The 72,089-nt window shown below is 32.8% G+C and overlaps 3 protein-coding genes and 1 long non-coding RNA gene across 6 annotated transcripts; 1 reads left to right on the top strand and 3 right to left on the bottom strand.

Annotated features, from left to right (window-relative positions):
• Positions 1 to 52,840: 52,840 nt before the first annotated feature.
• On the bottom strand, positions 52,841 to 54,022 carry LOC133814119 (uncharacterized). Its single transcript, XM_062247118.1, has 4 exons — positions 53,641 to 54,022; positions 53,320 to 53,567; positions 53,025 to 53,252; positions 52,841 to 52,870 (listed from the first exon to the last, which is right to left on the bottom strand). The coding sequence occupies exons 1-4, from the start codon at positions 54,020 to 54,022 to the stop codon at positions 52,841 to 52,843; spliced, it is 888 nt and encodes a 295-aa protein (XP_062103102.1).
• Positions 54,023 to 54,270: 248 nt separating this feature from the next.
• LOC133814117 (uncharacterized) lies at positions 54,271 to 57,035 on the bottom strand. Its single transcript, XM_062247115.1, has 4 exons — positions 56,283 to 57,035; positions 55,326 to 56,164; positions 55,150 to 55,243; positions 54,271 to 55,065 (listed from the first exon to the last, which is right to left on the bottom strand). The coding sequence occupies exons 1-4, from the start codon at positions 57,033 to 57,035 to the stop codon at positions 54,271 to 54,273; spliced, it is 2,481 nt and encodes an 826-aa protein (XP_062103099.1).
• Positions 57,036 to 59,398: 2,363 nt separating this feature from the next.
• Positions 59,399 to 61,793, bottom strand: LOC133814109 (uncharacterized; the record flags this gene model as incomplete). Its single annotated transcript, XM_062247109.1, has 6 exons — positions 59,399 to 59,470; positions 60,454 to 60,527; positions 60,792 to 60,868; positions 61,115 to 61,171; positions 61,381 to 61,417; positions 61,714 to 61,793. Coding segments are annotated over 6 exons (381 nt in total), but the record flags the coding sequence as incomplete, so codon positions are not given.
• A 3,538-nt stretch (positions 61,794 to 65,331) lies between these two features.
• LOC133791802 (uncharacterized) lies at positions 65,332 to 68,790 on the top strand. Of its 3 annotated transcripts, none has more exons than XR_009874200.1 (4): positions 65,332 to 65,668; positions 66,024 to 66,101; positions 67,090 to 67,974; positions 68,060 to 68,790. It is a non-coding gene; the product is annotated as an uncharacterized LOC133791802 (long non-coding RNA). The 3 variants fall into 3 exon arrangements; XR_009874198.1 differs by having other exon boundaries at positions 65,333 to 65,668; positions 66,054 to 66,101; XR_009874199.1 differs by lacking the exon at positions 66,024 to 66,101 and having other exon boundaries at positions 65,333 to 65,668.
• The last annotated feature ends 3,299 nt before the right edge of the window (positions 68,791 to 72,089 follow it).

The following is a 72,089-nucleotide window of genomic DNA, read 5'->3' as shown; positions in this document are numbered from 1 at the left end:
ATATGAAGATGTTCATTTAATATTTAACATATATTCAATAATTAATTGTTCAAAATATTAATTAGTGTAAACGCTAATTAATGTATAATAATATAATTGTTATAATTTTCAAAATTTTCATTACAAATTTCAAAATTAGGGTTTAGAGAACCACAATTGTGCAATATTAATGTTTTTTTATTTAATGCTAGGATATAGATAGTTGGTTAGAGTCTTTGAATATGAAGATGTGCATTTAATATTTAACATATATTCAATAATTAATTGTTCAAAATAGTAATTAGTGTAAACCCTAATTAATGTGTAATAATATAATTGTTATAATTTTCAAAATTTTCATTACAAATTTCGAAATTAGGGTTTAGAGAACCACAATTGTGCAATATTAATTTTTTTTATTTTAATGCTAGGTTATAGATAGTTGGTTAGAGTATTTAAATATGAATATGTGCATTTAATATAATTAGTGGGGTGGTTGAAAATTTGAAAGTATTATATTATATTTAAACATGATAAAAATTAATAGGATTTAGATAATAACAATTAAAAATTAATAAAAAAATAGAGAATATCATAAATTAATATGGGAAGTTGAACAATTTACATCCATAATAATTATCTTTGATGTACAAAATTATAAATTTCAAAATATTATTGGAATTTTTTTTTTTTTTGCATTAAAATAGGATATTTCGAAAATATGTATAGGTTCTATGAACCTTTGCCTTTTAATGTGAACATGTCATTTAATAATTATAGATAAAGTTGTGTTGATAGAATAAATGTGGATTAATTCATTTATAAATATATAACTATTATATTTATTTTTATTATTTTATTGGGAAGATGAATATGTATCTTTCAAATGAATAAGTCTTTCTAATTAAACATGCAATGTTTTGTTATATAAATATTGAAATTCAAATGTTCCCACATTTTCGAAATTATATGTAAAAATTGTAAATAAAATTCGGATTATTAGTATATAATAGGATTTAATACATGCTGAAATTTGTGTAACAAATATAAAAATGATTTTTTTAAACTATCTCAAATCGACACATTGGACAAAATTTACTAGTTTGTAGCCACTGAACAATACATTTTTCATGATATGTGTGTGTGCAAGGTAACTGTGTAGCTTCCAAACCAACATGAATATTCTCAAAGCAAATAGAACATACAATTTGATCATCTTTAATCAAAACTTTCTCCAATCTTTCAATGGATTGCTCGCTTGCCGCCACGAAATTAATAGTCATATTATCCATATAATCCTCACTATCAACGTCACCATCAATGCCAGAATCGTGTTGTGGAGGAAGATCATAAACAAAAACATGAACATCCACTTTTACACTGAAATTAAAATCCTCTTCGTTCCACATCTTTCGAGCGTAATCAATAATTTTATCTGAAAGAAAAAATATAGAAGGATGGAGATAAGCCTCACCTAGCATCTCGTCAATGATAACTTTAGCATGATTATTTTCATTGGCCATCAACGTTTGTCTTGAAAGAAATACAATAGTATCACAACAAACAGAGTCTTCCATGCCGTTATCGACCATCCAATTTGTAAAATTTGGTTCGCTACTAGTTAGTGGATGTCGTGAAAATTTTGCGAAGAGGTGAATAACAAAGAAAGAATCAGAACCTTCACCTAGTCTGATGGTGTTATCAATATCACTTGTTACTATTTGGTAGTATGGATCACCTATAATTTCGAGAGGAGCCATAATCCGGGACTAAAATGGTTACTTTTCTGTTATAACTATAAGCAAAAGATGAGATATGAAGAGAATATAAAAGGAGGAAATCTATAAAATATATAGAATCAACTTGTGTGTTCACATAAAATAGAGAGAATAAAAGACATCAATGAAGATGTTGTGTTTTAAAAAAAATATTATAGGTACAATTAATAACATTGGTTGAAATATGTTACATGATAAAAACATAGGGAAGATAAATAGTGGTCACTTGGTGAGATGGATAAGCTACCAATCTTAATTTCCATTAACATGGTTTTTTTTTAGATTAAAGAAAGGTAACCGAATTTTTTTTAATTTATTTATTTTATTAATAAATTTAAATTAACATTATATTTTGATTGTTTCATTAAATTCTCAAAATTTATTTAGTTTTTTAGAAAAATTAATTAAATTTTTTAATATCTTCCAATCATAAAATTAGAAAGTATTATCTTATCAAATTTGTACTTAATTTTAATTTTTTTAAATTCATTTAATTAAAAAATTATGGTAATTGTATTAAATTGCATAAATTATTATTGTTATTTTTTCTATTTTCTAAAATAAAAAGGCCAACCGTATGTGTACATGCACAAAAAATTTAGTTTTCGTTGAGGGTAATTATTCTATGGTTAGTTTAATTTTTTAGGGAATCCTGGATTGAAATTTTGATATTCATATAATATCATAGAGTCTAGGATAGTCGTACAATACATTTTCAGTTCATACAACTGATAATTTAGAAGGGGATCCCATCCCGAAAAATTATTACTAGAAAACATCGCACTAAGCAGACCTAATTATCACATAATGAATTGTTCCAACGTACACTAGTAAACCAATATTATCGCTAGGGTCTCATATAGTTGTCATTATGAGTAAGATAGAGTAGTGAATTTAGAAGGGGATCCGATCCCGAAAAATACTACTAGATAACATTGCACTAACATATAGTAGTAAATTTAGGAGGGGATCCGATCCTGAAAAATTATTACTAAATAACATTGCACAAAGCAGACCTAATTATAACATAATGAACCGTTCCAACGTACACTAGTAAAAAAATACTACCGCTAGGGTCTCATATAGTGATCATTCTGAGTAAGATAGAGTAGTGAATTCAGAAGGGAATTCGACCCCGAAAAATACTACTAGATAACATTGCACTAAGATATAGTAGTGAATTTAGAAGGGGATCCGATCCTGAAACAATATTACTAGATAACATTGCACTAAGCAGACCTAATTATGACATAATGAACCGTTCCAACATACACTAGTAAACAAATACTACCGCTAGGGTCTCATATAGTTGTCATTCTGAATAAGATAGAGTAGTGAATTTAGAAGGGGATCCGATCCCGAAAAATACTACAAGATAACATTGTAGTAAGGTATATTAGTGAATTTAGAAGGGGATCCGATCTTCAAAAATTATTACTTGATAACATTTAACTAAGCAGACCTAATTATGACATAATGAACAGTTCCAACGTACACTAGTAAACCAATACTACCGCTAGGGTCTCATCAATATGTCATTCTGAGCAAGATAGAGTAGTGAATTTAGAAGGGGATCCGATCCAGAAAAATAATACAAGATAACATTGCACTAAGATATAGTAGAGAATTTAGAAGGGGATTCGATCTTGAAAAATTATTACAAGATAACTTTGCACTAAGCTGACCTAATTTTTACATAATGAACCGTTCCAACGTGTACTACTAAAGAAATACTACCGCTAGGGTCTCATATAATTGTCATTCTGAGTAAGATAGAGTAGTGAATTTAGAAGGGGATCCGATCCCGAAAAATACTACTACATACCATTGCACTAAGATATAGTAGCGAATTTCGAAGGGGATCCGATCCTGAAAACTTATTACTTGATAACATTGCACTCAGCAGACCTAATTATGACATTATGAATCGTTCCAACGTACACTAGTAAACAAATACTACCACTACGGTCTCATATAGTTGTCATTCTGAATAAGATAGAGTAGTGAATTTAGAAAGGGATCAGATCCCGAAAAATTCTACTAGATAACATTGCACTAAGATATAGTAGTGAATTTAGAAGGGAACCCGATCCTGAAAAATTATTACTAGAAAACATTGCACTAAGCAAACCTAATTAAGACATAATGAATCGTTCCAACGTACACAAGTAAACCAATACTACCTCTAGGGTCTCATATAGTTGTCATGCTGAGTAAGATAGAGTAGTTAATTTAGAAGGGGATCCGATCCCGAAAAATACTATTAGATAACGTTGCACTAAGATATAGTAGTGAATTTTGAAGCGGATCTGATCCTGAAAAATTATTACTAGATTACATTGCACTAAGAAAACCTAATTAGGACATAATGAATCGTTCCAACGTACACTATTTAACCAAAACTACCGCAAAGGTCTCATATAGTAGTCATTCTAAGTAAGATAAAGTAGTGAATTTAGAAGGGGATCCGATCCCGAAAAATACTACAAGATAACATTGCACTAAGATATAGTAGTGAATTTAGAAGGAGATCCGATCCTGAAAAATTATTACTAGATAACATTGCACTAAGCAGACCTAATTATTACGTAATGAACCTGTTATACCCAAAAATTGGAGAATGCATCCTAGGAGGCTAAGGAGAATGCATTCTAGGAGAGCTAAGGGGAGTGGTCCTAGAAGACCCCAAGGAGGATGTGGTCCTAAGAGACCCCAAGGATGTGTAGGAGGAAGCCTCCCAAGGTTTCCTAAGTGTTGGATCGAACGTGTCCAAGGTAAGTAGCTAAGGAGGAGGAGTCTCATGCAAGAGGAAGGAGACTTAGATTTTGATAAGGAGAGCCTATACAATGTTCGATCGGACATGTTTGGGAGATGCTAAAGGAGAATGCCTTGACCTTGTCCAAGGTGAGATGTTATGAAGGAGGTTGCCTCAATGTTGTCCAAGGTGAGGCACCAAGGAGATTGCCTCAATGTTGTCCAAGGTGAGGTGCCAAAGAGGTTTCCCCAATGTTGTCCAAGGTGAGGTGCCAAGGAGGTTGCCTCGGACCACCTTGGTCCGAGGAGAAGCCAAGGAGATTGGTTCAAGGAGGAACATGGCATGCTAGAGGAGAGTGCCATGTTAGAGGAGAGAAGTGCATGTCCTACCACCATGCACGTTCAACCCACAAAAACATGTCCTACCACCATGCATATCCTACCACCATGCATGTTCAACCAGCACTTGCATGGGTAGTGAGTAGGAGGTGGACCAACTAGCTAGAGGAGACTAAGTCAGACACAACTCCAACAACATACGCGGGAATCTCTCATTCTTCCCACAAATGGGGGGGTTTGTTATATTTCGAATTTTGAATGTTTAAATGTAATAAATATAATAAAATATCCCTATCATGAAGGGATATCAGTTAAGGATCTCAGGCCTATAAATAGAGAGCTTATGGGATGAGAGAGGGGTCTTTGGAGCTGTTTCTTTCTAGAGAGAGAAAATTGGGACTGTCTATTCTAGAGAGAGAAAGTGCTGAAATAAGAGAGAATACTTGTATTTTTGCAATCTGTACTGAAGAAACTCAGTTGGCTCAGTCCATCTGATCTTGAGTACGGATCTATAAATCACAACTCTAAGTGGATTAGGCTATTACCGACAATCGGGGCTGAACCACTATAAAAATCTCTTGTGTTATTTACTTTTCTTGTTTATACCGTCTGTTGTCGTTTTTATTTCTCTTGAAGGCTGGTCGTTATTGACGTTCTCACGTCGTTGGCTAAAAACGCAGTCAACAGAACCGTTCCAACGTATACTAGTAAACAAATACTTCCCCTAGGGTCTCATATAGTTATCATTCTGAGTAAGATATATTAATGAATTTAGAAGGGTAACCGATCCCGAAAAATGCTACTAGATAACATTGCACTAAGATATAGTACTAAATTTAGAAGGGGATCCGATCTGGAAAAATTATTACAAGATAACATGGTTCTAAGCAGACCTAATTACGAAATAATGAACAGTTCCAAAGTACACTACTAAACAAATACTACAGCTAGGGTCTCATAAATTTGTCATTTGAGAAAGATAGAGTTGTGAATTTAGAAGGGAATCCGATCCCGAAAAAGACTACTAGAAAACATTGCACTAAGATATAGTAGTGAATTTAGAAGGGGATCCGATCCTAAATTATTATTACTAGATAACAATTCCCTAAGCAGACCTGATGATGACATAATGAACCGTTCTAACGTAAACTAGTAAACCAATACTACCGCTAGGGTCTCATATAGTTGTCATTCTGAGTAAGATAGAGTAGTGAATTTAGAAGGGGATCCGATCCTGAAAAATTATTACTAGATAACATTGCCCTAAGCAGACCTAATTATGAGATAATGAACCGGTCTAATGTATACTAGTAAACCAATACTACCGCTAGGGTCTCATATAGTTGTCATTCTGAGTAAGATAGAGTAGTGAATTTAGAAGGGGATCCGATCCCGTAAAAATACTACTAGACAAAATTGCACTAAGATATACTAGTGAATTTAGAATGGCATCCAATCCCGAAAAATTACGATTAGATAACATGGCACTAATCATACCTAATTAAGACATAATGAATCGTTCCAACGTATACTAGTAAACCAATACTACCGCTAGGGTCTCATATAGTTGTCATACTGAGTAAGATAGACTAGTGAATTTAGAAAGGGATCCGATCCCAGAAATATATTACTAGATAACTTTGCACTAGATATAGTAGTGAATTTAGAATGGCATCCGATCCCGGAAAAATATTACAAGATAACATTGCACTAAGATATAGTAGTGAATTTAGAATGGCATCCGATCCCGAAAAATTATGATTAGATAACTTTGCACTAAGCAGACCTAATTATGACATAATGAACAGTTACAACGTACACTAGCAAACCAATACTACGTCTAGGGTCTCATACAGGTTTCATTATGAGTATGATAGAGTAGTGAATTTAGAAGGGGATCCGATCCCGGAAAAATACTACTTGATAACATTGCACTAAGATATAGTAGTGAATTTAGAAGGGGATCCTTTCCCGAAAACTTATTACCAAATAACATTGCACTAAGCAGACCTAATTATTACATAATGAACCGTTCCAACATATACTAGTAAACGAATACTACCGCTACAGTCTCATATAATTGTCATTCTGAGTAAGATAGAATAGTGAATTTAGAAGGGGATCCGATCCCGAAAAATGCTACTAGATAACATTGCACTAAGATATAGCACTAAATTTAGAAGTGGATTCGATCCTGAAAAATTATTACAAGAAAACATGGTACTAAGCAGACCAAATTACGAAATAATGAACCGTTCCAACGTACACTACTAAACAAATACTACCGCTAGGGTCTCATAAATTTGTAATTTTGAGTAAGATAGAGTTGTGAATTTAGAAGGGAATCTGATCCCGAAAAGTACTACTAGATAACATTGCACTAAGATATAATAGTGAATTTAGAAGTACATCCGATCCTGAAAATTAGTACTAGATAACATTGCACTAAGCAGACCTAATTATGACATATTGAACTGTTCTAACGTACACTAGTAAAACAATACTACCGCTAGGGTCTCATATAGTTGTCATTCTGAGTAAGATGGAGAAGTGAATTTAGAAGGAGATCAGATCCCGAAAATATACTACTAGATAACATTGCACTAAGATATAGTAGTGAATTTAGAATGGCATCCAATCCCGAAAAATTTCGATTAGATAACATTGCACTAAGCAGACCTAATTATGACAAAATGAATCGTTCCAACGTAAACTAGTAAACCAATACAACCGCTGGGTCTCATATAGTTGTCAAGTTGAGAAAGATTGAGTAGTGAATTTAGAAGGGGATCCGATCCCGGAAAAATATTACTAGATAACATCGTACTAAGATATAGTAGTTAATTTAGATGGGGATCCGATCTCGGAGAAATATTACCAGATAAAATTGAACTAAGATATATTGTGAATTTAGAATGGCATCCGATCCCAAAAAATTATGACTAGATAACATTGCACTAAGCAGACAAAATTATGACATAATGAACAGTTACAACCAATACTACCACTAGGGTCTCATATAGTTGTCATTATGAGTATGACATGGTAGTGTATTTAGAAGGGGATCCGATCCCGGAAAAATACTACATGATAACATTGCACTAAGATATAGTAGTGAATTTAGAAGGGGATCCAATCCCGAAAACTTATTACCAAATTACATTGCACTAAGTCGACCTAATTATGACATAATGAACTGTTCCAACGTACACTAGTAAACCAATACTATTGCTTGGGTCTCATATAGTTGTCATTCTGAGTAAGATAGAGTAGTAAATATAAAAGGGGATCATATCCCAAAAAATAATACAAGATAACATTGCACTAAGATATAGTAGTGAATTTAGAAGGGGACCCGATCTACAAAAATTATTGCTAGATAACATTTAACTAATCAAACCTAATTATGACATATTGAACCGTACCAACGTACACTAGTATAACAATACTATCGCTAGGGTCTCATATAGTTGTTGTTATCCTGATTTCCGGATAGCGTTTAGATGGATAGCCTCGGGGAAGCAGAATTATCAAAATCTTTCACGAAGGGTGACCAGGGCTCGCGGATGAACAGAAAGGCTTTGCTTCTCCCGTTTAGTATCTAGCACACTCTTTCAAGCAACCGCGACCTGGAAGTTCGTCAATTCTCCCGGACTCCCGAAGGGATATCCTTCGGGGAAGGTCCTTCCAGGAGAAGCACTTCAGGGTACCTTCGCGGATACAGTTCCGTGCCTCGTACGGAAGAAGACCAAGCGGTCGAGTCACGGAGGAGGCATAGTTGAAATGATACTCACCTGACACAGGATCCCGCCTGACAGGTCGAGGCCGCACACATCCCAGCACGCCTAAAAGTGCCTTTTCGCCTACTGTTCCGCTGACAGCCTGGAAAAGACAGCTGCCTTTTGACATTCCCCATATTTTCATGTAATTATACCAACATAGAGCCTTGTAGCCATGCTACTACGGTAATTGTATTCCCTATTTACGGCTGGTGTAATTAAGACTCATGGGGGCAGAGTAAAACCCTAATCCAAAACCCTAGCTAAAAAGACCTCCTCATTTTACGATAGGAGGGGGGCCAAGAAATTACAGAGCAAGAACTCTGCCAAAAATCTCTCTAGCTTCATCTTCTTCAAGAGAACCCGAGAGAAACATTGTGAGTTTGTGAGGGTCTTATACACCAGCCATTTTACTGTAATTCTCTACAAGTATAATAACATCGACTCGTGGACTAGGGCTCGTTAACGCCTGAACCACGTAAAAAACCTATTTGTCTATTTATATTTCTGCACTTCTACAGTTCTTATCTTTTTATTAGTTTGTTTGTATTCGTTTCCAAAAAACTCGGTAAACAGTTGTCATTCTGAGTAAGATAGAGTAGTGAATTTAGAAGGGGATCCAATCTCGAAAAATGCTGCTAGATAACATTGCACTAAGATATAGTAGAGAATTTTGATCAGGATCCGATCCTCAAAAATTATTACAAGATAACATGGCACTAAGCAGACCTAATTACGACATAATGAACCTTCAAACGTACACTACTAAACAAATACTACCGCTAGGGTCTCATATATTTCTCATTCTGCGTAAGATAGAGTAGTGAATTTAGAAGGGGATCCGATCCCGAAAAATACTACTAGATAACGTCGCACTAAGATATACTAGTGAATTTAGAAGGGGATCCGATCCTGAAAAGTTATTACTAGATAACATTTCACTAAGCAGACCTTGTTATGACATAACGAACTGTTCCAACGTACACTAGTAAACCAATACTACTGCTATGGTCTCTTATAGTTGCCATTCTGAGTAAGACAGAGTAGTGAATTTAGAAGAGGATCCTATCTAGAAAAATGCTGCTAGAAAATATTGCACTAAGATATAGTAGAGAATTTAGAAGGGGATCTGATCCTGAAAAATTATTACAAGATAACATTGCACTTAGCAGACCTAATTACGACATAAAGAACCTTCCAACGTACACTACTAAACAAATACTACCGCTAGTGTCTCATATATTTCTCTTTCTGAGTAAGATAGAGTAGTGAATTTAGAAGGGGATCCGATCCCGAAAAATACTACAAGATAACATTGCAGCAAGATATAATAGTGAATTTAAAAGAGGATCTGATCCTTAAAAATTATTACTTGATAACATTGCACTAAGCAGACATAATTATGACATAATGAACCGTTCCAACGTACACTAGTAAACCAATACTACCACTAGGGTCTCATATAGTTATCATTTAGAGTAAGATGGAGTATTGAATTTAGAAGGGGATCCAATCCTGAAAAATTAATACTAGATAACATTGCACTAAGCAGACCTAATTATGACATAATGAATCATACCAACGTAAACTAGTAGACCAATACTACCGCCAGGATCTCATATAGTTGTCATGCAGTGTAAGATAGAGTAGTGAATTTAGAAGGTAGCCAATCCCGGAAAAATATTACTAGATAACATAGAACTATGATATAGTAGTGAATATAGAAGGGCTTCCGATCCCAAAAAATTATTACAAGATAACATTGCACTAAGTAGACCTAATTATGACATAATGAATCGTTCCAACGTACACAAGTAAACCAATACTACCGCTAGGGTCTCATTCAGTTGTCATGCTGAGTAAGATAGACTTGTGAATTTAAAAGGGGATCCGATCCCGAAAAATATAACTAGATAACATTGCACTAAGATATATTAGAGAATTTAGAAGGGGATCCAATCCCGAAAAATTATTACTAGATAACATTGCACTATACAGACCTAATTATTACATAATGAACCGTTCCAACGTACACTAGTAAAACAATACCATTGCTAGGGTCTCATATGTCATTCTGAGTAAGACAGAGTAGTGAATTTAGAAAGGGATCCGATCCCGAAAAATGCTACTAGATAACATTGCACTATGATATAGTAGTGAATTTAGAAGAGGATCCGATCCTGAAAAATTATTACTAGATAACATTGCACTAATCAGACCTAATTATGACATAATGAACCGTTCCAACCTACACTACTAAGCAAATACTACCGCTAGGGTCGCATATAGTTGTCATTCTAAGTAAGATAGTGTAGTGAATTTAGAAGGGGATCCGATCCCGAAAAATACTACTAGATAACATTGCACTAAGATATAGTAGGGAATTTAGATGGGGATCCGATCCGGAAAAATTATTACTAGATAACATTGCACTAAGCAAACCTAATTATGACTGAATGAATCTTTCCAACGTACACTAGTAAACCAATACTACCTCTAGGGTCTCATATAGTTGTCATGCTGAGTAAGACAGAATAGTTAATTTAGAAGGGGATTCGATTCCAAAAAATACTAGTAGATAAGATTGCACTAAGATATTGTAGTGAATTTAGAAGGGGATCCGATCCTGAAAAATTATTACTATATAACATTTCACTAAGCAGACCTAATTATAACAAAATGAATCGTTCCAACGTACCGTAGTAAACCTATACTACCGCTAACGTCTCATATAGATGTCATTCTGAGTAAGATAGAGTAGTGAATTTAGAAGGGGATTCGATCCCGAAAAATACTACAAGACAACATTGCACTAAGATATAGTAGTGAATTTAGAAGGAGATCCGATCCTGAAAAATTATTACTAGATAACATTGCACTAAGTAAACCTAATTATTACGTAATGAACCGTTCCAACGTATACTAGTAAACCAATACTACCGCTAGGGTCTGTTATAGTTGTCATTCTGAGAAAGATAGAGTAGTGAATTAAGAAGGGGATCCGATCCCGAAAAATGCTACTCAATAACATTGCACTAAGAAATAGTACTAAATTTAGAAGGGGATCCGATCCTGAAAAATTATTATAAGATAACATGGCAATAAGAAGAACTAATTACGAAATAATGAATTGTTCCAACGTACACTACTAAACAAATACTACCGCTAGGATCTCATATATTTGTCATTCTGAGTCAGATAGAGTAGTGAATATAGAAGGAGATCCGATCCTAAAAAATTATTAGTAGATAACATTGCCCTAAGCAGACCTAATTATGACATAATGAACCGTTCTACCGTACACTAGTAAACTAATACTACCGCTAGGGTCTCATATAGTTGTCATTCCGAGTAAGATAGAGTAGTGAATCTAGATGTGGATTCGATCCTGGAAAAATACTACTAGATAAAATTGCACTAGGATATAGTAGTGAATTTAGAATAGCATCTGATCCCGAAAAATTACAATTAGAAAGCATTGCACTAAGCAGACCTAATTATGAAATAATGAATCATTCCAACGTACACTAGTAAACCAATACTACCCCTAGGGTCTCATATAGTTGTCATGCAGAGTAAGATAGAGTAGTGAATTTAGAAGGGGATCCGATCCCAGAAAAATATTACTAGATAACATTGCACTAAGAAATAGTAGTGAGATTAGAAGGGGATCCAATCTCAGAAAAATATTACTAGTTAACATTGTACTAAGATATAGTAGTGAATTTAGAATGGCATCTGATCCCAAAATATTATGACTAGATAACATTGCACTCAGCAGAACTAATTATGACATAATGAACCGTTACAACATACACTAGTAAACCAATACTACCACTAGGGTCTCATATAGTTGTCATTATCACTATCATAGAGTAGTGAATTTAGAAGGGGATCCGATCCTGGAAAAATACTACTAGATAACATTGGACTAAGATATAGTAGTGAATTTTGAAGGGGATCCAATCCCGAAAACTTATTACCAAATAACATTGCACTAAGTAGACCTATTTATGACTTAATGAACAGTTCAAACGAACACTAGTAAACAAATACTATTGCTAGGGTCTAATATTGTTGTCATTCTGAATAAGATAGAGTAGTAAATTTAGAAGGGGATCCGATCCTGAAAAATACTACTAGATAACATTGCACTAAGATATAGTATTGAATTTAGAAGGGGATCCGATCTTCAAATATTATTACTAGATAACATTTAACTAAGCAGACCTAATTATGACATAATGAACCGTTCCAACGTACACTAGTATACCAATACTATCACTAGGGTCTCATATTGTTGTCATTCTGAGTAAGATAGAGTAGTGAATTTAGAAGAGGAGCCGATCCAAGAAAAATACTACTAGAAAATATTGCACTAAGATATAGTAGTGAATTTAGAAGGGGATCCAATCCTGAAAAATTATTACAAGATAACATTGCACTAAGTAGACCTAATTACGGCATAATGAACCTTCCAACGTGCACTACTAAAAAAATACACCGCTAGGGTCTCATATATTTGTGATGCAGAGTAAGATAGAGTAGGGAATTTAGAGGGGGATCCGATCCCGAAAAATACTACAAGATAACATTGCACTAAGATATAGTTGTGAATTTAGAAGGGGATCCGATCCTTAAAAATTATTACTAGATAACATGTTACTAAGCAGACCTAATTATGACATAATGAATCGTTCCAACGTACACTAGTAAACCAATACTACCCCTAGGGTCTCATATAGTTTTCTTGATGAGTAAGATAGAGTAATGAATTTAGAAGGGGATCGATCTGATCCTGAAAAATATTACTAGATAACATTGCACTAAAATATAGTAGAGAATTTAGAAGGGGATCCAATCCCGAAAAAATATTACTAGATAACATTGCACTATGCACACCTAATTATTACATAATGAACCGTTCCAACGTACACTACTAAACAAATACTACCGCTAGGATCTCATATATTTGTCATTCTGAGTCAGATAGAGTAGTGAATATAGAAGGAGATCCGATCCTAAAAAATTATTAGTAGATAACATTGCCTTAAGCAGACCTAATTATGACATAATGAACCGTTCTAACGTACACTAGTAAACCAATACTACCGCTACGGTCTCATATAGTTGTCATTCTGAGTAAGATAGAGTAGTGAATTTAGATGAGGATTCGATCCTGGAAAAATTCTACTAGATAAAATTGCACTAAGATATAGTAGTGAATTTAGAATAGCATCCGATCCTGAAAAATTACGATTAGAAAGCATTGCACTAAGCAGACCTAATAATGACATAATGAATCATTCCAACGTACACTAGTAAACCAATACTACCCCTAGGGTCTCATATAGTTGTCATGCAGAGTAAGATAGAGTAGTGAATTTAGAAGGGGGTCCGATCCCAGAAAAATATTACTAGATAACATTGCACTAAGATATAGTTGTGAGTTTAGAAGGGGATCCAATCTCAGAAAAATATTACTAGTTAACATTGCACTAAGATATAGTAGTGAATTTAGAATGGCATCCGATCCCGAAATATTATGACTAGATAACATTGCACTCAGAAGAACTAATTATGACATAATGAACCGTTACAACATACACTAGTAAACCAATACTACCACTAGGGTCTCATATAGTTGTCATTATCACTATCATAGAGTAGTGAATTTAGAAGGGGATCCGATCCTGGAAAAATACTACTAGATAACATTGGACTAAGATATAGTAGTGAATTTTGAAGGGGATCCAATCCCGAAAACTTATTACCAAATAACATTGCACTAAGCAGACCTAATTATGACATAATGAACGGTTCCAACGAACACTAGTAAACAAATACTATTGCTAGGGTCTAATATTGTTGTCATTCTGAATAAGATAGAGCAGTAAATTTAGAAGGGGGTCCGATCCTGAAAAATACTACTAGATAACATTGCACTAGGATATAGTATTGAATTTAGAAGGGGATCCGATCTTCAAATATTATTACTAGATAACATTTAACTAAGCAGACCTAATTATGACATAATAAACCGTTCCAACGTACACTAGTATACCAATACTATCGCTAGGGTCTCATATTGTTGTCATTCTGAGTAAGATAGAGTAGCGAATTTAGAAGAGGAGCCGATCCCAGAAAAATACTACTAGATAACATTGCACTAAGATATAGTAGTGAATTTAGAAGGGGATCCAATCCTGAAAAATTATTACAAGATAACATTGCACTAAGTAGACCTAATTACGGCATAATGAACCTTCCAACGTGCACTACTAAAAAAATACACCGCTAGGGTCTCATATATTTGTCATGCAGAGTAAGATAGAGTAGTGAATTTAGAGGGGGATCCGATCCCGAAAAATACTACAAGATAACATTGCACTAAGATATAGTAGTGAATTTAGAAGGGGATCCGATCCTTAAAAATTATTACTAGATAACATGTTACTAAGCAAACCTAATTATGACATAATGAATCGTTCCAACGTACACTAGTAAACCAATACTACCCCTAGGGTCTCATATAGTTTTCTTGATGAGTAAGATAGAGTAATGAATTTAGAAGGGGATCGATCCGATCCTGAAAAATATTACTAGATAACATTGCACTAAAATATAGTAGAGAATTTAGAAGGGGATCCAATCCCGAAAAATTATTACTAGATAACATTGCACTATGCACACCTAATTATTACATAATGAATCGTTCCAACGTACACTAGTAAACCAATACTACTGCTAGGGTCTCGTATAGTAGTCATTCTAAGTAAGATTGAGTAGTGAATTTAGAAGGGGATCCTATCCTGAAAAATGCTGCTAGATAACATTGCACTAAGATATAGTAGAGAATTTAGAAAGGGATCTGATCCTCAAAAATTATTACTCTATAACATTTCACTAAGCAGACCTAATTATGACAAAATGAACTTTTCCAACGTACCGTAGTAAACCTATAACCGCTAAGGTCTCATATATTTGTCATTCTGAGTAAGATAGAGTAGTGAATTTAGAAGGGCATCCGATCCCGAAAAATACTACAAGAAAATCTTGCACTAAATATAGTAGTGAATTTAGAAGGGGATCCGATGTTCAAAAAATTTTACTAGATAACATTGCACTAAGCAGACCTAATTATGACGTTATGAACCGTTCCAACGTACTCTTGTACACCAATATTATCGCTAAGGTCTCATATAGTTGTCATTCTGAGTAAAATAGAATAGAGAATTTAGAAGGGGATGCGATCCTGAAAAATTATTACTAGATTGCATTGCACTAAGCAAACCTAATTACGACATAATGAACCGTTCCAACCTACACTACTAAACAAATACTACCGCTAATATCTCATATAGTTGTCATTCTGAGTAAGATAAAGTAGTGAATTTGGAAAGGAGATACGATCCCGAAAAATACTACTAGAAAACATTGCACTAAGATATACTAGTGAATTTAGAAGGGGATCCTATCCTCGAAACTCCTTACTAGATAACATTGCACTAAGCAGGCTTAATGATGACATAACAAACCGTTCCAACGTACACTAGTAAACCAATACTATTACTAGGGTCTCTTATAGTTCTCATTCTTAGTAAGATAGAGTAGTGAATTTAGAAGGGGATCCGATCCCGAAAAATACTACTAGATAACATTGCAGTAAGATATATTAGTGAATATAAAAGGGGGTCCGATCCTTAAAAATTATTACTAGATAACATTGCACAAAGCAGACCTAATATTGACATAATGAACTGTTCCAACGTACACTAGTAAACCTATACTACCGCTAGGGTCACATATAGTTGTCATTCTGAGTAAGATATAGTAGTGAATATAGAAGGGTATTCGTTCCTGAAAAAATAGTACTAGATAACATTGCATTAATATATAGTAGTGAATTTAGAATGGCATCCGTTCTCGAAAAATTATGACTAGATAACATTGCACTAAGCAAACCTAATTATGACCTATTGAATCGTTCCAACCAAAACTTGTAAACCAATACTACCACTAGGGTCACATATAGTTGTCATGCTGGGTAAGATAGAGTATTGAATTTAGAAGGGGATCCAATCCTGAAAAATTATTACTAGATAACATTGCACTAAGCAGACTTAATTATGACATAATGAATCATTCCAACGTAAACTAGTAAACCAATACTACCGCTAGGGTCTCATATAGTTGTCATGCTGAGAAAGAAAGATTAGTGATTTTAGAAGGGGGTGCGATCCTAGGAAAATATTACTAGATAACATTGCACTAAGATATAGTAGTGAATTTAGAATGGCATTCGATCCCGAAAAATTATGACTATATAACATTGCACTAAGCAGACCTAATTATGACATTATGAATCGTTCCAACATACACTAGTAAACCAATACTACCACTAGGGTCTCATATAGTTATCATTCTAAGTAAGATAGAGTAGTGAATTTAGAAGGGGATCTGATCCCGGAAAAATATTACTAGATAACATTGCACTAACATATAGTAGTGAATTTAGAATGGCATGTGATCCCGAAAAATTATTACTAGATAACATTGCACTAAGCAGACCTAATTATGACATAATGAACAGTATCAACGTACACTAGTAAACCAATACTACCACTAGGGTCTCATATAGTTGTCATTATGAGTATGATAGAGTAATGAATTTAGAAGGGGATCCGTTCCCAGAAAAATACTACTAAATAACCTTGCACTAAGATATAGTAGTGAATTTAGAAGGGGATCCAATCCCGAAAACTTATTACCAAATAACATTGCACTAAGCTGGCCTAATTATGAAATAATGAACAGTATCAACATACACTAGTAAACCAATACTACCACTAGGGTCTCATGTAGTTGTCATTATGAGTATGATAGAGTAGTGAATTTAGAAGGGGATCCGTTCCCAGAAAAATACTACTTAATAACCTTGCACTATGATATAGTAGTGAATTTAGAAGGGGATCCAATCCCGAAAACTTATTACCAAATAACATTGCACTAAGATGGCCTAATTATGACATAATGAACAGTATCAACGTACACTAGTAAACCAATACTACCACTAGGGTCTCATATAGTTGTCATTATGAGTATGATAGAGTAGTGAATTTAGAAGGGGATCCGTTCCCAAAAAAATACTACTTAATAACCTTGCACTAAGATATAGTAGTGAATTTAGAAGGGGATCCCATCCCGAAAACTTATTACCAAATAACGTTGCACTAAGCTGGCCTAATTATGACATAGTGAACTGTTCCAACATACACTAGTAAATATAGAAGGGGATCCGATCCTGAAAAAAAATACAAGAAAACATTGCACTAAGATATAGTTGTGAATTTAGAAGGGGATCCGATCTTCAAAAATTATTACTAGATAACTTTTAACTAAGCAGACCTAATTATGACATAATCACCCATACAAACGTACACTAGTATACCAATACTATCGCTAGGGTCTCATATAGTTGTCATTTTGCGTAAGATAGAGTAGTGAATTTAGAAGGGGATCCGAAAAATAATACAAGATAACATTGCACAAGATATAGTAGTGAATTAGAAGGGGATTCAAACCTGAAAAATTATTACTAGATAACATTGCACTAAGCAGACCTAATTATGAGATAATGAATCGTTCCAACGTACACTAGTAAACCAATACTACCACTAGGCTCTCATATAGTTTTCATGCTGAGTAAGATAGAGTAATGAATTTAGAAGGGGATCCGATCCTGAAAATATCACTTCACAACATTGCACTAAAATATAGTAAAGAATTTAGAAGTGGATCCAATCCCAAAAATTATTACTAGATAACATTGCACTATGCACACGTAATTATTACATAATTAACCGTAGCAACGTACACTAGTAAACCAATACTACCGCTAGGGTCTAATATAGTAGTCATTCTGAGTAAGATAGAGTAGTGAATTTAGAAGGAGATCCGATTCCGAAAAATGCTGCTAGATAACATTGCACTAAGATATAGTAGAGAATTTAGAAGGGGATCCGATCGAGAAAAATTATTACAAGATAACATTGCACTAAGCAGACCTAATTACGACATAATGAACCTTCAAACGCACACTACTAAACAAATACTACCGCTAGGGTCTCATATATTTCTCATTCTAACTAAGATAGAGTAGTGAATTTAGAAGGGGATCGGATCCCGAAAAATTCTACTAGATAATATTGCACTAAGATATACTAGTGAATTTAGAAGGGGATCCGATCCTGAAAACTTATTACTAGATAACATTACACTAAGTAGACCTAATAATGACATAACGAACTGTTCCAACGTACACAAGTAAACCAATACTACTTCTAGGGTCTCTTATAGTTGTCATTCTGAGTAAGATAGAGTAGTGAATTTAGAAGGGGATCCGATCCCAAAAAATACTACTAGATTACATTGCAGTAAGATATAGTAGTGAATTTAAAAAAGGATCCGATCTTTAAAAATTATTACTAGATAACATTGCTCTAAGCAAACCTAATGATGACATAACGAACCGTTCCAGCGTACACTGGTAAACCAATACTACCGCTAGGGTCTCAAATAGTTGTCATTCTGAGTAAGATAGAGTAGTGAATTTAGAAGGGGATCCGATCTCGAAAAATACTACTAGATAACATTGCATTAATATATAGTAGTGAATTTAGAATGGCATCCGATCCCGAAAAATTATGACTCAATAACATTGCACTAAGCAAACCTAATTATGACCTAATGAATCGTTCCAACCTAAACTTGTAAACCAACACTACCGCTAGGGTCTCATAAAGTTGTCATGCTATGTAAGATAGAGTATTGAATTTAGAAGGGGATCCAATCCTGAAAAATTATTACTAGATAACATTGCACTAAGGAGACCTAATTATGAAATAATGAATCGTTCAAACGTAAACTAGAAAACCAATACTACCGCTAGGGTCTCATAAAGTTGTCATGCTGAGTAAGATAGATTAGTGAATTTAGAAGGGGATCCGATCCCGAAAATATATTACTAGATAACTTTGCACTAGATATAGTAGTGAATATAGAATGGCATTCGATCCCGAAAAATTATTACTAGATAACATTGCTCTAAGCTGACCTAATTATAACATAATGAACTGTTCCAACGTACACTAGTAAACAAATACAACCACTAGGGTCTCATATAGTTGTCATTTTGAGAAAGATATAGTAATGAATTTAGAAGGGGATCCAATCTTGAAAAATTATTACCAGATAACATTGCACTAAGCAGACCTATTTATGACATAATGAATCGTTCCAACGTAAACTAGTAAACCAATACTACCGCTAGGGTCTCATATAGTTGTCATGCTGAGTAAGACAGAGTAGTGAATTTAGAAGGGGATCCGATCCCAGAAAAATATTACTAGATAACATTGCACTAAGATATAGTAGTGCATTTTGAATGGCATCCGATCCCAAAAAATTATGACTATATAACATTGCACTAAGCAGACCTAATTATGACATATTGAACCGTTCCAACGAACAATAGATAAACAATAATACCGCTAGGGTCCCATATAGTTGTCATTCTGAGTAAGATAGTGTTGTGAATTTAGAAAGGGATTCGATCCCGAAAAATGCTACTAGATAACATTGCACTATGATATAGTAGTGAATTTCGATGGGGATCCGATCCTAAAAAATTATTACAATATAACATTGCACAAAGCAAACCTAATTATGACATAATGTATCTTTCCAACGTACCCAAGTAAACCAATACTACCTCTAGGGTCTCATATGGTTGTCATGCTGAGTAAGATAGAGTAGTTAATTTAAAAGGAGATCTGATCACGAAAAATACTACTAGATAACATTGCACTAAGAAATTGTAGTGAATTTAGAACGGGATCCGATCCTGAAAAACTATTACTATATAACATTTCTCTAAGCAGACCTAAATATGACATAATGGACCGTTCCAACGTACCATAGTAAACAAATACTACCGCTATGGTCTCATATAGTTGTCACTCGGAGTAAGATAGAGTAGTGAATTTTGGAGGGGATCCGATCCCGAAAAATACTACAAGATAACATTGCACTAAGATATAGTAGTGAATTTAGAAGGGAATCCGATCCTGAAAAATTATTACTAGATAACATTCCACCCAGCAGACCTAGTTATTACGTAATGAACCGTTCCAACATATACTAGTAAACCAATACAACCGCTAGTATCTCATATATTTTTCATTCTGAGTTAGATAAAGTAGTGAATTTAGAAGGAGATTCGATCCTGAAAAATTATTACTAGATAAGATTGCCCTAAGCAGACCAAATTATGACATAATGAACTTTTCTAACGTACATTAGTAAACCAATACTACCTCTAGGATCTCATATAGTTGTCATTCTGAGTAAGACAGAGTACTGAATTTAGAAGGGGATCCGATCCCGAAAAAATACTACTAGATAAAATTGCACTAAGATGTAGTAGTGAATTTAGAATGGCATCCAATCCCGAAAAGATACGATTAGATAGCATTGCACTAAGCAGACCATATTATGACATAATGAATCGTTCCTACGTACACTAGTAAACCAATAATACCACTAGGGTCTCATATAGTTGTCATGCAGAGTAAGATAGAGTAGTGAATTTAGAAGGGGATCCAATTCCAGAAAAATATTACTAGATAACGTTGCACTAAGAAATAGTAGGGAATTTAGAAGGGGATCCGATCCCGGAAAAATATTACTAGATAAAATTGCAATAAGATATAGTACTTAATTGAGAATGGCATCCGATCCTGAAAAATTATGTCTAGATAACATTGCACTCAGCAGACCTAATTATGACATAATGAACCATTTCAACATACACTAGTAAACCAATAATACCTCTAGGGTCTCATATAGTTGTCATTATGAGTATGATAGAGTAGTGAATTTAGAAGGGGATCCGATCACGGAAATATACTTCTAGATAACAATGCACTAAGATATAGTAGTGAATTTAGAAGGGGATCCAATCCTGAAAACTTATTACCAAATACCATTGCACTAAGCAGGCTTAATTATGACATAATGAACAGTTCAAACGTACACTAGTAAACCAAAACAATTGAGAGGGTCTCATATTGTTGTCATTCTGAATAAGATAGAGTAGTAAATTTAGAAGGGGATCCGATCTCGAAAAATACTACTAGATAACATTGCACTAAGATATAGTAGTGAATTTAAAAGGTGATCCAATCTTCAAAAATTATTACTAGATAACATTTAACTAAGCACACCTAATTATGACATAATGAACTGTTCCAACGTACACTAGTATACCAATACTATCGCTACGGTCTCCTATAGTTGTCATTCTAAGTAAGATAGAGTAGTGAATTTGGAAGGGGATCCGATCCCAAAAAATACTACAAGATAACACTGCACTAAGAAATAGTAGTGAATTTAGAAGGGGATCCGATCCTGAAAATTTATTACTAGATAACATTGCACTAAGCAGACCTAATTATGACATAATGAATCGTTCCAACGTACACTAGTAAACCAATACTACCGCTAGGGGCTCATATAGTTGTCATGCTGAGTAAGATAGAGTAGTTAATTTAAAAGGGGATCCGATCCCAAATAATACTAATAGATAACAATGTACTAAGATATAGCAGTGAATTTAGAAGGGGATCCTATCTTGAAATTTTTTTACTATATAACATTTCACTAAGCAGACCTAATTATGACATAATGAACATTTCCAACGTACCGTAGTAAACCTATACCACCGCTAAGGTCTCAAATAGTTGTCATTCTGAGAAAGATAGAGTAGTGAATTTAGAAGAGGATCCGATCCGGAAATATATTACTAGATAACTTTGCACTAGATATAGTAGTGAATATAGAATGGCATCCGATCCCGAAAAATTATTACTAGATAACATTGCTCTAAGCAGACCTAATTCTAACATAATGAACTGTTCCAACGTACACTAGTAAACAAATACTACCACTAGGGTCTCATATAGTTGTCATGTTGAGTAAGATAGAGTAGTGAATTTAGAAGCGGATCTGACCACAGAAAAATATTACTAGATAACATTGCATTAAGATATAGTAGTGAATTTTGAATGGCATCCGATCCCAAAAAATTATGATATATAACATTGCACTAAGCAGACCTAATTATGACATAATGAACCGTTCCAACAAACACTTGTAAAACAATACTACTGCTTGGGTCTCTTATAGTTGTCATTCTGAGTAAGATAGTGTTGTGAATTTAGAAAGGGATTCGATCACGAAAAATGATACTAGATAACATTGCACTATGATATAGTAGTGAATTTAGATGGGGATCCGATCCTGAAAAATTATTACAATATAACATTGCACTAAGCAAACCTAATTATGACATAATGTATCTTTCCAATGTACCCTAGTATACCAATACTACCTCTAGGGTCTCATATGGTTGTCATGCTGAGTAAGATAAAGTTGTTAATTTAAAAGGGGATCCGATCCCGAAAAATACTACTAGATAACATTGCACTAAGATATAGTAGTGAATTTAGAACGGGATCCGATAGTGAAAAACTATAACTATATAACATTTCTCTAAGCATGCCTAATTATGACATAATGAAACGTTCCAATGTACCGTAGTAAACCTATACTACCGCTATGGTCTCATATAGTTGTCACTCTGAGTAAGACAGAGTATTGAATTTAGGAGGGGATCCGATCCCGAAAAATACTACAAGATAACATTGCACTAAGATATAGTAGTGAATTTAGAAGGGGATCCGATCCTGAAAAATTATTACGGGATAACATTGCACAGAGCAGACCTAGTTATTACGAAATGAACCGTTGCAACGTATACTAGTAAACCAATATAACCGCTAGGGTCTCTTATTGTTGTCATTCTGAGTAAGATAGAGAAGTGAATTTAGAAGGGGATCCGATCCCGAAAAATGCTACTAGATAACATTGCACTAAGATATTGTACTAAATTTAGAAGGGGATCCGATCCTAAAATATTATTATAAGATAACATGGCACTAAGCAGACCTAATTACGAAATAATGAACCGTTCCAACGTACACTACTAAACAAATACTACCGCTAGTATCTCATATATTTGTCATTCTGAGTTAGATAAAGTAGTGAATTTAGAAGGAGATCCGATCCTGAAAAATTATTACTAGATAACATTGCTATAAGCAGACCAAATTATGACATAATGAACCGTTCTAACGTACACTAGTAAACCAATACTACCGCTAGTGTCTCGTATTGTTGTCATTCTCAGTAAGACAGAGTAGTGAATTTAGAAGGGGATCCGATCCCGAAAAAATACTACTAGATAAAATTTCACTAAGATATAGTAGTGAATTTAGAATGGCATCCAATCCTGAAAAATTACGATTAGATAACATTGCACTAAGCAGACCATATTATGACATAATGAATCGTTCCTACGTACACTAGTAAACCATTAATACCGCTAGGGTCTCATATAGTTGTCATGCAGAGTATGATAGAGTAGTGAATTTACAAGGGGATCTGATTCCGAAAAAATATTACTAGATAACATTGCACTAAGAAATAGTAGGGAATTTAGAAGGGGATCCGATCCCGGAAAAATATTACTAGATAACACTACACTAAGATATAGTACTTAATTTAGAATGGCATTCGATCCAAAAAAATAATGTCTAGATAACATTGCACTCAGCAGACCTAATTATGACATAATGAACCGTTACAACATACACTAGTAAACCAATATAACCGCTAGGGTCTCTTATTGTTGTCATTCTGAGTAAGATAGAGAAGTGAATTTAGAAGGGGATCCGATCCCGAAAAATGCTACTAGAAAACATTGTACTAAGATATAGTAGTGAATTTAGAAGGGGATCCGATCCTAAAATATTATTATAAGATAACATGGCACTAAGCAGACCTAATTACGAAATAATGAACCGTTCCAACGTACACTACTAAACAAATACTACCGCTAGTATCTCATATATTTGTCATTCTGAGTTAGATAAAGTAGTGAATTTAGAAGGAGATCCGATCCTGAAAAATTATTACTAGATAACATTGCCATAAGCAGACCAAATTATGAGATAATGAACCGTTCTAACGTACACTAGTAAACCAATACTACCGCTAGGGTCTCGTATTGTTGTCATTCTCAGTAAGACAGAGTAGTGAATTTAGAAGGGGATCCAATCCCGAAAAAATACTACTAGATAAAATTTCACTAAGATATAGTAGTGAATTTAGAATGGCATCCAATCCTGAAAAATTACGATTAGATAACATTGCACTAAGCAGACCATATTATGACATAATGAATCGTTCCTACGTACACTAGTAAACCATTAATACCGCTAGGGTCTCATATAGTTGTCATGCAGAGTATGATAGAGTAGTGAATTTACAAGGGGATCTGATTCCGAAAAAATATTACTAGATAACATTGCACTAAGAAATAGTAGGGAATTTAGAAGGGGATCCGATCCCGGAAAAATATTACTAGATAACATTGCACTAAGATATAGTACTTAATTTAGAATGGCATCCGATCCCAAAAAATTATGTCTAGATAACATTGCACTCAGCAGACCTAATTATGACATAATGAACCGTTACAACATACACTAGTAAACCAATACTACCTCTAGGATCTCATATAGTTGTCATTATGAGTATGATAGAGTAGTGAATTTAGAAGGGGATCCGATCACGGAAATATACTTCTAGATAACAATGCACTAAGATATAGTAGTGAATTTAGAAGGGGATCCAATCCTGAAAACTTATTACCAAATAACATTGCACTAAGCAGACTTAATTATGACATAATGAACTGTTCAAACGTACACTAGTAAACAAAAACTATTGCGAGGGTCTCATATTGTTGTCATTCTGAAAAAGATAGAGTAGTAAATTTAGAAGGGGATCCGATCTCGAAAAATACTACTAGATAACATTGCACTAAGATATAGTAGTGAATTTAAAAGGTGATCCAATCTTCAAAAATTATTACTAGATAACATTTAACTAAGCACACCTAATTATGACATAATGAACTGTTCCAACGTACACTAGTATAACAATACTATCGCTACGGTCTCCTATAGTTGTCATTCTAAGTAAGATAGAGTAGTGAATTTGGAAGGGGATCTGATCCCAAAAAATACTACAAGATAACATTGCACTAAGATATAGTAGTGAATTTAGAAGGGGATCTGATCCTGAAAATTTATTACTAGATAACATAGCACTAAGCAGACCTAACTATGACATAATGAATCGTTCCAACGTACACTAGTAAACCAATACTACCGCTAGGGGCTCATATAGTTGTCATGCTGAGTAAGATAGAGTAGTTAATTTAAAAGTGGATCCGATCCCGAAAAATACTAATAGATAACTATGCACTAATATATAGCACTGAATTTAGAAGGGGATCCGATCTTGAAAAATTATTACTATATAACATTTCACTAAGCAGACCTAATTATGACATAATGAACCGTTCCAACATACCGTAGTAAACCTATACCACCGCTAAGGTCTCATATAGTTGTCATTCTGAGTAAGATAGAGTAGTGAATTTAGAAGGGGATCCGATCCCGAAAATAAATTACTAGATAACTTTGCACTAGATATAGTAGTGAATATAGAATGGCATCCGATCCCAAAAAATTATTACTAGATAACATTGCTCTAAGCAGACCTAATTATAACATAATGAACTGTTTCAACGTACACTAGTAAACAAATACTACCACTAGGGTCTCATATAGTTGTCATTTTGAGTAAGATATAGTAGTGAATTTAGAAGGGGATCCAATCCTGAAAAATTATTACTAGATAACATTGCACTAAGCAGACCTAATTATGACATAATGAATCGTTCCAACGTAAACTAGTAAACCAATACTACCGCTAGGGTCTCATATAGTTGTCATGCTGAGTAAGATAGAGTAGTGAATTTAGAAGCGGATCCGATCCCAGAAAAATATTACTAGATAACATTGCACTAAGATATAGTAGTGAATTTTGAATGGCAACCGATCCCAAAAAATTATGATATATAACATTGCACTAAGCAGACCTAATTATGACATAATGAACCGTTCCAACGAACACTAGTAAAACAATACTACCGCTAGGGTCTCATATAGTTGTCATTCTGAGTAAGATAGTGTTGTGAATTTAGAAAGGGATTCGATCCCGAAAAATGCTACTAGATAACATTGCACTATGATATAGTAGTGAATTTAGATGGGGATCCGATCCTGAAAAATTATTACAATATAACATTGAACTAAGCAAACCTAATTATGACATAATGTATCTTTCCAACGTACCCTAGTAAACAAATACTACCTCTAGGGTCTCATATGGTTGTCATGCTGAGTAAGATAGAGTAGTTAATTTAAAAGGGGATCCGATCCGGAAAAATACTACTAGATAACATTGCACTAAGATATTGTAGGGAATTTAGAACGGGATCCGATCCTGAAAAACTATAACTATATAACATTTCTCTAAGCAGACCTAATTATTACGTAATGAATCGTTCCAACGTACACTACTAAAATAATACTACCGCTAGGGTCTCATATATTTGTCATTCTGAGTAAGAAAGAGTAGTGAATTTAGAAGGAGATCCGATCCTGGAAAATTATTACTAGATAACATTGCCCTAAGCAGACCTAATTATGACATAATGAACCGTTCTAACGTACACTAGTAAACTAATACTACCGCTAGGGTCTCATATAGTATCCATTCTGAATAAGATAGAGTAGTGAATTTAGAAGGGGATCCGATCCCGAAAAAATACTACTAGAAAAAATTGTACTAAGATATAGTAGTGAATTTAGAATGGCATCCGATCCCGAAAAATTACGATTAGATAACATTGCACTAAGCAGACCTAATTATGACATAATGAATTATTCCATCGTACACTAGTAAACCAATACTACCGCTAGGGTCTCATATAGTTTTCATGATGAGTAAGTTAGAGTAGTGAATTTATAAGGGGATCCGATCCCCGAAAAATATCACTAGATAACATTGCACTAAGATATAGTAGTGAATTTAGAAGGGGATCCGATCCTGGAAAAATATTACTAGATAACATTGCACTAAGATATAGTAGTGAATTTAGAATGGCATCCGATCCCGAAAAATTATGACAAGATAACATTGCACACAGCAGACCTAATTATGACATAATGAACCGTTACAACATACACCAGTAAACCAATACTACCACTAGGGTCTCATATAGTTGTCATTATGAGTATGATAGAGTAGTGAATTTTGAAGGGAATCTGATCCAAGAAAAATACTACTAGATAACATTTGTAACGACCCGGATTTTCAAGACTCGATAATGCAGAAATATAAATGTTTTCATTTAACAAAATGTCTCATAAATCCCTTGAAAAAAAAAGTTTTATAAAAGTCGTATGGCCGTACTTAACATTTAGTTACCAACATGTTTTATAAATATTAGAGTGAGCCTAGTTTAGGAAAATTACACAACATTTCCAAAAATAAAAAGGCTTCCCAAAAGGTTGGTCCACATGCACATTTGCAAGGAAGACTCCAGCCCTCACTGCTCTGCCTTGCCCTTGCTCTTACCTACAACATGAAACAACTAGGTAGGCAAAAACGCTTAGCAAGATCAACTTTCAAACAAAGCAGATAGAGAAATAGGTATCTGGACCCATCCGGACCCTACACTATCAATTTCAAGAATGCTAAAGCGTCCTGGAAAACTTGTTGTCATGCCTGATAACCAAGGATAAATTAATTCATATCTAGATAAAAATCCTGCACTCAGAAAAAATCCCAGAACAAGCAGATATATTATATCACAGCTAATTCTCATCAACAATTTTATCCCTGCACTCAGAAAATCCCAGAGCAAGCAGATATATTATATCACAACTATATCTTATCAACAATTATATCCCTGCACTCAGAAAATCCCAGAGCAAGCAGATATATTATATCACAATATAATTCGAGACCAACGCTCGATAATTTCCAACAATTCAGGTGTAACGCGCCCTCCAACATAATTGCTAATCTGTAAAAGAGAACTGAGTCTCCACTCTAAGATCTAGCCAATAAATATTCTCATCAAGGGTAACTATCATGTCACTTAGGGCATCGCTACATATTCAAGAGTGTAATCCAATTTACACGGTTTTACGGAGACTTCTATGTTAATCAGTGGTGCTGGTGAGCAGTTGCCCCTAGGGTGTTCAGCCTCACTCAATCTTGGCAACCCCTAGTATCTCTAGGCACTCTCACTGAATGGCCAATATTCACGGCTGCTATCCGGGAATAACTTATCAGAGCACTTGCTCGGATTCTAACCGTCCAATGATTAAGTAAGCATGAGGGCCCCTAGGTCCCATTTATCTTGGCGCCCCTAGGTTTAACCAGCTTATCCTCATATCATGGCCACTCGTCGCGGTAATGAACCGGACATAAATAAAATCAAGCAGTGTGACGGGGATCAGCCGTCTAGGATATGACGGACTTCTACCGTTCATATTTTCTAAATCAGCACTCACTAGACTAACGTCTCTAAGCAAATTCCTATGACAGCCTATATATGTGCATGTATCCCTATACTAACATACAAGACAATAATCATTTCATGTTGCAGTCATACAATATAAGTTGACTTACTTGGAGTCCTTAGTGCTCAGCAAGTCTTCACCCTCCAACGTTCAGTCCAATTACGCTTAGCCAATACTGTAGTTATCCATACAGTATACTCGGATTAATTATGGCACTCATAATTCATTATTATTATTTTGGGCAGTTTGGTCATTTTAATAAAAGTCATATGTAAGGATTTAAAATCCTTATTTGGTTTTAAACCTATTAAGGAAAGTCATACAAAATATTCGAGACTAAACCCTAAGTCTCGGGGAGGCCTATCCTAAGGTCTCGATACATAGGCTCGGGTATCACAATGGTATTTTCCCACAATCCGCTAAAAATCTTATTCTTTCAAGATATCGCTATTAACCCGCACTTTCGACTAGTCGGTTAAAATATGTAAGATTTTAGCCGGTATTATATCCAGAAAATGCTAATAAATTCCTTAATTATTTTTAAAGAAATTAAACTCTTAATTTTCCCCTTTTATTTTTCTTAAGGTTTTAATATCTAAAAACCGTTTTAAGAAAATTGCCTAATTTGTCTTAATTAGGAAAACCGTTATAAATTTCTCATCTTGACTAATTAATTTTCCAAAAGCAATTAATCAATTTTTACTTACTAGAAAAATAATTCATTTAATTATTTTCTCAAAATATAGGGTTTTAAACCCTCTTTTAATTTATTAACTATTAATAAATTAAATCTCTTATTTTTAGAAAGAATAAAAACTCTTTAATAAAAATAATTCATTTAAACTCAAAGGGGTAATTTTAGTGAAAATATGATTTCAAGACTTACCAATTTATATCTTGAAATAAGCAAAATTTTACTTTTTTACCTTATGTTCCAAAATATCATTTTTACACTAAGTGTGAAAAGCCTATTTTTCACATTTTTAACTACATACTTCGTTAGTTCATAACTTGAAATTTACTTACCCAATTGTTACCAAAATTTCCCAATTCCATTTTTGTTATGACATTTAGGTCTTTGTAAAATCTTAGGTCAAAATGAGCATTTTTTATTGGTGAAATCATTTTCCAACAATGAGGTAAAAATGACCTTATTTTCAAGTCCTTATTTTTTCCAAACTTTGACAGTTAATAACTTTCAAACCGTTTAATATTTTCTTACCAAATTTTACAGTGGACTAATAGGTTATGCCAGAAATATGTCCACAAAATTTTAGAAAAAAATGGGTTCATTTGCCCTATACAGTGGCTGTCCAAACTTGGTTCCGAAAATAAGAATACGAAAAAAACTGTTTTTTACCTAAACTTTGAAATAGCATAACTTACTCATTTCTAAACATTTTTTAGTGTTTCAAAAGCTCAATTTTATGTACTCAATCTCAACAACATAACAGTACAATTTAATTTTATAAAAACAATATACAGTGGCTGCTTGACCCCTTGGAAGTCACAGCTTAAAACATGTTTTGTTTTAGGGTATCCTACAAAACCCTTGGGGGTTTTGGTTCCCATTTTCAAAAATCAATACACATGCATCATAAAAATTATTAAACAACTACCATAACCTTATTACATCACCAACAAGAAACTTTAAGCATTAGATATACAAAATAATGCTTAAAACTAAAAACCCTACAACAAAATCATCAAAAGTAAACTTTTTACCTCTTTGGTGTTCTTGCTTAAGGTTTGGACCTTCCTATTAGCTTTGGCTCCTCCAAAACCTTTCAAAAACCCTAACCAACTTCCCCCAACAACATAGGTAATTAGATATTTGAAACACTATGATTAAAACTTGACAAAAGTCTAGATTAATGAGACTTTACCTTAGGGAAAACCCTTCCTAGACCAAGACTTAGCTTCCAAGTTTCTTTGGTGTTCTTGGGGTTGAAAATGGAGAGAACACTTGAGAGAGTCTCCAAAAATCAGATGAGATTGAATGAGAGAGTGTGGGGATCGGTTTGGGGGTTAGAATAGCTCACAATACTCTTCAAAATATCACAAAACACTTGAGTGCTTTTCTACCCACTTGCCCACTTGACTTCTTAATTAAATGGGATTTGAATTTTATAAAATTGGGTTCACACAACTCTAAAAGACCACATGGCCGGCCACCCTTTGCCATATATGTGATCATTAAATTTTTTTTTTTTTTAATAAAGGTTAATAAAGGTTTCATAAGAAAAAATGTCCAAATTGGCTTTTGACACCTTTTTTTCACTCTTATTAAGTTTTAATCACCAAAATTAACATTAATTAATTAAATTTAATGTCTCTCACATTTAATATAATTAATCACATAATAAAATTTAACCTAAGGTCCATTCATGGAATAAAATTCCCAATTTCGGCAAAATTAGGCATTTACCACAAAATGCCTTAAAATTTCCATTTTCTTTTAGGTTTATTAATTTTTACCAAACTTTAACTTTTATGAATGTATTTTATGCCCAAAATATAATTTCCATGATTTTTCATTTTTATTTTCCGAGATTTTTACCCGATCAGGGTTTTTGTGTCGGTCCAGGACCGAAAGTCTTATCCTGACTTTTAAAATCACAAAATTCATATTTTGGCTACCAATAACTCATGGAATACTTCCCAACAAAATATAATATTATTTAAAATAATATTCTTAACCCGGGGAAGAAATCCCGACCGGAGTCGTTTAAAGGTACACAAAAACGTAGGACGTTACAACATTGCACTAAGATATAGTAATGAATTTAGAAGGGGATCCAATCCCAAAAACTTATTACCAAATAACATTGCACTATGTAGACTTAATTATGACATAATGAACTTTTCAAACGTACACTAGTAAACCAATACTATTGCTAGGGTCTCATATTGTTGTCATTCTGAATAAGATAGAGTAGTAAATTTAGAAGAGGATCCGATTTTCAAAAATTATTACTAGATAACATTTCACTCAGAAGACCTAATTATGACATAATGAACCGTTCCAACATACACTAGTAAACCAATACTACAGCTAGGGTATAGTTGTCATTCTGAGTAAGATAGAGTAGTGAATTTAGAAGGGGATCCGTTCCCGAAAAATAATACAAGATAACATTGCACTAAGAAATAATAGTGAATTTAGAAGGGGATCCGATAATGAAAAATTATTACTAGATAACATTGCACTAAGGAGTCCTAATTATTACATAATGAACCGTTCCATCGTATACTAGTAAACCAATACTACCGCTAGGGTGTCATATAGTTGTCATTCTGAGTAAGATAGAGTAGTGAATTTAGAAAGGGATCCGATCCCGCAAAATGCTACTAGATAAAATTGCACAAAGATATAGTAGTGAATTTAGAAGGGGATCCGATCTTGAAAAATTATGACTAGATAACATTGCACTAAGGAGACCTAATTATGACATAATGAATCGTTCCAACGTGCACTAGTAAACCAATACTACCGCTAGGGTCTCATATAGTTGTCATTCTGAGTAAGATAGAGTAGTGAATTTAGAAGGGGATCAGATACCGAACAAATACAACTAGATAACATTGCACTAATATATAGTAGGGAATTTATAATGGCATCCGATCCCGAAAAATTAAGACTAGATAACATTGCACTAAGCAGACCTAATAATGACATAATGATTCGTTCCAACGTAAACTAGTAAACCAATACTACAGCTAGGGTCTCATATAGTTGTCATTCTGAGTAAGATAGAGTAGTGAATTTAGAAGGGGATCCGATCCCGGAATAATATTACTAGATAACATTGCACTAAGTAGACCTAATTATGACATAATGAATCGTTTCGACATAAACTAGTAACCCAATACTACCGCTAGGTTCTCATATAGTTGTCATGGTGAGTAAGATAGAGTAGTGAATTTAGAAGGAGATCCGATCCCGAAAAAATATTACTAGATAACACTGCACTAAGATATAGTAGTGAATTTAGAAGAGGATCCGATCCCGGAAAAATATTACTAGATAGCATTGCACTAAGATATAGTAGTGAATTTAGAATGGCATCCGATCCCGAAAAATTAAGACTAGATAACATTGCACTAAGCAGGCCTAATTATGACATAATGAACCGTTACAACATACACTAGTAAACCAATACTACCACTAGGGTCTAATATAGTTGTCATTATGAGTATGATAGAGTAGTGAATTTAGAAGGTGATCCTATCCCGAAAAAATACTACTTGATAACATTGCACTAAGATATAGTTGTGAATTTAGAAGTGGATCCAATCCCGAAAAATTATTACCAAATAACATTGCACTAAGCAGACCAAATTATGAAATAATGAACCATTCAAGTGTACACTAGTAAACCAATACTATTGCTAGGGTCTCATATAGTTGTCATTCTGAGTAAGATAGAGTAGTAAATTCAGAAGGGGATTTGATCCCGAAAAATACTAAAAGATAACATTGCACTAAGATATAGTAGTGAATTTAGAAGGGGATCTGATCCTGACAAATTATTACTAGATAACATTGCACTAGGCAGACCTAATTATTACATAATGAATTGTTCCAATGTATACTAGTAAACCAATACTACCGCTAGGGTCTCATATAGTTGTCATTCTGAGATAGATAGAGTAGAGAATTTAGAAGGGGAACCGATCCCGAAAAATACTACTAGATAACATTGCACTAAGATATAGTAGTGAATTTAGAAGGGGATCCGATCTTGAAAAATTATTTCTAGATAACATTGCACTAAGCTGACCTAATTATTACATAATGAACCGTTCCAACGTACACTAGTAAACCAATACTACCGATAAAGGTCTCTTATAGTTGTCATTCTGAGTAAGACAGAGTAGTGAATTTATAAGGGGAAATGATCCCGAAAAATACTACTAGATAACATTGCACTAAGATATAGTAGTGAATTTAGAAGGGGTTCCGATCCTGAAAAATTATTACTAGATAATATTGCACTAAGCTGGCCTAATTATGACATAATGAACCGGTCCAATGTACACTAGTAAACCAATCCTACCGCTAGGCTCTCATAAATTTGTCAATCTTAGTAAGATAGAGTAGTAAATTTAGAAGGGGATCCGATCCCGGAAAAATACTACTAGATAACATTGCACTAAGATATAGTAGTGAATTTCAAATGGCATCCGATCCCGAAAAATTATGACTAGAGAACATTTCACTAAGGAGACCTAATTATGACTTAATGAATCGTTCCGACGTAAACTAGTAACCCAATACTACCGCTAGGGTCTCATATAGTTGTCATGGTGAGTAAGATAGACTAGTGAATTTAGAAGGGGATCTGATCCCGGAAAAATATTACTAGATAACATTGCACTAAGATATAGTAGAGAATTTAGAATGGCATCTGATCCCAAAAAATTATGACTAAATAACATTGCCCTAAGCAGGCCTAATTATGACATAATGAATCGATCCAACGTAAACTTGTAAACCAATACTAACGCTAGGGTCTCATATAGTTGTCATGCTGAGTAAGATAGAGTATTGAATTTAGAAGGGGATCCGATCCTGGAAAAATATTATTAGATAACATTGCCCTAGATATAGTACAGAATTTAGAATGGCATTTGATCCCGAAAAATTATGACTAGATAACATTGCACTAACCAGACCAAATTATGACATAATGAACAATTCCTACGTACACTAGTAAACAAATGCTATAACTAGGATCTTATATAGTTATCATTTTGAGTAAGATATTGTAATGAATTTAGAAGGGGAACTAATCCTGAAAATTATTACTATATAACATTGCACTAAGCAAACCTAATTATGACATAATGAATCGTTCCAACGTAAACTAGTAAACCAATACTACCGGTAGGGTCTCATATAGTTGTCATGCTGAGCAAGATAGAGTAGTGAATTTAGAAGTGGATCCGATCCTAGAAAAATATTACTAGATAACATTGCACTAAGATATCGTAGTGAATTTAGAATGGCATCCGATCCCGAAAAATTATGAGTAGATAACATTGCACTAAGCAGACCTAATTATGACATAATGAACCGTTCCAACGTACACTAGTAAACCAGTACTACCGCTAGGGTCTCATATAGTTGTCATTCTAACTAAGATAGAGTAGTGAATTTTGATGTGGAGCCATTCACGGAAAAATATTACTAGATAACATTGCACTAATATATGGTATTTAATATAGAAGGGCATCCCATCCCAAAAAATTATTATTACTAGATAACCATTCTCTAAGCAGACCTAATTATGACAAAATGAATCGTTCCAACATACACTAGTAAACCAATACTATCGCTAGGGTCTCATATAGTTTTCATGCTGAGTAAGATAGAGTAGTGAATTTAGAAAGGAATCCGATCCCGAAAAATTATTTCTAGATAACATTTCACTAAGCAGACCTAATTATTACATAATGAACCGTTCCAACGTACACTTGTAAACCAATACTACCACTAGGTTCTCATATAGTTGTCGTTTTGAGTAAGATAGAGTAGTGAATTTAGAAAGGGTTCCTATCCCGAAAAATGCTACTAGATAACATTGCACTAAGACATAGTAGTGAATTTAGAAGGGGATCCGATCCTGAAAAAAACTACTAGATAACATTGCACTAATATATAGTAGTGAATTTAGAAGGGGGTCCGATCCTGAAAATTATTACTAGATAACATTGCACTACGCAAACCTAATTATGACATAATGAATCATTCCAACGTACACTAGTAAACCAATACTGCCTCTAGGGTCTCATATAGTTGTCATTTTGAGTAAGATATAGTAGTTAATTTAGAAGGGGATCCGATCCCGAAAAATACTTCTAGATGACATTACACTAAGATATAGTAGTGAATTTAGAAGGGGATCCAATCCTGAAAAAATATTACGAGATAACATTTCACTAAGCAAACCTAATTATTACATAATGAACCGTTCCAACATAACGTAGTAAACCTATACTACTGCAAAGGTCTCGTATAGTTGTCATTCTGAGTAAGATAGAGTAGTGAATTTAAACAGGGATTCGATCTCAAAAAAATCTACAAGATAACATTGCACTAAGATATAGTAGTGATTTTAGAAGGGGATCCGATCCTGTAAAATTATTACAAGATAACATTGCACTAAGCAGACCTAATTATTACGTAATGAACTATTCCAATGTATATTAGTAAACCAATACTACCGCTAAGGTCTCGTATAGTACTCATTCTGAGTAAGAGAGAGTTGTGAATTTAGAAGGGCATCCGTTCCCGAAAAATTCTACTAGAAAACATTGCACTAAGATATAGTACTAAATTTAGAAGGGGATCCGAACCTGAAAAATTATTATAAGATAACATGGCACTAAGCAGACCTAATTACGATATAATGAAACGTTCCAACGTACACTACTAAATAAATACTACCACTAGGGTCTCATATATTTCTCATTCTGAGTATGATAGAGTAGTGAATTTAGAAGGGGATCCGATCCTGAAGAATTATTACTAGATTACATTGCACTAAGCAGATCTAATTATGCTATAATGAACCATTCTAACATACACTAGTAAACCTATACTACCGCTAGGGTCTCATATTGTTGTCATTCTGAATAAGATAGAGTAGTGAATTTAGAAGGGGATCCGATCCCGAAAAAATACTACTAGATAAAATTGCACTAAGTTATATTAGTGAATTTAGAATGGCATCTGATCTTGAAAAATTACGATTGGACAACAATTCACTAAGCAGACCTAATTATGACATAATGAATCATTCCAACGAAAACTAGAAAACGAATACTACCGTTAGGGTCTCATATAGTTGTTATGCTAAGTAAGATAGAGTAGTGAATTTAGAAGGGGATCCGATCCCGAAAAAATATTACTAGATAACATTGCACTAAGATATAGTAGTGAATTTAGAAGAGGATCCGATCCCGGAAAAATATTACTAGAGAACATTGCACTAAGATATAGTAGTGAATTTAGAATGGCATCTGATCCCGAAAAATTATGACTAGATAACATTGCACTAAGCAGACCTAATTATGATATAATGAACTATTACAGCATACACTAGTAAACAAATACTACCACTAGGGTCTAATATAGTTGGCATTATCAGTATGATAGAGTAGTGAATTTAGAAAGGGATCCGATCCCGGAAAAATACTACTTGATAACATTGCACTAAGATAACATTACCAAATAACATTGCACTAAGGAGACCAAATTATGAAATAATGAACCGTTCCAGCGTACATTAGTAAACCAATACTATTGCTAGGGTCTCATATAGTTGTCATTCTGAGTAAGATAGAGTAGTAAATTTAGAAGGGGATCCGATCCTGAAAAATACTAAAAGATAACATTGCACTAAGATATAGTAGTGAATTTAGAAATGGATCCGATCATGAAAAATTATTACTAGATAACATTGCACTAAGCAGACCTAATTATAACATAATGAACCGTTCCAACGTATACTAGTAAACCAATACTACCGCTAGGGTCTCAAATAGTTGTCATTCTGAGAAAGATAGAATAGTGAATTTAGAAGGGGATCCGATCTTGAAAAATTATTACAAGATAACATTGCACTAACCAAACCTAATTACGACATATTGAATCGCTCCAACGTCAACTACTAAACAAATATTACCGCTAGGTTCTCTTATATTTGTCAATCTGAGTAAGATAGAGTAGAGAATTTAGAAGGGGAACCGATCGTGAGAAATACTACTAGATAACATTGCACTAAGAGACAGTATTGAATTTAGAAGTGGATCCAATCCTGAAAATATATTTCTTGATAACATTGCACTAAGTTGACCTAATTATTACATAATGAACCGTCCCTACGTACACTAGTAAACCAATACTACCGATAAGGGTCTCTTATAGTTGTCATTCTGATTAAAATAGAGTAGTGAATTTATAAAGGGTTCTGATCCCGAAAAATACTACAAGATAACATTGCAGTAAGATATAGTAGTGAATTTTGCAGGGGTTCCGATCCTGAGAAATTATTACTAGATAACATTGCACTAAGCTGACCAAATTATGACATTATGAACCGGTCCAAAGTACCCTAGTAAACCAATCCTACCGCTAGGGTCTCATATAGTTGTCATTCTTAGTAAGATAGAGTCGTAAATTTAGAAGGGGATCCGATCCCAGAAAAATACTAATAGATAACATTGCACTAAGAAATAGTAGTGAATTTAAAATGGCATCCGATCCCGAAAAATTATGACTAGAGAACAGTGCACTAAGTAGACCATAATATGACATAATGAATCGTTCCGACGTAAACTAGTAAACCAATACTACCGCTAGGGTCTCATATAGTTGTCATAGTGAGTAAAAAAGAGTATTGAATTTAGAAGGGGATCCGATCCCGGAAAAATATTACTAGATAACATTGCACTAAGATATAGTAGTGAATTTAGAATGGCATCTGATCCCTAAAAATTATTACTAGATAACATTGCCCTAAGCAGACCTAATTATGACATAATGTATCGTTCCAACGTAAACTAGTAAACCAATACTACTGCTAAGGTCTCATATAGTTGTCATGCTGAGTAAGATAGAGTAGTGAGTTTAGAAGCGGATCCGATCCCAGAAAAATATTACAAGATAGCGTTGCCCTAGATATAGTAGTGAATTTAGAATGGCATCCGATCCCGAAAGATTATGACTAGATAAAATGGCACTAACCACACCTAATTATGACAAAATGAACCGTTCCAACGTACACTAGTAAACCAATACTACCACTAGGGTCTCACATAGTTCTCATTTTGAGTAAGATATAGTAGTGAATTTAGAAGGGGATCCAATCCTGAAAAATTATTACTAGATAACATTGCACTAAGAAGACCAAATTATGACCTAATGAATCGTTCCAACGTAAACTTGTAAACCAATACTACCGCTAGGGTCTCATATAGTTGCATGCTGAGTAAGACAGAGTATTGAATTTAGAAGGGCATCCGATCCTGGAAAAATATTACTAGATAACAATGCACTAGATATAGTACTGAATTTAGAATGGCATCCGATCCCGAAAAATTATGACTGGATAACCTTGCACTAACCAGACCTAATTATGACATAATGAACCGTTCCTATGTACACTAGTAAACAAATACTACCACTAGGTTCTCATATAGTTGTCATTTTGAGTAAGATATTGAAGTGAATTTAGAAGGGGAACCAATACTGAAAATTATTACTATATAACATTGCACTAAGCAGACCTAATTATGACATAATGAATCGTTCCAACGTACAATAGTAAACCAATACTACCGGTAGGGTCTCATATAGTTGTCATGCTGAGTAAGATAGAATAGTGAATTTAGAAGGGGATCCGATCCTAGAAAAATATTACTAGATAACATTGCACTAAGATATCGTAGTGAATTTAGAATGGCATCCGATCCCGAAAATTTTTGAGTAGATAACATTGCACTAAAAAGACCTAATTATGACATAATGAACCGTTCCAACGTACACTAATAAACCAATACTCCCACTAGGGACTCATATAGTTGTCATTCTATGTAAGATAGAGTTGTGAATTTTGATGGGGAGCCAATCGCGGAAAAATATTACTAGATAACATTGCACTAAGATATATTATTGAATATAGAAGGGCATCCGATCCCAAAAAATTATTACTATATAAAAATTCTCTAAGCAGACCTAATTATGACTTAAAGAATCGTTCCAACGTACACTAGTGAACCAATACTACCGCTAGGCTCTCATATTGTTTTCATGCAGAGTAAGATAGAGTAGTGAATTTAGAAGGGAATCTGATCCTGAAAACTTATTACTAGATAACATTGCACTAAGCAGACCTCATTATGACATAATGAATCGTTCCAACGTACACTAGTAAACCAATACTACCACTAGGTTCTCTTATAGTTGTCGTTTTGATTAAGGTAGAGTAGAGAATTTAGAAAGGGATCCGATCCCGAAAAATACTACTAGATAACAATGCACTAAGATATAGTAGTGAATTTAGAAGGGGATCTGATCCTGAAAAATTATTACTAGATAACACTGCACTAAGCAGACCAAATTACAACATAATGAACCGTTCCAACCTACACTACTAAACAAATACTACCGCTAGGTTCTCATATAGTTGTCATTTTGAGTAAGATAGAGTAGTGAATTTAGAATGGGATCTGATCCCAAAAAATACAACTAGAAAACATTGCACTAAGATATAGTAGTGAATTTAGAAGGGAATCTGATCCTGAAAACTTATTACTAGATAACATTGCACTAAGCAGACCTCATTATGACATAATGAACCATTCCAACGTACACTAGTAAACCAATACTACCACTACGGTCTCATATAGTTGTCATTCTGAGTAAGATAGAGTAGTGAATTTAGAAGGGGATCAGATCCCGAAAAATACTACTAGATAACATTGCACTAAGATATAGTTGTGAATTTAGAACGGGATCCGATCCTGAAAAATTATTACTAGATAACATTGCACTAAGCAAACCTAATTATGACATAGTGAATCTTTTCAACGTGCACTAGTAAACCAATACTACCACTAGGGTCTCATATAGTTGTCATTCTGTGTAAGACAGAGTAGTGAATTTAGAAGGGGATCCGATCCCGAAAAATACTACTAGATAACATTGCACTAAGATATAGTAGTGAATTTAGAAGGGGATCCGATCCTGAAAAATTATTACTAGATAACATTACACTCAGCAAACCTAATTATGAGATAATGAATTGTTCCAACGTACACTAGTAAACCAATACTACCTCAAGGGTCTCATATAGGTGTCATGCTAAGTAAGATAGAGTAGTGAATTTTGAAGGGGATCTGATCCCGAAAAATACTACTTGATAACATAGCACTAAGATACAGTAGTGAATTTAGAAGGGGATCCGATCCTGAAAAATTATTACTAGATAAAATTGCACTAAGCAAACCTAATTATGACATAATGAATCGTTCCAACGTACACTAGTAAACCAATACTACCGCTATGGTCTCATATAGTTGTCATTCTGAGTAAGACAGAGTTGTGAATTTAGAAAGGGATCAGATCCCGAAAAATGCTACTAGATAACATTGCACTATGATATAGAAGTGAATTTAGAAGAGGATCTGATCCTGAAAAATTATTACTAGATAACATTACACTAAGCAGACCTAATTACGACATAATGAACCATTCCAACCTACACTACTAAACAAATACTACCGCTAGGGTCTCATATAGTTGTCATTCTGAGTAAGATAGAGTAATGAATTTAGAAGGGGATCCGATCGCGAAAAATACTTCTACATAACATTGCACTAAGATATAGTAGTAAATTTAGAAGGGGATCCGATCCTGCAAAATTATTACTAGATAACATTGCACTACGCAAACCTAATTATGACATAATGAATCGTTCCAACGTACACTAGTAAACCAATACTACCTCTAGGGTCTCATATAGTGGTCATTCTTAGTAAGATATAGTAGTTAATTTAGAAGGGGATCCGATCCCGAAAAATACTACTAGATAACATTGCACTATGATATAGCAGTGAATTTAGAAGGGGATCTGATCCTAAAAAATTATTTGGAAATAACATTTCACAAAGCAGACCTAATTATGACATAATGAACTGTTCCAACGTAACGTAGTAAACCTATACTACTGCTAAGGTCTCGTATAGTTGTTATTCTGAGTAAGATAGAGTAGTGAATTTTGAAGGGGATCCGATCCCGAAAAATACTACAAGAAAACATTGCACTAAGATATAGTAGTTAATTTAGAAGGTTTACGATCCTGAAAAATTATTACAAGATAACATTGCACCAAGCAGACCTAATTATTACGTAATGAACTGTTCCAACGTATACTAGTAAACCAATACTACCGCAAGGGTCTCATGTAGTAGTCATTCTGAGTAAGAGAGAGTTGTGAATTTAGAAGGGGATCCGTTCCAAAAAAATGCTACTAGATAACATTGCACTAAGATATAGTACTAAATTAAGAAGTGGATCCGATCCTGAAAAATTATTATAAGATAACATGGCACTAAGCAGACCTAATTACGATATAATGAACCATTCCAACGTACACTACTAAACAAATACTACCGCTAGGGTCTCATATATTTCTCATTCTGAGTATGATAGAGTAGTGAATTTAGAAGGGGATCGGATCCTGAAAAATTATTACTAGATAACATTGAACTAAGCAGACCTAATTATGACATAATGAACCGTTCTAACGTACACTAGTAAACCAATACTACCGCTAGGGTCTCATATTGTTGTCATTCTGAATATTATAGAGTAGTTAATTTAGAAGGGGATCCGATCTCGAAAAAATACTACTAGAAAAAATTGCACTAAGATATATTAGTGAATTTAGAATGGCCTCCGATCCCGAAAAATTACGATTAGACAACATTTCACTAAGCAGACCTAATTATGACATAATGAATCGTTCCAACGTAAACTAGTAGACCTATACTACCGCTAGGGTCTCATATAGTTGTTATGCTGAGTAAGATAGAGTAGTGAATTTATAAGGGGATCTGATCCCGCAAAAATATTACTAGATAACATTGCACTAAGATATAGTAGTGAATTTAGAAGAGGATCCAATCCCGGAAAAACATTACTAGATAACATTGCACTAAGATATAGTAGTGAATTTAGAATGGCATCCGATCTCGAAAAATTATGACTAGATAACATTGCTCAAAGCAGACCTAATTATGACATAATGAACTGTTACAAAATACACTAGTAAACCAATACTACCACTAGGGTCTCATATAGTTGTCATTATGAGTATGATAAATTAGTGAATTTCGAAGGGGATCCGATCCCGGAAAAATACTACTTGATAACATTGCACTAAGATATAGTAGTGAATTTAGAAGGGGATCCAATCCCGAAAAATTATTACCAAATAGCATTGCACTAAGCAGACCAAATTATGACATAATGAACCGTTCCAGCGTACACTAGTAAACCAATATTTTTGCTAGGGTCTCATATTGTTGTCATTCTGAGTTAGATAGAGTAGTAAATTTAGAAAGGGATCCGCTCCAAAAAAATACTACAGGATAACATTGCACTAAGACATAGTAGTGAATTTAGAAGGGGATCTGATCCTGAGAAATTATTACTAGATAACATTGCACTAAGCAGACCTAATTATTACATAATGAACCGTTCCAACGTATACTAGTAAACCAATACTAACGCTAGGGTCTCATATAGTCGTCATTCTGTGTAAGATAGAGTAGTGAATTTAGAAGGGGATCCGATCCCAAAAAATGCTACTAGATAACATTGCACAAAGGTATTGTAGTGAATTTAGAAGGGGATCCGATCTTGAAAAATTATTACAAGATAACATTGCACTAACCAGACCTAATTACAACTTAGTTAACCGTTCCAACGTACACTACTAAACAAATACTACCGCTAGGGTCTCTTATATTAGTCATTCTGAGTAAGATAGAGTAGTTAATTTAGAAAGGGAACCGATCCCGAAAAATACTACTATATAACATTGCACAAAGATATAGTAGTGAATTTAGAAGGGGATCCGATCCTGAAAAATTATTACTAGACAACATTGCACTAAGCTTACCTAATTATTACATAATGAACCATTCCAACGTACACTAGTAAACCAATACTACCGATAAGGGTCTCTTATAGTTGTCATTCTGAGTAAGATAAAGTAGTGAATTTATAAGGGGATGTGATCCTGAAAAATACTACTAGAAAACATTGCAGTAAGATATAGTAGTGAATTTAGAAGGGGTCCGATCTTGAAAAATTATTACTAGATGACATTGCACTAAGCTGACCTAATTATGACATAATGAACCGGTCCAAAGTACACTAGTAAACCAATACTACCGCAAGGGCCTCATATAGTATTCATTCTTAGTAAGATAGAGTAGTGAATTTAGAAGGGGATCCAATCCCGGAAAAATACTACTAGATAACATTGCACTAAGATATATTAGTGAATTTAAAATGGCATCCGATCCCGAAAAATTATGACTAGAGAACATTGCACTAAGTAGACCTAATTATGACATAATGAATCGTTCCGACGTAAACTAGTAAACCAATACTACCGCTGGGGTCTCATATTGTTGTCGTGGTGAGTAAGATAGAGTAATCAATTTTGAAGGGGATCCGATCCCGGAAAAATATTACTAGATAACATTGCACTAAGATATAGTAGTGAATATAGAATGGCATCTAATCCCAAAAAATTATGACTAGATAACATTCCCCTAAGTAGACCTAATTATGACATAATGTATCATTCCAACGTAAACTAGTAAACCACTACTACCGCTAGGGTCTCATATAGATGTCATGCTGAGTAAGATAGAGTAGTGAATTTAGAAGGGGATATAATCCCGGAAAAATATTACTTGATAACATTGCATTAGATATAGTGGTGAATTTAGAATGGCATCCGATCCTGAAAGATTTTGACTAGATAACATGACAATAGGCAGACCTAATTATGACATAATGAACCGTTCCAATGTACACTAGTAAACCAATACTACCACTAGTGTCTCATATAGTTGTCATTTTGAGTAAGATATAGTAGTGAATTTAGAAGGGGATCCAATCCTGAAAAATTATTACTACGTAGCATTGCTCTAAGTAGACCTAATTATGACGTAATGAATCGTTCCAACGTAAACTTATAAACCAATACTACCGCTAAGGTCTCATATAGTTGTCATGCTGAGTAAGATAGAGTATTGAATTTAGAAGGGGATCCGATCCTGGAAAAATATTACTAGATAACATTGCGCTAGATATAGTTGTGAATTTAGAATGGCATCCGATCCCGAAAAATTATGACTAGATAACATTGCACTAAGCAGACCTAATTATGACATAATGAACCGTTCTTACGTACACTAGTAAACAAATACTACCACTAGGTTCTCATATAGTTGTCATTTTGAGTAAGATATTGTAGTGAATTTAGAAGGGGAACCAATCCTGAAAAATTATTACTAGATAACATTGCACTAATCAGACCTAATTATGACATAATGAATCATTCCAACGTAAACTAGTAAACTAATACTACCAGTATTGTCTCATATAGTTATCATGCTGAGTAAGATAGAGTAGTGAATTTAGAAGGGGATCCGATCCTAGAAAAATATTACTAGATAACTTCGCACTAAGATATCGTAGTGAATTTAGAATGGCATCTGATCCCGAAAAATTATGAGTAGATAACATTGCACTAAGCAGACCTAATTATGACATAATGAACCGTTCCGACGTACACTAGTAAACCAATACTACCACTAGGGTCTCATATAGTTGTCATTCTATGTATGATAGAGTAGTGAATTTAGATGGGGAGCCAATCGCGGAAAAATATTACTAGATAACATTGCACTAAGATATAGTATTGAATATAGATGGGCATCCGATCCCAAAAAATTATTACTAGATAACATTGCTCTAAGCAGACCTAATTATGACATAATGAATCGTTAACGTACACTAGTAAACCAATACTACCACTAGGGTCTCATATAGTTGTCATGCTGAGTAAGATGGAGTAGTGAATTTAGAAGGGGATCCGATCCCGAAAAATTATTTCTAGATAACATTGCACTAAGTATACCTAATTATTACATAATGAATCATTCCAACGTACACTAGTAAACCAATACTACCGCTAGGTTCTCATATAGTTGTCGTTTTGAGGAAGATAGAGTAGTGAATTTAGAAAGGGATCCGATCCCGAAAAATGCTACTAGATAACATTGCACTAAGATATAGTAGTGAATTTAGAAGGGGATCTGATCTTGAAAAATTATTACTAGATAACATTACACTAAGCAGACCTAATTACAACATAATGAACCGTTCCAACCTACACTACTAAACAAATACTACCGCTAGGGTCTCATATAGTTGTCATTTTGAGTAAGATAGAGTAGTGAATTTAGAAGGGGATCTGATCCCAAAAAATACTACTAGATAACATTGCACTAAGATATAGTAGTGAATTTAGAACGAGATCTGATCCTGAAAACTTATTACTAGATAACATTGCACTAAGCAGACCAAATTATGACATAATGAACTATTCCAACGTACACTAGTAAACCAATACTACCGCTACGGTCTCATATAGTTGTCATTCTGAGTAAGATAGAGTAGTGAATTTAGATGGGGATCTGATCCCGAAAAATACTAGTAGATAATATTGCACTAAGATATAGTAGTGAATTTAGAAGGGGATCCGATCCTGACAAATTATTACTAGATAATATTGCACTAGGCAAACCTAATTATGACATAATGAATCGTTCCAACGTACACTAGTAAACCAATACTACCTCTAGGGTCTCATATAGTTGTCATTTTTAGTAAGACAGAGTTGTGAATTTAGAAGGGGATCTGATCCCGAGAAATACTACTAGATAACGTTGCACTAAGATATAGTAGTGAATTTAGAAGGGGATCCGATCCTGAAAAATTATTACTAGATAACATTGCACTAAGCAAACCTTATTATGACATAATGTATCGTTCCAACGTACACTAGTAAACCAATACTACCTCTAGGGTCTCATATAGTTGTCATGCTAAGTAAGATAGAGTAGTGAATTTAGATGGGGATCCGAGCCCGAAAAATACTACTATATAACATTGCACTAAGATATAGTAGTGAATTTAGAAGGGGATCCGATCTTGAAAAATTATTACTCGATAACATTGCACTAAGCAGACATAATTATGATATAATGAACCGTTCCAACGTACACTATTCACCGAGATAACCTATACTATATGTAATAATATACAGTGCATTATGTTTTTTTCAACTTGTGCTTACATTTTTCTAATTTTTTTTATTTTTCATATTTTAAATAATACATATAAATAATAATTTTTTTTAAATATTAAAATATATATATATATATAAACTTGTTAAAATAAGAGGCTTTTTCATAGAAAAAGAAGATTATTTTTTAAAAATAATGATAAAAATAATATAAAATAAGGTTTTTAAAATTAATAAAAAAAAAAAGAAATTAAATAATGTCAATAATTGTTTTTGAGAAAAAGTGTTAGAAATGAATATAAAATTATTTTTTTGTTTAATTAATGGAGTGTCTTTATATATTATTGGAGTGCAAATATAATGTCCCTAATATACAAATATATATTTTTTATTTTGATACAACAAACAAATTTTTATTTTAAAATTTTCGATTAAGGTTTTTTTAATTTTAATTTCGTTTTGTATTATTAAAATAATTCTCATTATTAATAAAATCAAATCTATACTATAATTTAATGATTTATTAAATTCTCAAATTTTTTTTAGATTAGGATAAGAATTAATTAAATTTGTAAATATCTACCAATAATAAAATTATACAGTTTCACTTTATCAAATTTTTATTTAATTTCATTTTTTTAAATTCATTAAATCAAAAATTATGGAAGTTGTATTAAGTGTCTTCAATTATTATTGTTATTTTCTATTTATTTTTTTAATGCATTTAATTGGTCAAATTTGTAATTAAAATTATAGTGGCTGAAATTAATGGGTGATTTTTATTAAAAATTTAATATTAAATTATAAAAATTGGTAGTAACCGAAATTAATTCATAAATGATTCAAAAAGACAATATTAAATTAAATGTTGCTACATGATTACTAATTACATTTGGAAAGTAACAACATATTAATTATTTATTCATTAAATTAAGAAAGTGTGGTTCATATATTAAATGACATAGTTTAATATTGTTATTATTTTTTCGGGTTTTTTTTTAATGCATTTAATTTGTGAAATTGCTTATTAAAATATAGGTGGCCGAAATTAATGAGTCTCTTTTATAAAATAGAAATAATATTTAATTAATGTGAATGCATGAATAGTGTTTACATTGGGAAGTTACCACATATTAATTATTTATTCTTTCAATAATATTTTATTATTTATTTTAAAGAAATCTAAAATATTTTATTAAGAATGTGAAAGGTTGCATTGTTTCTTCATAACACACACTATAAATATATTTCCATATAACCCAAACCGATTGTCCTTTTTTTTTTTTTTTTAATCAAGTTTTACAAACATTCAACTACCATGTATATCATAAATATATCAGATTCAACCTATTCAAAGAATGAAGATAACTCTTCACCCTTTGATTCTAAAGATGATGAAGTAAATTCTCCATTGAAGAAGATCAAGGTTGAGAAGTTTGACAATGATGTAAAGTCTCAATTGAAGAATATCAAGACTAAGAAGTTTAGCGGTGGTGAGAAAGATGTGAATCCACTTGATGCTCAACTAGAGTACAATCCAAATGTAATATATTTCGATATTATGTTCCAAAAATTTAATGAAAATATCAGTCGTCTACTTGAATTGAAGAACAACATGGATGAATTTGTTCGAGAGATGACAAGATGCACTTTTGCGATGCAAACTCTGCATGAATCAGTGGCCAACTATTTTGATGCAGAGAGGAAAAAGAACAAGGTGTGGGAGAAATATTTGAAGGAGAATGAGAAGAATATGACAAAGAAGAATGACAATTTCTAAAATTCTTCAAGTGTTTTTTTTGTTTTGTTTCAAATTTATTGTTTCTATGTGTTTCCTTAGGTCCTACTATAATATTTTTATTCTATTATGTTTTAATTTTTTTATGGACATTTTCTTATGAGGATTTGTTTTGAAAAGAAACTTTTATTTCTTTTTGGATCTTCAGATAAAATCTTAATATTATTTATTTATTAATAATGTTAATAATTTTGTTGGAGTGAAATTGTCCAATTTTTTTTTAAATAAAAAATTAATGCCAAAATTGTATATTAATTTTCGGTTTTCAATGTAAAATTTTAATTAAAAATTAACAATTTACCATTAAGAAATCTCTAAATTAATGGATTTTATAAATTACCTAACCAATTATATTAAATGAATAAGATTCCTTATTGGGCAATATAGGACTAATGAATAAATATCTAATTTCAAAACAGCATAATTTGATTTTCCCAAGAGAATACAAAGAGATGCTTCTTTTAAAAAATCAAAATAGTTTTTTAATGCTAGCCGAATTTTTTTTTAATTAAAACATGCCGAAAATAATGATTTAAAAAAAGTTTCAATTAAAAAATATATTTTCAAGGTAAAGAATATCAATAGTTATTGGTTATGATGTAATCTTATAAATAAATGTTCATTTATTGATAATAGAAAATTTGAAAAGTTGTATTGTTTTGTAGTTTATAGAAAAAATAAAATTAATTAAGTTAACATTTTTTTGGAAAAAATGAAGAGTTGTATTGATTCATTTTACCTATAATCAAAGTAGTTTGGCATAAATCAAAGTTGTTTTTTCTTTTTAAATTTGTATTTTATACTGTAATATGGAAATATTTATTTCTTATTTTTGTTTTGATGTTCAATTATTGTTAGAAAAACCAATAGTCATCCATTATTTTAGGGTACATAAAAAATCATTAATTAGTTGTGATTTCCAATATAAGATTTAAATAATAAAATCTCAAATTTGAAATAATAATTTCGAAATTAAAATTTAATACATTAAAGAAATTAAAAAATATATATTTCAATTAGTTCATTGGAAATAACATATACTTGCACCAAATAATATTTAAAATGCTACATTGGAAATTAAACAAACTTATTTCGATCAACAATATAAAAATACAAAAGTAAACCAAATTACTACTCCACATCTCCCTATTTATTGATTACATTGCTACTATCAATGATATCTTGATTATGGTCTTCAGATATTTGAGATGCTTCACATAGTTGCTGTACAAAACAATAAATAAATAAATAAAATTAGATAAACATATACCAACCAGATAATGTTTCATACTGTAAAATTATGAAATTAATTAAGATATACCAACTAGACGACGACGAAGTTGATGGATAATATTATTTGAACCATTTAACCTATCTCTAGATTCAAGGATCTTTGTAACCAAAATATTTTGCAAACCAACAACCATTGTGAGCAAAGCATCTACTTTTGTCACCCCAACCTGTAAAAAATAAACTAATATAAAATTTCAAAAATAATTAAAATAATAATAATAAAAAATAATACATACACATTTTACATGGTCTGGAATTTGAAGGTTCCCTTTGTTTACATCTGATGGTATATTAATGGTCATTGCATCACCATCTTCATCAGGTATGACAAAACTCCATGGTGGGATAGGAACATCACGGACTACCTCATCTACACATACATAGTTTTCGTATTCCTAATTTTTAAATAGAAAAAATATTTTAGAAAAATATAATCCAAGTGTTCTAACATAAACATAAAATGAGATCTCAATCATAGACACATATATAGATATGAAGATATTACCTTACAAAAAGAACAATAAGACTCACTATGAAGACAACATCGAGTTCTACTTTCGAACATTGAAGAGGACGACTCCAAACTTTTCATAGGAGATCTACACCGACGAGCGCGATCTAAAAGCAATTTTGACCTGATTCGATTAGGAGACAATGAGTTATCATAAAAATTTTGTCTCTTCTTTCCAACCCTTCCTTCTAAATCCTTAGATCTACTTCTTTTATTCTTCATCTCTTTCCCCTCTAGTCCCATGCGTTTTCTCTCTCCCCCTCTATTTTTTCCCCACACGTTTTTTTTTCTTCTTTCTCTCCTTCACATGCTCACGAAATCATGGTGCAATTCTAATTTTTTTATGTTTATTTTTTTACTTTGAATGAAGAAGAAGAAGAAGAATAACAACAACAACAACAACAAGAATAGAGAGTTTAAGAAATGAGTATGCATTTATTATGAAACCCTAATTTTTAAAATTTTAAATTAATTCAAAACTTGAAAAGAGAGCTTGCCTCTTATTGGTTGGAATCACCATTCCTAATGACCAAAAAAAAAAGCCAATTTCGAAATTAATGCAAAAAAAAAAAATCTATGCCAAAAAAAAAAATTTACTTGTTGGTAACTTGATGTACCAAGTCACCTACATGTCATGTCAGCATATTTGCACATTTATCTAAGTACCCATGTGTGGGTAATAACCATTGAGAACTTATCCAATATATATATACTGCATTGTAAAATAAATACTACTCCAAAATCTATTTATATATGTGTATATATATTATAGCCAATGAATGCAATGTAAAGCCTCAATTTGTTGAGAAAGTTAACAAAAAGACCCAAATTCTCAGTTTTCTCACACTACAAGAAAATTGGGTATTTACCTACCAATTGTAAGTGTAGGTAAAACTAGCCTAATGGTGGGTAATATGGTTTACCTACCAATATTGAATTGGTAGAGATTGGTAGGTAAAAGTTAGTGGGGAAATAGTCTTTACCTACACTTATTAACACTGGTAGGTAAAAGAATCAGTGGACCCCACTAAGTTATAAATCAATTTATGAGTCATCAGATGACGTGTTTGATGACATGGCATCCTACGTGTATGCTGACATGGTTTTTGTAGTTTTGCGTGTCTGATGACGTGGCATCCTACATGGCATCCTGTGTAGCATCATATGTGGCATCCTACGTGGTATCATTTTATTAGCCCACATAGCATTATTTTATTGGTTTGTTACACAATTTATATTTTGTTCAAATTTAATGGTTATGTGTAGGTAAAAGATAATAACAGTTATTTATAAATGTTCTATATTAGAAATAAACTAGAAAAAAACCATTCAATAATAAAATGTTTAATGCTAAAATTCTTTATAATGTTCAATACTAAAATAAGTCATAAAGTTATCATTTTAAGGTTACCCCTACCAAAATAAAAAAAAACTTCATAAAGTTCATTCCTTAGTAAATTAATGTAAATAAACTAAGAATTATCTTGTGACTCCCGAACTGAAATAGATGGCGACTCTCTTAAATTTGCATCTGAAGCTTGGTCTGTTGGAGGTGGTGGAGGCGGTGCCATCAAATTGTTATGACGAAGTATATCCACAACTACACTAAGTTGTTCGTTAGTAGCATTAAGGCGGGAAGTTGTATCATTAAGTCGTTCAAGTAACTCTTCATAAGTTGGTTGATTACCCACAATATTTTCACGATGTGAAGTAGAAGTTGTGACACTAGGAGACCGCCCCCACCCTCGCAAGTATACCGAATCACGTCCAAGTACACGCTCCATAATCTCTTTATCAGACAGTTCTTCTGGAGGATGTTGACCCCTTAACTCCATTATTTTCCTAATATTATATTTAATTAATTATTAGTAAGAAATATAATAAATAAAATTTTTAATTTAAATTACTTACATATAATGGCCCGAGCTCTATTCCAGTCCATCCTTTCTCAGCATCATAATGCTTTAGACGCCATGTCTCAATTTGACCGGTAGGAGAAGTTAACACCATTCCACATCGAATGTGATGTCGTGGTGTGGAGACTGAACCATTTTTCGACTCCCATTTCCTCTTTGATCAATTGGTAGTATTCTTTAATGCTCTTTCCTAAAGAAATAAATCCAAATAAAATTTATTAGAAAAAATTTTACACAACATTTTCTTTTGAACAACACAATGTCTATTTATTACAAACTTTATTGAACAGTTTAACATTAAAATATGTAAATCAAAGACAAAACAAAATACTAAAAAATGTTACCTTAAATTCAGGAGAACACCAACGATCACACAAAATCATCCAATCTTCTTGATGTTCGTCTTTTAAGTCTGGATGACGTTTGCTCTTGGCCATCTCGAGATCATTTTCTCCTCCAATTTCTTTGAAATATAAGTGCAGCTTGTACTTATGACCCTTCCAAGCTTTTCTCATTTGCTCATCAATGCATTTTTTAGTTGTCTCATCATTCAAGTTGATGTCAAAATGTTCCTATAACATAAAACAATATTAATTATAAATATTACAAATATAAATGTAATATTGTGAAATGACTTACCAAAAGATAGTGTCGCAATGGAGCTCTCACATCTTCTGGGACCATTCTCCACTCTTTATAATGAAATGTACTATGATTCCGAATAATGAATCCAATCTCATTATTAAATTTCTCAGCATTAGTACAAATTGGTTGATGACACTCCGCATTAAAAGTCACTGACAACTTTCCAGTTGATGATGCCTTAGCTATAGTTGTAGTTGTCAAGCCGCGAGTAACTCCACGTGGCTTAAAGGAAGATGTTTGTCCTACAATACAATATAATCTTAATTAAAATAAATAGAAATTTAAAGAAATGAACATGAAAGACATTAAATTTACCTGATGGAACTTGGGAAGATTGATTTTCATCTTCGGTATCAAAATGGGTCGTCACATTGACTTGTTCACCCTGTACAGTAGGGTGTGTGGAGCCTTGAGGGTGTTCTCTCTCTACATTAGATTGTGCGGTGGTTCTAGGTCGTTGACTGAGTACCGTAGATCGAGTGGTGTGACAAACTTGTTGATTCTCTAAACTCGACCGAGTAGTGCGAATAACTTGTGTAGGTGGAGCAGGAGGATCAATGACTGGTTCAACTTGTTGATTCTCTATACTCGACCGAGTAGTGCGAACAACTTGTGAATGTGGAGCAGGAGGATCAATGACTGTTTCAACTTGTTGACTTTGAGCAATAGATCGAGTGGTGCGACGACCAGGTGCCATGACTAAAATTCTGTGAAATAAAACAAAGAAAATGATTAGTAAATAAATATTTACAAATATTAAGAAACTAACTATGAATTAAGAATCTGGATATCTTGTTTCATCTCAGTTTTTGCAAACCTTAGTTTCTGTACTTGTATTTCTGTTTGTGTACAGGGTGCTTGGCTAGTTGGCTAGTTGGGGAAGAACATTTGTAGACAAATTTCACGAGGCACTAACTGATCAATGACAAGATGACTAACTATGAATTAAGAATCTGCATCATCATCACATTCTGATTCTGTATAACTTTTGGTGTCATCACTTGAGAGAAATGTTTCATTATTAGAGAATATATTTCTTTCATCAAAATCTTTATCTAAGTCACTATCCTTGTCAACATTTTGATTTTGGTTTAAAAATAAATCAACAACAAGTTGGTCTGAAAGAGTTACAGAATGAACATCTAATCGAACTAAAGACGGACTTTCAATGAAATCCTCAATTGGTTGAAAAGGTGGCAATTGAAATGATTCTTCTTCTTGAAACACATCATTATTTACTGTCTCTTCCATAATTTCAGGAATGTCATAAATAGATCGATGATTTACTTTTTGAACAATCCGCCAATTTGAACCACGCTTCATATCAAGCAAATAGAAAACTTGTTGTGCTTGAGTTGCCAAGATAAATGGTTCATTAGAATACCAATCAGTAGATGTATTGATGGAAGTCAAATTATGATCCACAACAATTGATCTACCTTTTGGATTAGAGCTATACCACTTGCATCGAAATAAGAACACCTTCCGATCTAAAACGAATGACAACTGCAAAATCTCAATCAAGACACCATAGTATAGGATATTAATATTGTCATGATCACCTTCAGTGCAAATTCCAGAACATTGTGTCTTAAGAGTATCGTCACACTCTTTACATCGAAATCGAACACCATTCACAATACAACTTTGGTACGTGTTGTACCGTTCAAGTGGACCTTGAGATAAAGAGTACAAATCATCATTGGCAAGAGGTGATTTTTGAACTCGCATTTGAGACACCTGTAGTATGAAAGAATTTGAATTATGATGAATGATGTCACAACTTAAGAATTTAGTAAGAAACCATTAATGATAATCTCTTACTTTATTCTTAAACCAAGAAGGGAATTGTTCTTTGTGCTCTAAGGCAACTTCTGAATCTGAAAGACCTTTTTCTTCCAACAGCTTTATATGATCACTACATTCAAATTAATTTCTATGAATAAGTAAATGATATTTTGTTGAGATAATTTAGAAGAATAAAATAAACTGTTACTTACTCGATAAAATGTTGGATATCATCTATAGAATTGTTCAATATATACCATTGAACGACTTGTCTCCAATTTTGAAGCAATTTGATAGTAGATGCCCCTAATGAACGAACATTGGAGTTGAAAACATCTAACTTGTGATTTGGAGAAGGTATATCCCAATTACGCTCGGGTCTTGTGAATCTTGTCTCTATGTTAGAAACATATCTTGACAAGAAAGTTACAGCTTCATCTACAACAAAAGCTTCTGCTATTGAACCATCAGGCCGAGACATGTTTCTCACATATTTCTTGTACAAACCCATATGGCGTTCTGTCCCAAACATCCATCTCGAAGCAACTTGACCACCTAATAACACTTGATCGGGTAGGTGAACACAAAGATGAACCATTATGGTAAAAAATGATGGGGGAAATATCTTTTCCAACTTGCACAAAATTATTACAATTCCATCTCTCCATTCTTCTATGTCAGAAATTTGTAATGTTTTTGCACAAATTTTTTGAAAGAATTGGCAGAGTTCAATCAAAGTACCACGAATGTTGTCTGTCAGAAAAGGAAGTAATGCAGCTGGTAATATCTTATGAAGTAAAACATGACAATCATGAGTTTCCATTCCTCGTAGTTTGTCATTATCTGTTACACATCGACTAATATTCGAAGCATATCCATCTGGTAATCTAACACTTTGAATGAATTTACAAAAATCTTTGCATTCTTCTCTCGTCAAAGTGTAACTAGTATAAGGTTTTTCAAGCTTGTTATTAGATAGGTCCTTCTTCAGCCAAAGCTCTTCACGAATATTAAGATTTTGTAAATCCTTACGAGCTTTTAAAGTGTCTTTCTATTTACCTTCAATTTCTAAAAGTATTCCAATAATGTTATCACATACATTTTTCTCTATATGCATCACATCAAGATTGTGACGCAGCAAGAGCTTTGACTAGTATGGCAATTCAAACAAAAACACTTCTTTTACACCAATTCAGCTCTTTCTCTCCACGCTTACGTTTTCTAGAAGAATTACTTGGTGCTTTACCAGGGGTATGAATAGGAATTTCATCCAATTGCTCTAAAATGTCGTCTCCAGTAAAAGTTCTAGGAGGGCCACGTAATTCAGTAGATCCATCATATTCTTTACTTTTTCTCCAAGAATGGTTTCTTTTCAAATAACATCGATGTCCCATGAAACATTGTTTGTCAGTTATTCTTCTAGATCTTGTATCTTCAAGACAAACAGGACATGTTAATTTACCAGCAGTGCTCCACCTAGACAAGTATGCATAAGCAGGAAAATCACTAATTGTCCACAAGACTGCAGCTCGAAGTTTAAACATGCATTGACCATACAAATCATATGCATTGACTCCATCCCATAACTCTTTAAGCTCTTCAATTAATGGCATCAAGAACACATCATAATCTTTTCCAGGAGATTTAGGGCCTGGAATTAACAAAGACATGAGATAGTTTGTTCCATTAGGAGAAGCCCAAGGTGGCATATTGTACGGAATTAATATCACTAGCCACAAACTATAGGTTGATGTCATATTAGAGAAAGGGTTAAACCCATCGGACGCCAACCCCATTCGTACACTCCTAGAATCAGCTGCAAAGTCAGGATACACATTGTCGAAATGCTTCCAAGCATCCCCATCAGCAGGATGACGTAAAATCCCAGCTTCATTTTTTCGTACCTCTTTATGCCATCGCATATCTTTAGAAGTGTGCTTCAAACTAAACATTCTCTCAAGTCGTGCCTTGATTGGGAACTATCTAAGTCGTTTATGTGGGATTTGATTTCGTACATAATGACTAGACTTGCATACAGGACATGACACTGCATTTGTATTCTCACCATAAAACAATGCACAATCATATTGACAAACATCAATTTGCTCATAGCCTAAGCCCACCTCACAAAGAAGCTTCCTCGTTTGGTAATAATTCCCTGGGCACTGATTACCCTCAGGCAATATCTCTCTCAAACACTCCAAAAGACCGTCGAATGATTTATCTGTCCATTTGTTAAGCACTTTGAGATTCATCAACTTCATCGTCGCGCTTAAGACAGAGAAACCTTTACAATTATTGTACAAAGGCTTGTGAAGTGACTCAAACAATGCATCATACTTGTCATCCACATTAAGTGGAGATTCATCATTGAAGTCACTAGTTGGACCAATGTCAAAATACTTACTACCAATAGCATCATGAAGACCTGCCGCCAAATCATCACTCTGATCCGAATCTTCGACATTATCCTCGGTATCAAATAATCCATCATCTTCTACTTCCTCTACTTGCTCACCATGGTGATACCACCTTGTGTAAGTACTAAGAAATCCATGAGTGATCAAGTGCAACTTTATCACATGCATGTATTGTGATTTCTTATTCACGCATCGACAACAAGGGCATAGAACCATCCCATTGGAGTCCATGGAGTGTCTTGCAACACTAATGAATTCATTCATTCCAGCAGCATATTCTGCTGAAAGTTTATTTGGTATATTTATCCAATGATGATCCATGAACCAACAAAATGGGGTCCCTTGTTGTAGTTGGTAGAGCTAATGATGAACCCAAATTCTAGAAAGAACACAGAGGAGAACAAGAGCAAAAAAAAGAATAAGAAAGGATGGTAAATATTAAAGATTTTTCTCTTTTGTAGATTATTATAAATGAATTAGGAAAATAAGAAAGAAGAGAGAATGGGAGATTGATTTGGGGGAAGTGAAATGAAAATGGAGAGGCTAAAAAGGATGAGGAAAACAATGAAAATTGTTATGGTTCAGCTACTTGGGGCAGCTAAACTAAGAATCATGGAAGTTTCTGCTAGACAAGCACCTCTCATGGACATTGCATTTTTTGGGGAGGTTCAATTTAGTAACATGGGATTTGATCTATCTGACAAAGATTCATGAATGCATCTTTATTATTAATTCTTTCTTTTTTTTTTTTAAAAAAAACAATACTGAATTGAAAGAACTATTGTCATTATATAGAAACATATAAATATATGTATGTATATATATGTGGTGCAAATATTTTTGTACATATTCAAAGGTTACTACTACTGCCCAGGAGGAGGCTTTAAAGATTCTTTCCACCCCAGTAAATAAGGGGCTTTAATTTTTCTTCTTGCACATGAATTATTAAAATTTCACAAAGCAAATAAACCATAACAGTTTGTCTCTGAACTCTAAACTAAGTACCAATAGAAAATGACAGTAAGCTTATTAAATAGTGTTAATTTATTGATTTTTTATTTTGTTATTTTGTAGTCTCTTCCAAAGAAACTAGACTTTTAATCAATTTTAGTACATAAACAACAGAGGGAAAGCCACTAACAACAACTCATAAACAAAGTACCAAAGAAAAAATACAAAAGAAATAGCATAGAAAAATTCAAATGCATAAACAACCAATCACAAAAACTATAAACAAAGCACCAAAAAGTGCCTCAGGACAATGATTCATCATCAAACTTTCAGATTAGTAAGGATTTGATATCACTATAAATCATAAAAATGTTACCTCAAGGCTTCCAAGGCTAAATTCCAAAAGTGTTAAAGCCGCCAAGCCTAATTCAAAAATCACAGAGCCACCCAGACCAAGCCCAAAACCTCAAAGCACTACAAGAAATTCATATTACAATTAAATTCTGATTGAAAATAATGATCAACAATAAAAACAACAAGAATTCAATCATGCTCATATTTACACATTCAAAATTAATCAAAACTAAAATAAAATCATATCTGAAAGTTATACAAAAAATTTAGAAAACATAACTTGCAAACAAATATAAAGAATCAAATCAAATAAAAAAATGCAAAAATAAAAAGACAAATCATATATAACCAAAAATTACCTCAAAATAATTTCTACAAGACATTTCTACAAGCAGCTTATAAGCAATTTACCAAAATCTTTCTAGAAAAAGATCACTGTCGAGCTTGGCTAACCAACTAAAAAACCCAAAATCCTTACAACCCATAAAACATAAAAATGTAATTCTAGCTAAAAAGAAATTCAAAAACATTGAGAGAAAATAAAAAGGAATAAACCAAAGCTTAATCAAGATTGTGTCACCAAGGAAGAGCTGGAGTCGTTTTTCTTTCTTTTCTTTTTTTGCGTTCCCTTACTGTCCAAAAGGAAAAACTCATAAATATGGAGAACTAAGGCCTTTACAGAGATAAGTTATGTATGGCATAATTAAGCCCTCTACTTAGTAACTTACAGATCAAAAGAGTGAGTCACAGGAGAGAAGAAGACAAAGCCGATTTGGTTCTGAGAACTGGAAAGGCGTAGAAGACGATTTGATTTCAAAATGAACAAAGCAAAATTAGTTAAGAATGAAAAAACAGAAATCAAAAGAGAAATCAGAAGAAAATTTACTTATTATGAACGAAACTAGAATATGTCTTTACTTACAAATTTAGAAAAAGAGATATTGTGTGTCCCACATACATAATTAGAGGAATCGATAAAGAAATAAATAGCTACCGCAAATGTTTATGCAAAATTATTGATTTATTTATGGGCAAATTAAGTGGTCCTCCTCCTAGAGAAGGTAAAACGGATTGGGGGTCTAACATCATACTATATCATGGAATCAAAGCACTATACATAGTATGATTTACAACAAACAGCATTTTCAAGTAACAAAATAGCTGTTTTAAAATATATATATATAATTTAATAATTAAAAAAATCAATTAGGAAAAGTGCAGGTTTACTAGCTTGATATTTAAAAAAGAACTGAATGAAAATTCATCAAAGATATTAATTTCATGAGTGGAACAAAGATAATAGAGAAAAGAAAATGTAAAAATATCTACAATTGAAATACAGTAATAGTAATAATAATGATGATTCAGTTTTGTTTCTAGATTATCATTGAAAACATAAACCACTTATTAAAGAAAAGAAAAGATTATTTTTGGCCTTAGCTTTTGCTTTCAATATATTTTATCCTACAATTGGCAGCTGAACAGAAAAGAATGCTATCAACACGATGATTTATCTTCAATTCGTTTTTTTTCTTCACATAACATAAATAAGCAATAAAATCCCATCTCTTATTTGGACTATACTGTTAAAAAAGATTAAAAAAAAAATACTCACTGCAATATACAAATTGGTTGAGATCAAGAGTCACCCGGCCCTGCTTAGCAGTATCAAATGAATCAAACATATTACTGCAACGAGCAAAACAACAGCAGAAAATGAGTAAGCCTCTGTTATGAGCTTATGACCATTTTGAACTGGTGTAGATGATAAATTCTACATGTTCAAGAGTTTCACTTGAAGCCAAACACATTTATATGATTAAGAGTGTGGAACAAAATATGTATACAATGCTGAGAGACATATCGATTGTGTGTATAAAATTCATTCTAAGCACATAAAACTTTTGTTCTTTATTCCGAGAAAAACATGTATTTCTGTCGAGAGAAACTTACCGAGCTGACTGCAAAAATATACAAATAGATATGAAATCATCTAATCTGAATCTTCCATTCTTCTTTTGATCAAAACTCTGCACAAATTATAAAACAATGAGCTATGACAGCCATAAACTTATTATGTATAAACATCATTAGAAAATCCCAAGTAAATCTATAGCATCTACTGATCTCTTTAAGAAAATCCGCACTAAAAAATCATCCAAATTCTTGCACATACATCAACTTTTTGCCATGTACCACAAGTGAAAAATAGATCATTTCAACTGCTTCTTAAGAAAATTTAGAATCCATCCATGAAGTGCAAGTAAATGATTTACCTCACAAACAATGTAAAAAGCAGGAGAGTCCAGCGAGAATCCAATTTTTACCAATGCCTGCGACCAATATTTAGCAGCAATTGAGAATAGGAAATTAACAACACGAAAATCGAGAGAGAAAGAGAGAGTGAGAGAGAGAACACGAGCTAATAATAACTCTCATACCAGTAGCTACAAGTACTGGACAAATAAGTGCCACCACCAATCACTAGTCAACATACAATTACAACTTGGCTTTCATCGAAAGCAACTAAGTTAAAAATTACCTCAAACACTTCATCAGTAACAAGATAACCACGCTCCCTGTAAACAACAACAGCAGCAAAGAATCAAGAGTTTGAGAAAACAGCTTTTTAGCCAAAGGATGCTACTGCTACAATTTAAGAGCAAACAAATACATTCATAATCAAATATGTTGGCTTCCAATGACTTCTTAAAGCAGCCATTTTTATTATAAACTAATACAATATAGAACTTAGTTAGATATTACATATGTTGGTAATTTCCACTGCGAAGGTTTGAACTAACTTAAACACCCATTAAAGAATAACACTAGCATGTTTACAAGATTCCTGTACCCAAAAAAGCACTGAAATTACCTCTCCAGGTCTGAAAAAGCTTGTTGAACCTGCAAATAGAAGAAGCAACAAACCGAGTGTATGTAGTTTAATGGTAAAGTTTAATGGTGAGGCTGCCTGTTTGGTTAGTTAATTGGAACAATTTTCCATTACATTTATGATTGGATGTGTTCTTATATAGGGGTTCATGGAGGTTGGATGTGTTCATGGAGGTTCCTGGTTCAATTAAATAGTTATGTATCAGATTAAAAAAAGTTGGTGGCAAGATGACCTTCCATTATTTTCTTATGGAAAGTGCCCCAAAATCATAGAGCACCAAACTACAAAAGCGCACCAAACTACAAAAGCACACCTTAAAAAGCTAATTACTAGTGGTACAGAGTCACAAAAAATACTACGGCCAAACATATCTTAAACAGCCATACCCAACCACAATGAAAAACAAACTCACTATAAATAAACAAAACGAGAGCTCAAGAAAGTGCAAGGGCAAATCACCAAGAGCACCACAGTCAAAATAAAAAATATACCAAAATATTCAAATAAGCGATTAAACAAAACCCGGAATTTGAATAAACTATAGTTACTTGAATATGCCAAAACAATAAGACAAATTGGAAATATATGTGTATACTTTCCATAACCATTTCTGGGTTTTTCTTGAATTCAATTAGAACTGCAGAGAAAATGGATATATCTTAAAGCAATCTCAAGAAAAAGAATGGGATTATGAGTAACAAGCTTCTGTTTACAATCTTTTCCATAGCTGCAAGCTTTATACTTCTAACTACTAAGGTACAAAGAAGGCAAACAAGAAACCGTGAAAGAAAAATCCAAGTTTGATTTTCCACAACATACATTATTTTTGCTGCATACATATGTATACTAGTATAGTACTCCTCTATTTGATCCAATTCAAGTATTCAAGAATCCAACAACCTCAATTACATATACAGGTTCATACCCAATATTTACATTTGTCTCAATTTTTTAACTTTGAATGGCAATGCAAGTAGAAAAGAAAAAAGAAGAGCTTTTTCTTTTAAAATGTTGTTGAAATGAACATACATTGGGTCAGAATATTAAGTTACTTAAAAGTTGGTCGTTGGGATTGGGTTCACACTCAATGAAATCAAATCAATGAGAATTTTTCAGAAATTCATTTTGACTGGAGAGTCTAGAAATAAAAATAAAAAAGTTGAGATTTTTTCTTTCCATTTTATTTATAATAAACAGAGGAAAAATCTTGGCACTTACAAGAAATAGCACCAGTGAATACATGTATTCAAAGGGTAGTAACCAAAATAAAAAGGAAAAAAAAAACAAATCGAATCGAATCCCATCAAGCAAATCTGTTTCATAGTCCAAAAGAAGAGGACTTTTCCTTTGAGGGTCTTAAGCTAAGAATCTTGGTTATGCTTGAATGTAAAGTAAATCATCTCTCTTTCCTCTTCTACATAATCCATTATCATCATCATTATCAAACATCTCTTACATATTTTGACCAAAAAACCTAAAAGAAATTGAAGTTGCTATTATGAACTACTGCTTTTCCAAAACATAGCATAATGTGAATGTCCATATTCAAAGAAACAAAACAAACCACACAAGAACTATTCTTCAGCAAACAGAAAACAGATAGCAGAACATATTACTTCAAATATATCATTTTTCACAGCCTAATGGAGTGAGTGTATTAAGCTTCAAGAAATCAAATACAGAAAAGTTATTTCTAAATATACTAAAAAAAAACAAATTAGGACATTTCAGTTACCGTGTCCGTGTGTGGTCGAGATGAGAGTCGTCCCGCGCCGGAGAGAGAGACGGTGCTTGGTCACTTCGATCTGAATCGGTCTTGAGGAAGAACTGGAAGAGGCTGTGACTCCAACGAAACGACTGTTAGAACGGCAGTGCTGTGTAAGAACAAGGAATGGAAACAGTGATCTGATCTGGAAGGGTGCGTGAAAGGGAAACAGTGATCTAATCTGGAAGGGTGCGTGAAAGGGAAACAGTGATCTGATCTGTGAAAGGGTAAATGGAAACAATGATATAATATATTTGTTAATTTGATACAAAAAAAAATAGGCCAGATGGCAGACACATATTACAACAAATTTAACACATCATCAATATTATAACACATCAGCTTACACATAAGCATTTATAAAAATAAAAAATAAAAAGTAAGCAAAAATGGGAGGAAAAATTGAGCGGGAATTGTAAAAATTTTCCCTCAAAAATAAATGTAGGCAAAGTCTCCATATTAGTAGGTAATATTGGTAGGAAATAACATTTCTGACATAATATACTAATGACAAATAATTACTTACCAATATTCGCTACCAATAAATATTAGTAGGCAAAAGATATTTTTACCTACCAATATATATATGTAGGTAAGAAATTGGTAGGTAAATGTCAGCTTATTTACTCCACATAAGCTTCCAAATAAGCATTTATAATAATAAAATAATATAATGAAAATAAAAAAACGGGGGGAAAATTGAGCGGGAATGGTTAAAAAATTTCCCTCCATAATATACGTAGGTAAAGATCATTACCTACTGATATTATTGGTAGGTAAAGCTCTGTTCAGAAATATAATATAATGGACTAGTATTTACCTACTAATATTATCTACCAATAAATATTGGTAGGCAAAACATTGCTTTCCCTACCAATATATATTGGTAGGTAAAATATTGGTAGGTAAAGATCAGATTTCTTGTAGTGTCAACTTTTCTTACCAAAATATGAGAAAAATAAATTCTCACTTTTGTTTACAATTTTTCCCATAATCGGATTTTACGAGGGAAAAGGAAAAAAATCTAAGGGTGTGATTAGTAGTTGATTTGGAAATGATTTTATGATTTTGAAAATTTAAAATTTGTGGGACCTACCAAAATATCTGATTGGTAAATTGTTTTTGAAAACTATATCCTAATCAGAATTCTAATTTTGTGTTGTAATTTAGAAAACAACAATTTCACGTTTTTTCTGTTTTGTGATTTTTTTCTCCAAAATCCTAAAATCAAAATCAGGGTTTGTTTGTTCTCTCTACTCCTATCCTCTGTATCATTGCTTGTATTTTTTTTTTTTTTTTTTTGCCAATTTTTATGACTTGAGTATGTTCCCACTAGTAATAAGGTGTTTATGGAACATTTTATGACATTTAGGATGCCCAATTCAAAAATAAGATGTGTCGGTATTTTTATAGATGACAATGCAATATTGTTATGAATTTAATCAATAATTATTATTAAATTTTAATTTATCATTATAATTAAATTTTACTTAATTAAATTGATAAATCAAAATTTAATATTATACAACTTATGTATAGAAAATATATAAAATTAAAATAATATTCCTGTTCCAATCACAATCACGTAATTAGTTTCTATTATATTTTCAAATTTAATACCAATCACAGATTCATTTTTTTAAAACTAAAAAACAGTTTAATGACATTGAACCAATCACATTTTCATAAACATAATTTTAGTCACTAAATTCAGATTTTCATTTCAGAATCTCACTTTTCAAAATTACAGTTTTCTAATCGTGAACCAATCAGACCCTAAGAAAACAACTTTATCGTGTTTGGAGTTTTATAAAATGAGTGGAAAATTTTACAAATGAAAATATGAGGGAAACTTTTTAAATAAAAGTTGGATTTCATCTTCCCCTTATTTTGGTGAGGAAACTGAGAGAAAAGTATCTAGCTCTCATGACTGAGATCTCTCCAAGGTACTGAAACCTCTATCAGCTCCCAACTTCCCTTAAGTTTCTCTTCGCCAAAGAAGCACATTGCCAACGTCGAGGACTCAAAGTGAGTGAGGTATTCTTGCTAGGGTTTCTGATTAATTCTCTTCTTTCTCTCTCTGGAATCGAACGAAGATTTAGCCCTAATCTGTATAATGTAAGAGGCTTGAAACTCGATCTGAGCCTTCAAGTTTTCCGATTGTAGTTTCAGGTTTGCCTCTGATTTGATTAGCATTGCAGAGTGTTTATTGGTTTCTATGAATTTCGATTACATGTATTTAATTAATAAACTCTTCCAATATATTGGGATAATAGCTTTGGTTATATGAATTCTATTTCATCTGGTCTAAGTTTTTAGCTTTTTGCTTGTTGTAGTTTTTCCATAGAAAATATTTTCTGAAGAATTTTTTTAGTTAAATATATATGTACATATATTTCTGAGGGAATAATTATAGGAATTGGCTTGTTTGGATTCATTGCCTTATTCTCTCTCTCTTTTTTTGAGTTTCAAGCACATTGCTAGGCTTAAAGTATATCTATTTGTATATATGTTCTCATTTATCCAGGCTCTTTGACTCGTCTTTCAAAATTTCCAGACTATTGGAGGGCCACATTTAACTTTGGAGGGTATTCAACCCAGCCTAGTATGTACTTGACATATCTGTTGTTAATTATCTTTGTCGAATGAGTTTTTTGACATGTTTGATGGTGTCTTAGCTCTGGTCAAGACTTGTTTGTAGGCTACAGTAGTCTCATGCTACACTTCACGATAGTCACATGTTCAGGGGAGTTTTATATATAAAGAAAAATTGGGGAGGCTCTGAACAATTGATATTTGTACGATGTATTTTGGATCTGCTGACTGTTATTTTCCAATATCATGTTACCTTGATCCTGGATTTTAAAGAGAATGAAATTTTTGTTATTTTTCTATTTTATTTACACTTATATAAAGCCTTCTCTCTACATTTTTACACTGAAGTATATATGTTCAGGTATATTTTTCATTTTAATTATTTTTAAACTTTTAATTGTTTCATAGTGTTTGAGAACGTACTGCATGCCAAACTCAGCAAAAGATATATAGGCAACTTTATATGGGTGCAGTTCCAAACTAATTTTTTAATCTTTTTCCTTCTAAATATTTTTAACATCTTGGTAGTTAAGTTATGAGAGTCTTTATAAGGATTAACATTGATGTGTGGACGTATTGATATCATCTAAACTTCTTTAACATTTTGTTGTGAATACTGATTATTTCTTTTTGTCTGTGGTTTCATGCATTGTAGTCAACTTGGCCTAAACTTGTATCTATTGTTATTGCCCGGTGATTTGATCAGTAAGAGTGTTGTGGTTCTGTTGAAAATCAATGCACCACCAGTCATTTGAATATTGCTCTTGATATTTATGATTTAAAATTATTTTTTGATGCTTTTGCAATAATTGATTACTTTGAAAAATGGTTCTACATTGCTTAAATATGGTGGCAAATGGGCTTTGATTATTTAAGAATATTGATTATCCTTATAGTTTTGATTGTAATTAAACATTTTTCTAGAATGCCTTTCTTTATGATGCCAAAGGTCTTTCTCTCTCTATGATTTCTAATTCTTTGCTTGTATCCCTTGTTAGGTGAAAAAACTGAGAAAACTATTGAAATCTCCTCCTCTTTCTTCGATTGTTTCAATCTCTGAGATCCACCATGAGACCACCACCTCCACCACCACTACCACCTCCTGCACTACCACGACCACCACCTCCTCCACCTCTGCGGCCACATCTACGTCCACCTCCTTTGTCAGCTCTGCCAACCCATTCAAGACACATTCAATCGGTTCCACCAAAGAAAATGAGGCCACCTCCACCATCACAACCACCATTGAAACGAAGAGCTATGGGAGCAATGGAAAGATTTGAAATATTTGAGACATCATAATCACAGTCTACAGAACTGTTATGTTAAGATTTTGCTCTTGCTTATTTTTTCACTTTTTAATGATAAGTTTTATCTTAAGGCGCGTTTTATCTAGGCACCTATGATTGCAAGGTTAGATTATGTGATTTGATTAGTGTGATTGTTGTGTACAATGTTGCTTGCTAGCTTGTTTTCAAAATAATATTGGAAGTTATATGTTAAATGTCTTGTTGTAAAATGTTTCCTATGTAGGTGTAAAATATTGAAGAGACACAAATCAACTTGTCAATTGGCACTAAAAACAAAAACCTTACATGACTGATGATACGAATGATTTTTTGGTCGATTCATTAACTGAGCAAATGCACAAAGGCCAAAATATAGGAGGAGCTTTTACAAAAATGACTTTAGCAACTGTTGCTCATCTGGTTAGCGAACGGTTTGAGCAATTCTATCATTCTGATCATGTCAAGAATAGAATGAAGACTTTGAAGAAGAATTCTGTTGTAGCCAAAGAATTAGTGAACACCAGTGGATTTGGTTTTAACTATTCTACACAAATGATTGAAGCAGTTGTCAGTGTTTGAGAAACTTATATTAAGGTAAAATTATTAAATAATATTTTATTGATAAATTTCATATAATAATATAATGTGTTCTTATATTTATTTTTCTTGGTCAAAATAGGTATACTCAAAAGCTTCTCAATTTCAGTACAAAGCCATTAGGAATTATGAAAAGCTTGGTGAACTTGTGGGAAGATCACGCTACAGGAGATCTTGCTGCACATCCAAGGGAAAGGTTGCATCATTAGAGTAGAGAAGAGCCACATTTGGATGATGACACGTCTCCATTCGAATCGAGTGAATATGGAGTCAGCAATAATAATTCTGAACAAGGATATGGACTTGGAGAAGAATCATCTGCACAAGAGTCTACTCCTTCATAAAAAAAAAAAAAAAGTGGTAAAAAAAAAAAGAAAACAACACTAAGTGACATTGTGGCTGAGGAGTTAAAAAATGTTAGATCTGGTATGTATGCACTAGCTGCAGCTTTGAGTTGAGGCATTTCAAACCTTGAAGCCGAAAAACAATTATATGAAGAAATCTTGAAAATTGGTAATATGAGTGAGTTGTCTCATATGAAAGTTTACTCCGCTCTCACAAAAAATGAGAAGTCTGCATGGGCATTAATTTCTTGCTCTTCCAGAAGATCAACGTCGTCTTTGATTGATGGTAGAGTTCGGTAGCGAACTATTTGATGTTTAGTTTTTTTTCTTTTTTAATACTTTAGTTAGTTTTTATATATCAAATATTATTGATATATATTAAATGTATTATCTTTTGATTTTATTTAATGACATATTAACAAGTTGGTTAGTTTTTTAAAAATTTAATATTAAATTGAAAGTTGAATAAGAGATCTCTTTTTTATTTTTTTAAAATTTTATTTAAGATTTTTTTAAGTGGAAAAAGTAATTACTAATTGTTAAATAAGTTGCTTCAGAAAAAAAAATCAAATAGAAAAATCTGTAATTTCAAAATATTTCATTTTTTACTTTTTAAAAAAAAATTTATTTTATTTCCCTTTACTTTTATCAAAAAAACCAAACAAGAGAAAAACCATACTATTTTTCTTTCCTTACCAAACATAAGGAAATATTTTTTTTCCTTTTCCACACCTTTTCTTTCCTCACTATTTCCTTAGTTTTTTTTTTTCCTACCAAAATTCTAACTCCAAACAAGGCCTTAATAAATTTTTCCCCTATATTTTCTAAAACTTCAAATACAAGAAAATAATTTCCCTCAATTTTATTTTTCTTTCCGTTTCCTACTAAAATCCATACTCCAAAAAGAGTTTAGATCGATGTGAAATCTCACCAACTATCCTCCGTTTGGAATATGAATTTTAGAAGGGAAAAATGAATTTTTTTCTTTCTTTAATTATATATATATTTTTTAAATTATCAAATTTAATATGTAATCTTATAAAAATTTAGAAAATATATAATAAAAAAGGGAAAATATTTTTTTTAAATGTCTATTATAAAATTTAGGAAAATATTTTTCTTTATCTTCTTTGAAACTTTCTCTCACAAAAAAATTCCATGGTAAAATTGAATTCCAAACAAAACATAAATGATTGATTAAAAGTACTTCTCGTAATAAAAAAAATCTTACTTTCAGTGGCAATATAATTTATAATGAAAAGTAAAAAATGTATAAATAAAAAATACTATCATAATTACATCATCACTAATATATCCAACTAAAAATTTTAATAACAAAAGCAATTGTGACAAAATATAAATTTAGTACACCTTCATCATTGTAATTTTAAGAAATAAAATCCATGATTGTATTAGAAGGTTTAATGATGTGAATAATTTTTATTTTTTTTTGCAAGAAGGTTAAGCTTATATTTGTTAGAGTAGAAAAGCGAGAGGGTATATAGAACGTAAGAGAGAAATAAAGTGTAGGGAAAGTTAAAATATGTGTTTGATATGAGAGAAAAAGATAAAGGGAAAATTGGAGAAAAATAGACTTAAAACCCACAAAAACTTCTCCTCCTAAAAGTAGAGAGAAAATGGAGACGAGAAAAATATTATAATGAATAACCAAACTAATAACCTCATTGATGTTTATTAAAATTAAAAATATCAAAATAATATAGTACTTTTCATATAAGAAAGTTGTCTTTCCTTCTTGTTCACAACAACAAATATTACTATTACCGGCGGAGGATCCCGCCGGTAATACATGGTGCATCCGCCGGTATTTTCTATTACCGGCGGAAGTCTGTTGGTAAAACCTTGCCGGTATTATATTATTACCGGCGGATTAATAGAGGCGGGACTCCGCTGGTGATGTGCAACGCTGTGACCCGTTTGACTCGTTTATTACCGGCGGGTTCCGCCTCTATTAATCTGCCGGTATTAAAATACTAATATTAAAATATAATAATTAATTTATTTTATTTCTTAATAAATATACATATAATACTTATTTAAAAATAATAATATTTAACATAAATTATAATTAATAACACAATTAATATTCATCAAACAAAAATAACATTGTAATTAATCATAAAATTAACTTAATAAAATACAAATTGTCTCATTTTAATTTCATATGAACTAATTATAAAATAAACATAATAAAATTTCAATTGTCTTAATATAATTAAAAAGCATAATCTAATTATTATTGTTTTGATCGGGCCAACTTGGTGTAAAATATTCATTAAGATCAATACCTTGATCACTAGTATTAGGGTGCGGCAACGGTGGTGAAGCAAACTGTGGTGCATGTGTAGAGTGATGCTGCGAAGATGATCTAAATTGTCGAGCATGTGGTCGCGGCGAGGGAGACTGATGCAAAAAACTCTCAAACTGACCATACCTCTGCTGCTGCGACGAACTCACAAATTGACCATACATTTGCTGTGGATGCTGCTGCTGCGATGAATCCCCGAAGTCACGACGCCTAGGATGTGACGTCTGAGATCCTGCAGGGACGTCGGGGTAATAAAAAGGAGGGGACTGGGAGGAACGTCCATACGTGTTTGGATAATTCTGTTGAGGTGGATACACATGTTGTTGTTGTTGTGGCATCGACCAAGGAGGTGGACTTTGAGAAGATATACCACCTTCAGGTTGTGATGGTAAATATCGTTGAAGAAGGCTTTCAAACCGCGACTCAGTTTCTGTACTGGTATGCTGAGGATTACCAGATGGACCTTGTTGAGATTTCAACATCCACCTCTCATAACCTTGATAAAACCCCCTATCGAATACATGTGCTTCGACAACAGGTAAAATTTCAAGCCTATTATTTATGCATCTGACACACGGACACCTAATTATTCCATCAAAATCCTTATATTCCGAGGTCATCCTCAAAAAAGATTGTAGACCATTCCAATATTCTTGACAAGCACGATTTCTCAATGTTGTCCAAGTCTTGTCAATCGCCATCTAGAGTGTTACAAGAGTTTGTGAGTTTTAGTAATGTGAATAGGAATGGATAACAAAAAAATTTGTTATCATTTTTTAAATCTTATGCAATATTATAATATTTTATGTTATTTTATGATGTTTTATTAGATTATGTTATTCATTTCTGTGCCGATATTCTTGTAGCTGATGGTTGTAGTAAACAACCATCAATCACAAGCATACCGGGACAGAAAAAATAAATTATTATAAGATATGTAGTAATTTTAATTAATCATTATTAATTGTAAAAACTTTTATTAAATAAATTTTTTAATTTCTATATTAAAATAATTTAATAATAGTTAATATTTTAATATCATATGTTATTTTATGATGTTTTATTAGAAAATGTTATTCAAATTAAAAAAAACAATTCATTCATTATTTTATTGTTAATACTTTAAACTTATCATTTCTGTGCCGATATCCCTATAATCGATAGTTGTAGTCAACAACCATCAATCACAAGCATACCGGGACAGAAAAAATAAATTATTATAAGATATGAAAAAATATATTATTATAAGATATGTAGTAATTTTTAATTAATCATTATTAATTGTAAAAACTTTTATTAAATAAAATTTTTAATTTCTATATTAAAATAATGTAATAATAGTTAATATTATTAATTATATAACATTAACTATTAAATTAAATAATTAATAATATTAACTATTTAATTAATCATTATTAATTTTTAAGATTTGTATTAAA

This window comes from Humulus lupulus, chromosome 1, assembly GCF_963169125.1.
Source record: "Humulus lupulus chromosome 1, drHumLupu1.1, whole genome shotgun sequence".
Classification (NCBI taxonomy): Eukaryota; Viridiplantae; Streptophyta; class Magnoliopsida; order Rosales; family Cannabaceae; genus Humulus; species Humulus lupulus.
The sequence above is the reverse complement of the archived record's forward strand: the minus strand, read 5'-3'. Positions and strand labels throughout refer to the sequence as shown.

What these genes read in the sequence shown, in the direction of transcription:
- LOC133814119 (XM_062247118.1), bottom strand. Translation starts at nt 54,022, where the DNA reads ATGGCACCTGGTCGTCGCACCACTCGATCTATTGCTCAAAGTCAACAA. An exon ending in ATCTTCCCAAGTTCCATCAG is followed by an intron (nt 53,568 to 53,640) that starts GTAAATTTAATG and finishes ATTGTATTGTAG; the next exon opens with GACAAACATCTTCCTTTAAG. An exon ending in CATTGCGACACTATCTTTTG is followed by an intron (nt 53,253 to 53,319) that starts GTAAGTCATTTC and finishes TTTATGTTATAG; the next exon opens with GAACATTTTGACATCAACTT.
- LOC133814117 (XM_062247115.1), bottom strand. Translation starts at nt 57,035, where the DNA reads ATGCGATGGCATAAAGAGGTACGAAAAAATGAAGCTGGGATTTTACGT. An exon ending in GGTGTAAAAGAAGTGTTTTT is followed by an intron (nt 56,165 to 56,282) that starts GTTTGAATTGCC and finishes GAAGGTAAATAG; the next exon opens with AAAGACACTTTAAAAGCTCG. An exon ending in GATATCCAACATTTTATCGA is followed by an intron (nt 55,244 to 55,325) that starts GTAAGTAACAGT and finishes ATTTGAATGTAG; the next exon opens with TGATCATATAAAGCTGTTGG.